This window comes from Prunus dulcis, chromosome 2, assembly GCF_902201215.1.
Source record: "Prunus dulcis chromosome 2, ALMONDv2, whole genome shotgun sequence".
Lineage (NCBI taxonomy): Eukaryota > Viridiplantae > Streptophyta > Magnoliopsida > Rosales > Rosaceae > Prunus > Prunus dulcis.
The window spans coordinates 24,915,358-24,975,876 of NC_047651.1; the positions used below are offsets into that span (position 1 = coordinate 24,915,358).

At 38.3% G+C, this 60,519-nt stretch overlaps 10 protein-coding genes across 16 annotated transcripts; 5 read left to right on the forward strand and 5 right to left on the reverse strand.

Annotated features, from left to right (window-relative positions):
• Positions 1 to 226: 226 nt before the first annotated feature.
• Positions 227 to 6,639, forward strand: LOC117619883 (serine/threonine-protein phosphatase 7 long form homolog). 2 transcript variants are annotated; one of them, XR_004584633.1, is made up of 10 exons: positions 227 to 391; positions 607 to 660; positions 1,373 to 1,419; positions 1,526 to 2,137; positions 2,248 to 2,430; positions 2,533 to 2,854; positions 2,988 to 3,229; positions 3,904 to 5,327; positions 5,932 to 6,185; positions 6,281 to 6,639. XR_004584633.1 is itself a non-coding variant. In XM_034349941.1 (9 exons), the coding sequence occupies exons 3-8, from the start codon at positions 1,375 to 1,377 to the stop codon at positions 5,323 to 5,325; spliced, it is 2,826 nt and encodes a 941-aa protein (XP_034205832.1). In that variant the 5' UTR covers positions 227 to 391; positions 607 to 660; positions 1,373 to 1,374; the 3' UTR covers positions 5,326 to 5,327; positions 5,932 to 6,304. The 2 variants fall into 2 exon arrangements, 1 of the variants encoding a protein (XP_034205832.1); XM_034349941.1 differs by having other exon boundaries at positions 5,932 to 6,304.
• Position 6,640: 1 nt separating this feature from the next.
• LOC117619881 (ABC transporter C family member 10-like) lies at positions 6,641 to 13,987 on the reverse strand. Its single transcript, XM_034349940.1, has 13 exons — positions 13,583 to 13,987; positions 13,138 to 13,227; positions 10,822 to 12,883; positions 10,360 to 10,680; positions 10,191 to 10,277; positions 9,313 to 9,897; positions 9,061 to 9,225; positions 8,551 to 8,845; positions 8,130 to 8,344; positions 7,743 to 8,048; positions 7,575 to 7,635; positions 7,251 to 7,490; positions 6,641 to 7,140 (listed from the first exon to the last, which is right to left on the reverse strand). Exons 3-13 carry the CDS (start codon positions 12,868 to 12,870, stop codon positions 7,028 to 7,030), a joined length of 4,437 nt encoding a protein of 1,478 aa, XP_034205831.1. The 5' UTR covers positions 12,871 to 12,883; positions 13,138 to 13,227; positions 13,583 to 13,987; the 3' UTR covers positions 6,641 to 7,027.
• A 3,739-nt stretch (positions 13,988 to 17,726) lies between these two features.
• Positions 17,727 to 18,452, reverse strand: LOC117618453. Its single transcript, XM_034348018.1, has 2 exons — positions 18,195 to 18,452; positions 17,727 to 17,957 (listed from the first exon to the last, which is right to left on the reverse strand). The coding sequence occupies exons 1-2, from the start codon at positions 18,450 to 18,452 to the stop codon at positions 17,727 to 17,729; spliced, it is 489 nt and encodes a 162-aa protein (XP_034203909.1).
• Positions 18,453 to 25,597: 7,145 nt separating this feature from the next.
• LOC117617500 (hydroxyproline O-galactosyltransferase HPGT1) lies at positions 25,598 to 29,011 on the forward strand. The gene is made up of 12 exons (XM_034346889.1): positions 25,598 to 26,125; positions 26,258 to 26,321; positions 26,639 to 26,688; positions 26,805 to 26,998; positions 27,237 to 27,300; positions 27,402 to 27,474; positions 27,604 to 27,727; positions 27,806 to 27,893; positions 27,987 to 28,037; positions 28,134 to 28,205; positions 28,295 to 28,407; positions 28,540 to 29,011. The coding sequence occupies exons 1-12, from the start codon at positions 26,013 to 26,015 to the stop codon at positions 28,560 to 28,562; spliced, it is 1,029 nt and encodes a 342-aa protein (XP_034202780.1). The 5' UTR covers positions 25,598 to 26,012; the 3' UTR covers positions 28,563 to 29,011.
• Positions 29,012 to 29,121: 110 nt separating this feature from the next.
• On the reverse strand, positions 29,122 to 30,965 carry LOC117617501. The gene is made up of 5 exons (XM_034346890.1): positions 30,599 to 30,965; positions 30,430 to 30,482; positions 30,005 to 30,169; positions 29,620 to 29,721; positions 29,122 to 29,490 (listed from the first exon to the last, which is right to left on the reverse strand). Exons 1-5 carry the CDS (start codon positions 30,825 to 30,827, stop codon positions 29,356 to 29,358), a joined length of 684 nt encoding a protein of 227 aa, XP_034202781.1. The 5' UTR covers positions 30,828 to 30,965; the 3' UTR covers positions 29,122 to 29,355.
• Positions 30,966 to 31,117: 152 nt separating this feature from the next.
• Positions 31,118 to 34,873, reverse strand: LOC117617499. 4 transcript variants are annotated; one of them, XM_034346885.1, is made up of 5 exons: positions 34,772 to 34,873; positions 34,186 to 34,240; positions 34,002 to 34,033; positions 32,054 to 33,685; positions 31,118 to 31,749 (listed from the first exon to the last, which is right to left on the reverse strand). In XM_034346885.1, the coding sequence occupies exons 1-5, from the start codon at positions 34,839 to 34,841 to the stop codon at positions 31,343 to 31,345; spliced, it is 2,196 nt and encodes a 731-aa protein (XP_034202776.1). In that variant the 5' UTR covers positions 34,842 to 34,873; the 3' UTR covers positions 31,118 to 31,342. The 4 variants fall into 4 exon arrangements, with proteins under 4 accessions (XP_034202776.1, XP_034202778.1, XP_034202777.1 ...); XM_034346887.1 differs by having other exon boundaries at positions 31,252 to 31,749; positions 34,002 to 34,091; positions 34,772 to 34,828; XM_034346886.1 differs by lacking the exon at positions 34,186 to 34,240 and having other exon boundaries at positions 31,252 to 31,749; positions 34,002 to 34,091; positions 34,772 to 34,866.
• Positions 34,874 to 36,320: 1,447 nt separating this feature from the next.
• On the forward strand, positions 36,321 to 39,465 carry LOC117617688 (probable inactive receptor kinase At4g23740). Of its 3 annotated transcripts, XM_034347172.1 has the most exons (5): positions 36,321 to 36,603; positions 36,713 to 36,793; positions 37,057 to 37,126; positions 37,202 to 38,432; positions 38,546 to 39,465. In XM_034347172.1, exons 3-5 carry the CDS (start codon positions 37,088 to 37,090, stop codon positions 39,226 to 39,228), a joined length of 1,953 nt encoding a protein of 650 aa, XP_034203063.1. In that variant the 5' UTR covers positions 36,321 to 36,603; positions 36,713 to 36,793; positions 37,057 to 37,087; the 3' UTR covers positions 39,229 to 39,465. The 3 variants fall into 3 exon arrangements, with proteins under 3 accessions (XP_034203063.1, XP_034203065.1, XP_034203064.1); XM_034347174.1 differs by lacking the exon at positions 37,057 to 37,126 and having other exon boundaries at positions 36,322 to 36,603; XM_034347173.1 differs by lacking the exons at positions 36,321 to 36,603; positions 36,713 to 36,793 and having other exon boundaries at positions 36,804 to 37,126.
• A 256-nt stretch (positions 39,466 to 39,721) lies between these two features.
• Positions 39,722 to 42,046, reverse strand: LOC117617690 (myosin ID heavy chain). Its single transcript, XM_034347175.1, has 4 exons — positions 41,559 to 42,046; positions 40,999 to 41,317; positions 40,198 to 40,256; positions 39,722 to 40,068 (listed from the first exon to the last, which is right to left on the reverse strand). The coding sequence occupies exons 1-4, from the start codon at positions 41,845 to 41,847 to the stop codon at positions 40,037 to 40,039; spliced, it is 699 nt and encodes a 232-aa protein (XP_034203066.1). The 5' UTR covers positions 41,848 to 42,046; the 3' UTR covers positions 39,722 to 40,036.
• Positions 42,047 to 42,724: 678 nt separating this feature from the next.
• On the forward strand, positions 42,725 to 45,939 carry LOC117617323 (ubiquitin-conjugating enzyme E2 10). Its single transcript, XM_034346658.1, has 5 exons — positions 42,725 to 42,911; positions 43,019 to 43,098; positions 44,412 to 44,539; positions 45,124 to 45,228; positions 45,522 to 45,939. The coding sequence occupies exons 2-5, from the start codon at positions 43,029 to 43,031 to the stop codon at positions 45,663 to 45,665; spliced, it is 447 nt and encodes a 148-aa protein (XP_034202549.1). The 5' UTR covers positions 42,725 to 42,911; positions 43,019 to 43,028; the 3' UTR covers positions 45,666 to 45,939.
• Positions 45,940 to 55,707: 9,768 nt separating this feature from the next.
• LOC117618756 (ethylene-responsive transcription factor CRF3) lies at positions 55,708 to 57,594 on the forward strand. Its single transcript, XM_034348478.1, has one exon. The coding sequence runs from the start codon at positions 56,269 to 56,271 to the stop codon at positions 57,343 to 57,345; it is 1,077 nt and encodes a 358-aa protein (XP_034204369.1). The 5' UTR covers positions 55,708 to 56,268; the 3' UTR covers positions 57,346 to 57,594.
• Positions 57,595 to 60,519: the final 2,925 nt, after the last annotated feature.

Below are 60,519 nucleotides of genomic sequence, written 5' to 3' on the forward strand. Positions count from 1 at the left end.
AAGTCATGTCCCGAGAAAATATATGACCTTTACAGGAAATTAAGATACCAAAAGTATGGTAACCGTCGATCCTGCTGACCGGTATGCAGAGTCAACGGCCTTGATTGAGTTCGGGTGAGCCGGGTAGCGTGAACCCGAACTGAACCTGCATGTCGACCCGCGGGTCGCGCATGACACGCATAGTGCCCGCTTCAAATGTTTTTTTTACCCCTCTGGTATGATCGATTAGAATCTCAAACCTCAAACCTCCTCCTCTCTGTCCATCGATCGAAAACCTCTGCAACTTCTCATCTCTCTTGATCAGAACCTATAAAACCTCTCATCTCTCTCGATCGAAACCTCTGAAAACCTCTCACCTCTACAGTTGCTGTCTCCTCTTTTCTGTCGCTGGGTAAGGATTTTGTGCTAGATTAGGGTTTCGATTGGGGGTTTTTTACTAATTTTAGGGTTTTGATAGGGTTTTCTGCTAAATTGGGGTTTTGGTTTTGAGTGGGTTTCTCCTAAATTAGAGGTCGGCTACATTAATTTGAGGGTTTAAGTAGGGTTTAAACAAGGTTTTTGGTTTCTGAATTTCATATTGATGGGGTTTTTTCTATTTTTGGACAGAAGCAAGTTGAGGTAGGGTTTTGCTGTGCTGGAACTGTTGGTGCTGCTTTTGAGGTATAATTGAACTTTAATTATGTAATTAAATGTATATGTTGATTGTCTGTTAGAATTGATTGAGACTGCTAGGGTTTAGCTGTTCTTTTCTGTGTTGGAATTGTTTACATGGTTTTCTGCTAGGATTGAGTTTAAATGCATGTGTTTTTTACTTGATTATATGGCTTCTGTTTTAATTAAACATGTCTAGTCTGATGTTTAGTTAGGATTTTTTGTTTTCTTGAATGATATATGTTTAAATGGCAGCTTTTTTAATGAAAAATGTTTAGTCTGGTGGTTGGTTAGGATTTTTTGAATGAAATATATTTAGCTTGCTGATTGATTTTGGGCTTATTAAGGCAGTTGAGGGGGCAGGTTTCATCGATTTTATCCATGAGCCTCAACCCAAATTCAAGATCCCTAATAGGGATCCTTCACATAGAGTAGACAAATTAAACATTGAGATCCGTCACATATAATTATACTAGCTATAATCTTTCTTGGTCTATTAAGGCTTTTGGGGCATGAGATTAAATTCATCCAAGCTTATGGAATATAACCCAATATAATGTCATTAAGGTGTTTATACTCTGCTTATCAGTTTCCACTTTGACACAGTACATGTGATTGTACTTTGTTTTTGTGTTGTCCCTGAAATGGTACATAACATATTTAACACTTACGTTATTTACTAACCATCTGAAATTTGGGGTTTTCTTTAATTCTTTTGAAGATATGGAAGCTCTGGCTCTAGCTCCGGCCCCGGCTCCGGCCCCTCATGTAAGTAACTCATTGCCCATTTTATTTCAGATATTGCAAGGCTGGCCAGCAGTAGTATAACTAGACACTAATATTTCTTCTTTCTTTTTTTTCTTTTTTTTTATAGACTCCACATGAACCGTTGAACAATTTGGTGCGTTGGCCAATAACTGAGGACCTTAGGGAGGCATTAACTAGGATAGGTTTAGGATTCTTTGAACGTTTTAAGTTCCAAATGAGGTTGGATTGTACCATGGTAAACGCTTTGCTACGACACTATGATCGTAATTTAAAGTGTTTTACCTTTAATGGTTATTCACTCTATTTTAGTTTAGTAGATGTCCTTCTCATCACCGGTATGCCGATTGACGGTAGACCGGTTATTGGCAGGATAGGGAAAACAGAAACTTTATTTTTGAATGCTTTTGGTATCGATCCTCCTCCAGCATCTTTGGATGGAGGGAGGATTAGGCTTAGTTGGTTAAGAGAACATTATAGTAATAACCCAGTACGTCCAGATGAGGATGGGTGGGCACACTATCTTAGAGCCTATCTCATGTATGTCATTGGGTCATATATAATACCCGATGACTGCACTGGGTTAGTTTCTGCCCAGTATTTGGGGCTCTTGGACAATCTTCAGGAGGTTGGCAGCTATGCGTGGGGCGCAGCTGCATGGGCGAGCTTGTACAATTCTTTGGATCGAGGAATCGTAAACGGCTTGGCATACGCTCTCATGGTAAGTATTTGATGATTCAATATCAAACAACACCATTCTCACTTTAACTAAACTTGGGTTTGATGTTTTAACTTCTCTACTTTCCTTATCTTTGTTTATTACTTGCCCAGGTTTTTGCTCTGGAGCATATAAAGCCACTACGCATAAAGCTGATAGGAGAGACAGTGGATCTCCCGATGGAGTGTCCATTAATGGTGCCGTGGTCCCACCTTCTCCATAAACGCTTGAATGGGAACACAGTTCCCAATTTTGGATCCTATATGGAAATTCTGGGGAACGCAACTGATGAAAATGTAAGTCTTTAAAAGACTTATTTAAATACAGTTCTTATTTAAATGCAACCAAATTTTGGAGCTATAGTTCTTTATTAATTTATTTTGTATTTTCTATTGTAGTTCATACAGCAGCCTTATCAGAGGCTTAGCCATACTCTTCTAGGGGAGGGTTATGAGCGTTATGCCCTTCAGCTGGCTAAGGCATGTTCAGTCACTCTCTGCATCAATTATCACATAATCGTCCCTCACAAACCAAACAACTATGCTAGGCAATTAGGTTTTGAGAATATAGACCTAGATTCAATAGCAGAGCTTCCTGATGTGGTGGTTGAAGTAAGAAAGAAGGGGCCAAAGAAAGATTTAAATCTTGCTGACCACGGGCACTTTCCCCTGTACATTAACAGCTGGGTTGGCAGGTTTCCTTTGAGAGGGCCGCGGATAGGTAAGTGCATTCTGGTTTCTTTAATTTTTTTTAATAATTCTGATTTTTTTAGCCGCACGGCTCCACATTTTCTTTTAATATTATTTTTTTAAAATTTCTGATTATTTATTTATTTTTGTTTGGTTACCTCCAGCTGGTTTAGTAGGTCCTCCATATGCTGTGGAATTGCCAGCGCATGACGTGCCTGTGCATGCCCTTCATGACGACCCACAACTGCCCCCGCATGATGAGCAACCAAAGTCCCTAAAACCTAAACCCAGGAAGAGAAGAAGGGAAGTTCTGCAACCTAGTTCTACTGCTGTCCCGTCAGCATCTCATCAGGCAGAGCCCTCCACCTTGCCTGCACCTGAACAGCTGACTTGTGTTGAGGAACCGGTTAGGCGTAGATATAGTCTTGCCTTTTTTCTTATGCATCTCTCTTTTTAGGCTTGCAATCATTAAGTTAGCCTAGCATGCCTTTTATTTGAATTTTGAAGTATATGAAATTTTGTTGTTCATGGATTTTGTTACAATACTTAAAAGAACATGAGGTTAATATAGTGGGATTAAATGAATTATTAGTTAAAAGATTGAGTGGCTTAGTTGATTGGAAAATGCTTTTTGGTTCATAATTCACTAGCTAAAAGAATGTAACAATAGAGTAAACCGGTTTTAATAGATTAAATTAGTCACAACTTTGTTCATTCAAATGTGGATTAAAATGAAAATGGTCAGTGTGGTGAGACTAAACTGGGCATAGCATGCCTTTTTCTTATTTATTTCTCTTTTTAGGCTTGCGTCATTAAGTTAGCCTAGCATGCCTTTTATTTGAATTTTGAAGTATATGAAATTTTGTTGTGCATGGATTTTGTTACAACTTGTATGTAATGTATGTTGTTTTTTTTTTTCCTTTTTCTTTTTAGTGACATTGAATATTAATAAGGATGTAAATGTGCCAAATCATAAAAGGTATACTGGGATTGTCATATAATGCGATTTTGAAATTATGTTACCCATACTGATTGTTGATGTGCCTAATCTTAATAAACAATATTTTGTTTTTATGTTAGGAGGGGTCACAAGTTGTTGACAGAGACACGTTTGAGAATGCTGACGCTGCAACATCTCCATCATGCAATCCTCCACTTCCGGCATCTCAAGATCAACAATCTGATGCAGTACCAGTAGAAGTTGCAGAAGCGGCAACACCACCAGTCTTCAATTCATCGCCTTCCATAGCTACCAACTTAGAATCTGAAAACAACCCATCATCACAGTTGCTTCAAACCCCAATTGGTTGGCCTCATGATGGCGAACTCACCCTCAACTGGGTCCAAAACCTCATGTCGGTCTTCGACTGGGCTTCTAGAAATCTTAAGCCGACTCAATTGCCAGACGTGTTTCCTGTTGAGGTTTTTGATAGTTTGGTCATTTGTGCCTCCCAGATCCTCCAAAAAGAGGCCAATTGCGTCACCATTGACAACTTAGCCTCAGAATCCACAGTCGTCGTCGTCGGAGACCTTCACGGGCAGTTGCACGACCTTCTTTTCCTTCTCCGTGATGCTGGCCTTCCCTCGGAAAATCGATTCTTCGTCTTCAATGGAAATTATGTTGACAAAGGTGCTTGGGGTTTTGAAACTTTCCTAATTGTGTTAGCTTGGAAAGTGTTCATGCCAAAAAGGGTGTATCTTTTGCGTGGAAGTCATGAATCAAAGTTTTGCACTTCTATTTATGGTTTTGAGAAGGAAGTGTTGACAAAATATAGTGATAGAGGCAAGCATATGTATCGTAGATGTCTTGGGTGCTTTAAAAGTCTTCCTTTGGCTTCCCTCATTGGTAAACATGTGTACACTGCACATGGAGGTATATTTCGCCACATCCCTGTGATCCCCAAGAAATCAAAGGGAATGAAGAGTCGTAGGATGGCTTTCAATCCTGAATCCAATTCATTATCTTTGGGATCTTTTGAAGAACTAAATAAGGCTAGAAGATTAGTTCTTGATCCTTCATGGGAGGGTTCCAACTTAATTCCGGGCGATGTGATGTGGTCGGATCCTTCAAGGACTCCGGGTCTTTCATTTAATATCGAGAGAGGAATTGGTTTGATATGGGGTCCTGATTGCACTGATGATTTTCTCAAGAAATTTCATCTGAAGTTGATTATCAGATCGCATGAAGGCCCTGATGCACGAAAAAAGAGACCAAGTCTTGGTGGAATGGATGAAGGGTACACCATCGATCACATTGTGGAGTCAGGAAAGCTGATCACTTTGTTTAGTGCTCCAGACTACCCACAATTTCAGGGGACAGAGGAGAGGTACAAAAATAAAGGGGCTTACATTATCTTGGAACCCCCTAATTTTGATGATCCTGTATTTCGTAGTTTTGAAGCAATTACTCCAAGACCAAAGGCAGATCCCTTTTACAATTTTGAAGATGTGACTGATGCTGATGAAGAGTTGGGCTTGGCATCAATGGTGACCAGTTCGTGAAGGTACATTATCACCTCTATACTTTTTAAATATATATATTTGTATAATATGTTTCCTTTGGAGTATATGTGCCATTTCTTTTCTCTTCAATTGTTTTTAGTTTTTATATTGCTCTGGTTAAAAAAGATAATTTACCAACAGAATATGACTGTGAAATGAAAAATAAATATATTGCTGTACTAAAAAAACTAGGCTCTGTATTGATGCCGTAATCATTGGAAGTTTGATTTTACACATCTAACCTAGAAACAGTGGCTTTCTAAAAAAGAATTATTAATAATAATAATAATAATAAAAGAAACAATGGAAATAGGTTACTATTAACCAGAGTAGTTAAGAATACGATCATCTGAAATTATACTAGCAGTGTGAGTGGCAATTGGGAAATGTGTGAACTTATTGGTATAATTTTGAAAGGGATGCAATTGGAGATGCGATATTACCTATAATCTGTTTGTGACATTTAAATTCTTATAGAGCAACCACGAATGTGGTTTATCATAGCAAGATGAACCAGTTTCAATTTTTTATAATTCTTCAATGTCAATCATGTGAGGTGCGTTGTGCTCTGCTTTCCATATTAACCACTTATTACACGTTGAACAGGTTGAACTTGCTCACAAGTTTGAAGGACAGGAGCATTTTAAGAATGATGAACACCCACAGTTTTCGTTGATCCAGGCCAGGGAAAAAGGAAGAAGAAAGAATCATTTATTTCCTGGATCTTATTATTAGTATCACAACTTTTATTTCTTTTAATACATGCACAATTTTATGAATTTCAGAGGTAAGTTACAGCATGACCTTGGATGCTAAGCCTTGTCTGTTGACGAGAGGAAACAAATATTAAAACTGGTTTTGTAGGTGAATCGGTGCCTTTTGCAGCATATGCTGGTTTATTATTAGTTCACACTTTTTATTTCTGTTAATACATGCACAATTTTATGAATTTCAGAGGAAGTTACAGTATGACCTTGGATGCTAAGCCTTAGTCTGTTGACGAGAGGAAACAAATACTAAAACTGGTTTTGTCGGTGAACGGGTGCCTATTGCAGCATATTCTTCATCCTTGGGAAATATAACTTTCCAGGGTATCGCTGTTCATAAACTGACATATTACTGCCATGAAGTGTATAGCTCCACTTTCATCCACTTTCATCTCAACATCAAGAAGGAGACACAGCTCCACATGTAATGCATAATTTGTGTTGCCACACATCCGATTTTATATACCTTTGTATATCCAGTGGCAACAGGTGTATGTACTATTGAGAAAAGATCAATTACACAGGACTAAGTGTCCAGTTAGATCCAGTGAGATCCAAATTCAACAGCTAATATTAATGCAAATGATTGCCCACCGTGATGAGAAAAAACAACCGACGGGATCTGAAAAATATAGTACTCGATACATATCACCATCATCTTTTAATTTACACAGGACTAAGGTTGCTGCATGCCGACTGATAATGTGGACGATTTTATCAATTTTAATGCCCCACCCAAATGTTATCACCCACCGAATCTTATAACAACTCTGTTTTGGCCTTTGCCTCCTTACTTTTCATGCTTTTCACTTTTTTTTTTTCTTCTTTTTCACACACACACACCCCGGCACAGCATAGAACACGATCTTCGGACTAGCAGTTCTTGTAATGATTTACAACAGTCGTGGCCCAAAACCCAATACTGCTATATATATTCAATGGGATTCTGCAGACTGGATATGAGACCAGTATTCCTTGACAAGCTGCCCAAATAGTGAGCCTTCTCTTTTCATTAACTTCATTGGCTCATCATACTCCACTAGTTGTCCTGAAATAGGCGAAACCATTTTCATTCAATGTTTCTCCGATATTTTTCCAACGATTAGGATTGAACAAAACAACTGATATATAGATGTGCATTTAACTAATGAAACTCACCATCACTAATGGCAAGAACCATTGTGCAATCCATCACAGTCGGTATCCTGTGAGCTACCGTAATCACGGTACAATATGCAAATTCAGTCCGTATAGTTTTCTGTAGAATCATATCGGTGGCATTGTCGATCGATGCGGTTGCTTCATCAAGCACCAGTACCCGACTTCTCCTCAAAAGAGCACGCCCCAAACAGAACAATTGCCTTTGTCCCATGCTCCAGTTTGATCCATCATCTACAACTGCAAATCAGGTCATCAGTTGCTACCGCTGATCACAATTAACAGGCCAAATTGCACATCACACACTGACATATCAACACTTACCTAAGGAGTCTAAGCCACCTTTCTCCTGAACAGCATCTCGAAGCTGACATTTCCCAAGAACCTTCATAATGTACAGAGAACTCTTTGCTTAGAGAAATTTGCAACCATACTTTCAACATTCAAAACCGAATATTACAGAAAACAAGCATTATAGGACTTGACTAATACCTCCCATATTTCCTGGTCTGAATGTTGGGATAAGGGATCCAAATTGTATCTCACAGTCCCATTGAAGAGAGTAGGATCTTGAGGTATTATTCCAAAACGTGACCTCAGATCATGAAGTCCGATTGTAGAGATGTCAATGCCATCAACTATAATCTTCCCTCCAGCTGGCTCCACCAGACGAAACAGAGCACCAATGAGAGTCGACTTCCCACTGCCAGTTCGACCAACAATACCAATCTTGTGTCCTCCTTCAAAAATGCAACTGATCCCACGAAGAACAAGCGGTGTATCGGCCCTGTATCTAATCTGTTTTGATATCAAAAGTATCAGTCATCTACTTTAACTCTAACCTTGTTTAGTTATAACACAAAAGCTGCCAATATTTACCTGCAAATTTTGTATCTCCACTTTACCAAAAACTGGCCAGTTGGATGGGGGACGGCTTCCTTCTACTATTTCAGGGGCTTCGCTCGGTATATGGGTGTATTGATTTAGTCTTTCAACAGAAATGATATAATTTGCTATAGTGCACTGGTTCTGAATTGAAAACATCAAGGAAACGTTTAATGAAAGACCATATGAAAGTGCCATTCCAATGAATCCTGCAGTGACACAGTAAATTGTATAAGGCTCGTTTTGACAACAACAAAAATTGTACAAGGCTCCATAGCTTAAATTATGCTACAAATATAAATCATCTTTAGTGATTTTCTGTGCAACAAAAGGAGATGTCTAAAATACCAGAAGATAGCAACAATGACTTCTTTCCTCTTTAGCCAGGCAATTCCAGGAAAACTTAAAAACTTACCAGAGCTAAACGTTCCAGGAGGAAGCAAACACATGCATAGTGCTGCTGAAGAAAGAACTGCTGCACTGAGTATTTCTAACCGTTGGATCAGCCATTCATTTGCCGCGAAACTGTGAAAAAAAGGACTAGCATTTGTGTCAATGAGGTCAAAATTCTTCGCCAAGAACCGCTCTTCTTCATTGAAAGCTCTTATTGTAATGGCTCCTGAGACAGACTCCGCTAGATGGTTTGCTACGTAGGACTTGGTTGTGCCATTGATCCGCATCAACTCTTTTCCAGTGGAAAAATAGTATTTCTGAAAATAAAAAATGTTGTATTTAATCAAGTTATTTTCAAAAGAAAGCACATTTCTCTGCTCTTTCAATTTCATATTCAGATACTTCCTAAATTCCTAATAGATAGAAGTATAACCATTCTTAACATTAACATGTGAATTGCATCGTGTAGCCAGTTAAACGAATATAGTAGCTTCTGCCGTATAACATATAAAAGAACCTTGTATAGTATTACCTGTAGACAAATTGCCAGATAGACCATTGGTATGGAGACAAACAGGACTTGCCAGGTAACAACAGCCAGTACTCCGAGATTGGAATAAGCATTTATGGTAGCCCCACAAGCAAAGACCAGGCTGAATGGAATATCAAGGTCTATGATACTCAGATCAGATGAAACCTATTCAAGAAAAATGTAATACATAAATTTATTAGTTGCTTGAGTTCCTCCTAATCTGTACCCAAACTTTCTGTTTGAAATGCATACCCGACTAAGTATCCTTCCCAGAGGTGTTGAGTCATAAAACGACATAGGCGCACGAAAAAGGGAATTTAGTAGCTGTGAGAATAAAGACTGAGATGCCTCAAGACCCAGAACAACTGTTATAAGAGATCTGAACAGTAAAATAAATGTTGCAGAAAATCCAATCAACAAGTAAACCATGATCAATCGCAATGTGCTAACATCGGGATTATCCACATTAGCAGCCATCCACGAGTTCTGTACAATCTGACTAATAACAAAAATAAGGTGTAAAAGAACTGCTGTTGAGAAGTACAAGAACCCATTTTTCTGTTTCAGATACTGTATGAATGGCTTCAACCCTATGTCTCCCGTTTCTCTCTCTTCTTGTTTAATCAATTGGTCACCCTTAGATGATCTAAGTTGCTTTTCTACATATGTCTTCTTAATCTCTCTGGACGATATTCCATTTTGGGCAGAAGTGGCATCTGCAACCCTGTCAGAACCAGCAGTTTCTTTGTGTGCATTAACAAGGTCCTGAAATTCTTGGCTTGAGTCCAATAGACGGTGATAAGGAGCTGCATATAGGATTTCCCCATCAAGCATCAACTGTCAACAAAATTGAACTTGATGTTATTATGCAGGAGTAACAGCTTGTGCTAAGTGACTAACTAGTCATATACAGAGCTGAAACACAACGCATGATAAAATAACTACAACCCTCGTAGGTTGAATGAAAATGGGTTCTCTTTTTTGCTACAATCACAATGTGCAATTGGCTGAAGGGAGAGTAGAATAGGAAATGGCTAGCCCCTGCCGATTAATAGATTTGAAATAAATTGATTTATGGAAAGAAATAAAAGAAAAATGGAGAAATAGCTTAGAGTTAATGGTAGACTAACCAAAACAGAATCAAAAGCAGGCAGGAAATCAACTTGATGGGTCACAAGTAAGACAGTCTTCCCTGAAAGTGCTTCCATAACATATTCCTGCCAACGTACAAATTAGCTTTCACTAAAAGCCAGAAGTTAATAAAGAAGGGCACTGCCCATGTTAGGAAAGTGTATTTACATTGAATAAGTTTGTAGCAGTATGTGCATCAACTGCACTGAATGGATCATCCAAGAGATATATATCAGCATTCTGATAGAGAGCCCGGGCAAGCTGAATTCGCTGCTTCTGACCACCACTCAGATTGACCCCTCTCTCCCCTATTTCAGTGAGGTCACCATAAGGAAGCAGCTCCAGATCCTTTACAAGTGAACATCTCTCAAGTGTCTCTCGGTATCTTTCACTATCCATAGCAGAACCAAACAAAATATTTTCTTGTATCGTCCCTGTTTGGATCCATGCTGTTTGAGAAACATAAGCAATGGTCCCAAAAACTTGAATCTGAAAGTCATAAAGATAACTTAATGATGATAATTTTAGAAAGCCTGTGGGACTTAAAGTGCAAGTAATATCTGTTGAGAGAGTTCTGACAAAGTATAACTGTATTTTCTAGTTATCAAGGGAAAAAAAATAGCAACTTACACTTCCTCGAACATTTGGAATTTCTCCCAGAATTGCAGCTAGAAGGCTTGATTTTCCGGAGCCGACTTCTCCACATATAGCAACCTTTTCACCAGGCCTAACCTCTAAGTTTATATTTCTCAGGGTGGGCTTTGATATATTATCCTCCCATGAAAAATTAGCTGACTTGATAAGAATGGAGTGGTCTACATTCTCCATGTTGCATTTCCGGACATTTGCAGTCTGCAGTTCTGGTGCCTCGAGGAATTTTACAATGCGTTCAAATGCAACCTTGGCTTGAATGACAACCCCAATGACCTCAGGAATAGATCTAATGGGGTCCTGAACAAGGCGTAAAGTTGCCACGAAAGTGAAAACATTATTTGCATGCAACGGAACCTTGAGAAAATAACATGCTCCAAATGTAGCAGCAGAGACCAAAACAGGGGATGACCAAAAGAGGTAGGAATTATACGCTTTTCTTAACTGCACTGCCGATAACCATTTGTACTCCGCCTTCCTTAACTTTTCTATCGCATTCTTGAAATGGGTCTCCCATGCATATAGTTTTAACACCTTCATATTCACGAGAGCCTCAGAACTAGCCTTTAGCCTTTCATCTTGTGCCTCCATTAGCTTACTCTGAAACTTATGTTGTAACTTGGCAAGTGGAGCATTGCAAACCACAGTCAAAACTATCACCACCAACGCTGCCAATGTAGCTAGGCCAACAGCACGGAAAAGAATTACCAATGCAAGACAGAGCTGGAGGCTAGTGGTCCAAGTCTGATGGAACCAAAATGGGAATTCTCCAATCCTATAAGCATCCACTGTAACATAATTCATTATCTCACCACCTGAGTGTATTAACTTAGCAGCATTAGATAATCTTAATTGCTTCTTGTAAATGGCTGATGTGAGCAAAGACTTAACTTTCAAACCAATAAGCCTGGATCGTAAGTACCACTGCCTTTGTGACAAGGATTCAATTGTCTTTGAAAGGAAAAGTGTAATGGCTAACACATAACCTTCGTATCTGAAACTTTCATTTCCTTCAGCAACTAGAATGAAGGCATTTAGAAGCATAGGACCAGCAGAGACAGTGAGTACCTTTAGCAAAGCAAAGAAGCCAGACAAGAGAATCTCTTTCCAGTGGCATATGATTACTATCTTTAGTAGTGAAGGTTGGGAAGATGGTTGAATTTGTTTCTCTTTGTTTAGTTGCTCCAAGAACTGCAAATAACAACTTTCTGCTCGATCTTCCTCACGCAACTTGGGTATATCTTCTTCCTCTAGAGTTTTCTCCCTACCCTTTGTCATCAATGAATTTAGCCACCAAATTGAGGCTTTACTGAAAAATCCAGCTTTGCTAAATGGGGTAACATGAGCAATTTTACTGATGTCATTGGACTCGCCATTCAGAGGCGTATAAAGGCCATTTCCATTGATGCCCTCATCACCATCTTCATATGGATGCCCCTTATAAACACATAACAACAACAATGTTGCTCCTGGAAAAGACAGGACATCCAATACGGTCTTCACTGATAACTCTTTTCTGAAAATGGCAGCAAAAAGCGATAGAGCACAGACAATTGCAGAAAACAAGAATGCAAGGATAGATAATAGTCTTGCCGGTTGTCTTGGAAGTTGTTTTCCCCGGATGCTTACAGTCAAACCCACAAACAACCATGTGAGCCCTTGAAACAAAGCAAGTAGCCACCAATTCAAAGGCAAAGCGGTATGTGTATTCCTCAGCTTCTCTTCCAGAATCCAGATTCCCAAGCCCAAGTACACAATTCCAAGACAGCCATTAGCAAGGGCAGAGACTATTTGCAAACCCGAAAGGCCTTGAAATCGGGGTGGAATGTGACCTGTTTTTGATGAGGACTTGTGAAACATATTGAACAAGAGCGCAACTAGAAGCAAAATGTCAAACCCAATTATCAACACATGATTGGTGCATGAAGAAGGATGAATCATAGACTCAAGATTGGAAGTGCATGGCTTTCCAGCTGTGCATGAAGGACCAGATTCCCCACAAAATACAGTCCACAAATCCTCCATCATGCTTAAATTTACTCTGTAAGGTATACAATGCAAGAAGATATAATAAGAAACCTTGTCTAGCCAGCTTAAAAACAATAAGATAACTAATAAAATTTTGATGGAAAAATGAAAACTCAAACAAGACATCAATGCAGTACTTCCAATTCACAGATGAAACATAAAGCCAAAAGCATCTGAGACATTATTAACAAAGCTAAGTACGTAATGGGCACATAGTGATTGCCCCATACAACATAATTAGTTCACAATTAAGATTAAAGGGCATACCTGAAAATGGCCCAAGAACTGGACGCCCCCTTCCTCCTCTTAGGCCTAAGCTAGTTAGGCAAAATAGTTCACACAAAGAAAATGGTCCACCTACAAAACAACCAAACAATTCGTCACTGAGCTGTCTAAGCTCGAAAGTTAAGAAATTCAACCGTAGTGATACTGCATTCGTCAGCTTCTGTATGAAACTACGAACGTGGGAGAAAAAACAGAAACGTGCATTCTGGTTACGTGAAGCATTTGATTAAGATCCGTTCGGCATTAAAATAATAAAAGAAAACAGTCTCGTTTTTGTTTTGTGCTCATTCTTGACAAATAATTTACAGCGACCACAAAGTTAAACAATGAAAGAAGAAAACAGAGGCAACATTCAAAGACCAATCAAACAACTTCCCATATCATAGTATAAGAAAAATAATAATTAATAATGAGGGGTTGGACTAACCTGGAAACCCACGAAACCCGATGTCTTCAATGTCCTTTTGCAAACCCAGAATTTAATTTCTTTACTTTTTTAAGACGAAAGGTTGAAACTTGAAAATGGTTGAGTTTTTGGTTTCTTGAAAACAAAATGCGGTCTGTGATGGGTAAATGGGCTACAGGTTTGCAGCCCCGTGCGGTGTGTTAAAGACTGAGAGAGACAAAGATGGACTGAATGCTTTGCTATTGCTAGTTTTTATGTGTGTGTGTGTGTGAGAGAGAGAGAGAGAGAGAGAGAGAGAGAGAGAGACGTTATTCAATGTCGGAGTCGGATATCGTCATGGCTCACGTCTCGACTCTCCCAACATTTGCAGAGGGAAACAGACAGGTGGCTTATCGTCTCTTTAAAATGTGCGGGCTTTGTGCCTTCGTACGTTTCCTTCTCTCTGATTCTATAATAATATAAAAGACCTCGAGCCTAGCGGCTGTCCATATTTTAATAAAATGTTGCGTCAAATGAAAACAAAATAAGTCACCTTATATACATATATAGTACACGATCATATCAGAGAAATACAACGTATCAAACCAACTTTGGATAATATCTTTGTCTATAACAAAGAAAAAAATTCGTGGATGATAATTACAGAAATAACAATTATATTTTAAGGCTTATTTATTTGATGGAACATGTGTTAAGATTTATTCCAATAATAGTTGAGGTGATATAGACAATAGATGTGTGGTCATTGTATTCCAATAATATTTTTTCCCAGTTACTTATAGAGATATTTAGTGATATATCCATTTTTAGCACTAATATTATAAATAAATTCTACACAATTGAATTTCTATAAACAAACTCAAAAAAAACCCAAAAAATGATAGCTAGCCTTATTGAATTTAATATTGATTATTAAATTACTTTGATGCCCTATTGAGTGCTTTGGGTATTTTTATGAGATTTTGGGGTTGAGCTTGTTTTAAGAAATTGATGGCAGTTTTGTAATTTATAAGAAGTTAAAAGCTTTTTTGTTATGTTGTAAATGGGCTTTGGGTGTGTTTCTAAAGTCCATTTTATATAGGGTATTTTTATAATTTGGGCCCCCATATTAGATATAATAGTGAATCTCCCTTATTTATATGCATTATGCTTTCAAGCTAGCAAACACAATAAGTTGACCTGCAGATATATAATTTTAGTATGCATGCATTATTATATCAATATAGCAACCAGCAAACAGTTGACCTGTGGTTGGGAATTTGAGTTATGAACCCGAGCTAACAGAGTGTGGCCAGAAACTGAGATAATATGGAAATTGAAGGAGGTGGACAGGTATTTATTTCCACCGCCCAAAAAAATGCTTCTGCAGAAACAGCAAAACCTACTGAACTGCTACAATCAAACCAATCACATAGCTTCAGACAGAAAGCAACTTTTCTTTTTTTTAGTGAACTCTTCTTTTCTCCAGTGAGAGTGAGTAGGGATCTCAACCTCTACATTTAACATTCATGTAATATATTAATAGCAAGCTTTCAGGTTTCCTTATATTATTGGTCATAATTATTTTGTTTTGGGTGGTGGACTACATATATATAACATTGATATATATATAGGCAACGTGCATTCAGTGTTTTTGTTCATACCGGATTTGACTTACTTACCAAATAAAGATTGGACTTTTAGATACGCATCACCGTCATCTTTATCATCATTTTCCATTGCTGAATCACATGGACGAGTTTAGAACATGCATCTCTCTTATCTTTATGCGACAATTTGAAGACTAAAAATCATCACCATCTAATCTTTGTTCTGTTATAAAATAACCTGAGATATGTGCGGATATTGAGCTGTACGTAAAATAGATAAGACACAGCCTTTAACGAGGTTCGGCTATGCCTACGTCCTCGGAGAGCAGCAGCGGTAACCTTTCACTATAAAAATCTGTGGCTACAACTTTAGTGTTTACAACATATGTGGCTCAATGAATTTTCTCTCTAGGAAAATTTCTCTCTGCTTTCTCTTCTCTCTTTTCTTTCTTTTTCTTCTTCTCTTTTCTTTCTTTTTCTTCTTCTCTTTTCTTTCTTTCCGTTTCTCTTCTTATTTATAGGCTGAGAAAATCACTATTCATCACTATTCACCCGTGACAGACAAACTCTATCAAAGCCGCCAAATGAATAGTGAATGAACAGTAATGAATAGTTAGTGGGCTCCACATAAAGACTTTTATAACACTCCCCCTTGGAGACCACATGTCCCTAGATTGGTTGCCTCATTAAAACCGTGCTTGAAAAAACCCAGTGGGAAAATCTATGCGAAGGAAAAAGAGTACAACGTGCATATGTCCTATGTTAGAGGACTCTTAAATGCTCCCCCTGATTTTGCATGCTCCAACTTGATTGCTTGCAGAGTTGTTGTAATCCGATGCCATGCACTAACCTTTGGAAAGTATATTTCGGCAATGATTTAGTGAAGAGATCTGCCAGGTTATCACTTGAGCGGATTTGTCTGACTTTGATTTCTTGACTCTTCTGGAGCTCATGTGTATAGAAAAACTTTGGTGATATGTGTTTGGTCCTGTCACCTTTGATATATCCTCCTGTGATCTAAGCAATACAAGCTGCATTGTCCTCATTCAGAATTGTTGGAGTGTCTGTTGTTGAGGGTAGGGCACATGTGCTTCGGATGTGATGGATTACCGACCTTAACCAAACGCATTCACGACTGGCTTTATGGAGGGCAAGTATTTCTGAGTGATTGGAAGATGTGGCCACTAATGTTTGTTTTGTTGACCTCCATGAGATCGCAGTTCCTCCACATGTAAATACATATCCAGTCTGTGATCGTCCTTGATGTGGATCAGAGAGATATCCTGCATAAGCATAACCAATAATACTCTGGGCGTTGGTCGATTCACTGGAATAGAATAACCCCATGTCTGTTGTCCCACGAAGGTATCGTAGAACATGTTTGATGCCGGTCCAGTGTCGCCATGTTGGAGCAGAAATGTACCTTGCTAACAGATTGACTGAGAATGATATGTCTGGTCTGGTACATTGTGCTAGGTACAATAAAGCACCTATGGCACTAAGATATGGTACTTCTGGACCAAGGACTATCTCATCATCCCCTTTTGGACGATATGGGTCTTTCTTAATGTCAAGCGACCGAACGACCATTGGAGTGCTAAGTGGATGGGCTTTATCCATGCCAAACCGTTTCAATACTTTCTCAGTGTAAGTTGATTGATGCACCAAAATTCCATTAGCATTGTGCTCAATCTACAAGCCAAGACAATATTTTGTCTTTCCAAGGTCTTTCATCTCAAACTCACGTTTGAGATAATTAACAGTCTTTTGAAGCTCTTCAGAAGTTCCAATTAGATTCATATCATCGACATATACTGCCACTATCGCAAATCCAGACTTTGATTTCTTAATAAACACACATGGGCAAATAGGATCATTTGTGTATCCTTCCTTCAGTAAATACTTACTGAGACGATTGTACCACATTCGTCCAGATTTTTTTAGCCCATATAATGATCTTCTCAATTTAACTGAGAACATGCCCCGTGGTTTATTTCTGGCTGCTTCAGGTAACCTGAATCCTTCTGGAACTTTCATGTATATATCTGTATCCAATTCTCCATACAAATATGTGGTAATGACATCCATGAGTCTCATTTCAAGTTTTTCTGAAACCGCCAAACTTATTAGGTAACGGAATGTAATTGTGTCCATTACTAGAGAGTACGTTTCCATATAATCAATTCCAGGCCTTTGTGAAAAACCTTGCGCAACGAGTCGCGTTTTATACCTTGAGATCTCATTTTTCTCATTGCGCTTTCTTGTAAATACCCACTTGTAACCTACAGGGTTCACATTGGGTGGAGTTGGAATTATATGTCCAAAAACACTCCTTTTTTCCAAAGAATTTAATTCTCCCTGGATTGCATCTTTCCACTTAGGCCAATCTTGCCTCTGTGTACATTCATTAATAGAGCACGGTTCAATATCATCATCTTTTATGATTTCAGCAGCCACTGAGAATGCAAATATATCATCGATGATCATCTCATTTCTACTCCACAATTCATCAGTGGACGGATAATTTATGGAGATTTCTTGACTTTCAGGTACGGTTGCCACTTTAGGTGCACTTGTCATTTTTCTTTTTCTCGCTGGCCACGCTTGCCCCATCGCCCACGTTTGTGGATATTACCACGAGATGAAGTGCCATTCACTTCCTGAGATGCAGCATTTATTTCAGGAAGTGGCGCTGAGCCCGTTGGGCGAGGTTGGTGATTCTTTAATAATAGCTCATTATTCTGCTCAGCTAACAAGAGGCAAGATACAAGTTCCGAGTACTTCTTGAAACTGCTATGTCTGTATTGCTGTTGAAGGAGGACATTTGAAGCATGAAAAGTGCTCATAGTTTTTTCGAGCATATCCTCCTCAGATATATTTTCTCCACATAGCCTCATTAATGAGGTAATTCTGTGCATAGCAGAGTTATACTCGGACACTGACTTGTAATCTTGAAATCTCAAGGGGGTCCATTCGTATCTAGCTCTTGGAAGAGTCATCGTCTTCTGGTGATCGTATCTTTCACCTAGAGCTTTCCACAGAACCAACGGTTCATCAACCACCCCATATTCGCTTTTCAGCGCCTCATGGATGTGGCGGCGAAGAAAGATCATGGCCTTCGCATTCTCTTCAGGCGAAGCATTATTCTCATCTACAATTGTTTGTCCGAGGCCATTGGCTCGTAGATGAATTTTGGCATCCAGGACCCATGATAAAAAGTTGTCCCTGGAAAGGTCCAAGGCAGCAAACTCCAGTTTTGCCAAATTTGCCATCCAAAACTTTAGGCTTGAGATCTGAGACATTTAAACCACTTATTAATATGAATTTCTTTATTCATGTATATTAATTGATGATAAAAATAAATTGTCATGAATTAAATTGTTTGCTGTATGGACGTTAATCCCGCACCATATTTTAAATGACAGTAAATGCGTGGACGATGATTCCGCACCACCCTTTAAAGTAGGTTAATTTGCTGTAAAGTAAATTCACAAATTAAATTGCTGTATGGACGTTAATCCCGCATCATATTTTAAATGACAGTAAAGGCGTGGACGATAATTCCGCACCACCCTTTAAAGTAGGTTAATTTGCTGTAAAGTAAATTCACAAATTAAATTGTTGTATGGACGTTAATGCCGCACCATACTTTAAATAACAGTAAAGGAGACAGAGGAATAACCACATAGTGTTGAGTTGAAAAAATTTCAGAAATAAAAGGAGAGACTATCGTGCTGATAACGTGTTATAAAATAACCTGAGATATGTGCGGATATTGAGCTGTATGTAAAATAGATAAGACACAGCTTTTAACGAGGTTCGGCTATGCCTACGTCCTCGGAGAGCAGCAGCGGTAACCTTTCACTATAAAAATCTGTGGCTACAACTTTAGTGTTTACAACATATGTGGCTCACTGAATTTTCTCTCTATGAAAATTTCTCTCTGCTTTCTCTTCTCTCTTTTCTTTCTTTTTCTTCTTTTCTCCTTCTCTTTCCGTTTCTCTTCTTATTTATAGGCTGAGAAAATCACTATTCATCACTATTCATCACTATTCATCACTATTCACCCGTGACAGACAAACTCTATCAAAGCCGCCAAATGAACAGTAATGAATAGTGAATGAACAGTAATGAATAGTTAGTGGGCTCCACATAAAGACTTTTATAACATGTTCTTACTTTTCTTTTTTTCTCTGTGGCTTGTTAAAGGAAAGAAAATAAGTCAATGATTTGTTATTGAGAGATGTAGGAACTGGATGTAATTATTATATCATCAGTATCTATTTACCTAGAATAGCTATTCCTTGTATGTATATAATTCCTTACCTAGAATAGCTGCTCCATTCATGTATATAATTCCTGTTTCTGTATGAAGTTAAGATATATACAAAGATATCAATTTATCACGGTATCAGAGCTCTAGACGACTCTGAAGCACAAACACCTTCTGCTACAAACACAAACACACATATCAAACACCATAGAGACACAACAGCCATGGGTGAATCAAATACCACAAAGCCGACAGACACCTTCTCCAATCCACTCTCTTTACACATCTCCGACACACCTGGACTCTCCCTAGTTAACTTCAAGCTCGAATGCCACAACTATGGCCAATGGAGCAGATCTATGCATCTTAGCCTTAGCGCCAAGAACAAGCTTGGATTGGTTGATGGATTTGTCAAGACACCATCATCTGATGACTCAAAATTCCTACTATGGCAACGCTGCAATGATATGGTTTTGTCATGGATCTTGCACTCCCTACATCCTGACATAGCCAGCAGTGTTCTCTACGCTAAAACAGCGGCTGCTGTTTGGAATGATCTTCGAGATCGATTTTCACAGAGCAATGACTCCAGAATTTATCAGATTTGACAAGAAATTGTCGAGTGTCGACAAGGACAGCAATCAATCTCCATCTATTACACGAAATTGAAAGCTCTTTGGGATGAGTTAGCCTCATACCAAGAGCCTTTTTCCTGTAACTGTGAAGGAATGAAGAAACTTACCGAGAGAGAAGAAAAAGAGAGAGAGTGATGCAGTTCTTGATGGGCTTGAACGACACCTACTCTACGGTTCAAGGATCGATTCTGATGATGAATCCCTTGCCTGATACGCGCAAGGTTCACGGTCTGGTTCTTCAGCATGAGCGCCAAGTTGAGGTGACCAGCCGGAATGATAGTCTGATCACTTCCCATGCAATGCAAATCAGCCGTTCCTCAGTGCCTGGATCTTCACAACCCCGCAAATCCCTGAAGTGCACATATTGCGATGGAGATGGACATACGAAAGAACGCTGCTATTTCATCATCGGTTTCCCTATGGGCCATAAATGGCATGGGAAAAATGTCAAGCCCAGAAACCAACGTTACAGCCCAACAGTTCACAATGTTGAAATTCATCCGCCACCAGCCAAACATACTGACACTGCCAAGCCAACCACTGCTGATGGCCCAACCTTCACCAACGAGGAGTACCACAACCTTATTGCCATGCTTCGCAATAAAAAGGGTAACGGTCAGCCACTGGCACATGCAACAGGTATCATTACACCCACTTGTAATATTGCACAACATGATCCACATTCCACGTTATATTGGATTGTTGATAGCGGAGCAACAGATCACATTTCTCATTCGTCTCCTACACATAATCACACCGCAACGCATCATGAATTTGTTGGTTTACCCAACGGAGACAAAGCAGCAATATGCAACATTGGGTCTATTAAATTATCCTCCGATCTGTCTCTTGATGGAGTTTTACATGTTCCAAAATTTCGTGTCAACTTATTGTCTGTCAGTAAATTAACTCGGGCTCTACGATGTATTGTAATTTTTTTCTCCGGATTTTTGTGTTGTGCAGGACGTGGATACGAAGAAGACGATTGGCCTGGGCAAGCATTTTGATGGGCTTTACTACCTCCTGCCTACCCAAAACCCTCACCTCTCGAGTCATGTTCGTCGTATCTCCAATCTTTGGCATCAACGTCTTGGACATCCGTCCCCTGCACCCCTTCACCATTTATCCAAGACTATTCCCGAAATAATGTTTAATTCCCAGCATATTTGTGATGTTTGCCCTTTGGCTAAACAAACTAGATTACCTTTCCCTTCCAGTTCAATTAAAACAGTTGCACCTTTTGATCTTATTCATTGTGATATTTGGGGACCTCACAACACCCGTACCCATTCTGGGGCACGTTACTTTTTGACGATTGTTGATGATTTCACTCGTTTCACATGGGTTCATCTTCTGCATTTTAAATCTGACACACAACCCATATTGCAATCATTTTTTTCTTGGGTTAAAACTCAATTTAATCGTTCCATTAAAACTCTTCGTTCTGACAATGGTGGTGAATTCCTATCCATGCGCTCCTTCTTCCTCACTCATGGCGCTAATTTTCAACATTCTTGCACATATACCCCTCAACAAAATGGGGTCGTTGAACGCAAACATCGCCATCTTTTGACCATTGGTCGCGCCCTTCGTTTCCAAGCCAACTTACCCTTACACTTTTGGGGCGACAGCCTTCAAACTGCGTGTTACCTCATCAATCGGCTTCCTACCCCCTTACTCTCTCATCACAGCCCTTATGAGCTCTTACATGGGACTTTCCCTCATTATTCGCACCTCCGAGTTTTTGGGTGTCTTTGTTATGCCACTAACCTTACACCCACTCACAAGTTTGACACTCGGGCTCGTCGTTGTCTTTTTCTTGGTTATCCTCTTGGTCAGAAAGGCTATCGCCTCTTTGACCTTGACACAAAGAAATTTTTTGTCTCTCGGGATGTTGTTTTTCATGAACACATTTTTCCTTTGTCTGCTCATCCCCCTGCACATCACCCTGACACGCCCACTCTTCCTATTCCTCCTTCCACTTCAGATATTTCTTTGCCCACTTCTTCTATCTTACACCCGGCCCAAGCTGACCCACCTTTCCCCCACCCTTAAGCAGATCTGGCCCAAGCTCACCCCGCCCCACTTTCCGCTCCTACTCCCCTTTCCGGCCCATCTTTTCCTTCTACCTCTTCACTCTCCATGCCGCCTCTCTCTCCCATTGATGGCGGCTCTAATCCTCCTCTGCCTTTGCTTGGCCCATCGTCCACCTCCCTTGATCCCTCCATGCCGTCGACCTCCTTGGATCTCTCCGTCCATCTCACCCCCACCGACCCCCCTCATTTACCTCGTCGGTCTGAGCGTGTCAAACGCCCTCCTTCTCATCTTTCGGACTATCAAGCCCATCACATGGCCTTGCTCACACCTGGGGTCGTCTCTTCCTTCACGTCTGGCACCCGGTATCCACTTCATAGGTATGTCTCTTACTCTGGCTTATCTCCTGCCTATCGGAATTTTGTATGTAATATCTCTCGGTTGGTCGAGCCCTCTTCATATGCACAGGCCTGTCAGGACCCCAAATGGGTTGCTGCGATGCACTCTGAGTTGCAAGCCCTTGAAGCCAACCACACCTGGTCTTTGGTCTCTCTGCCCCCCAACCATCGCCCAATTGGCTGCAAGTGGATCTTTAGAATCAAATATAACTCGGATGGCACAGTTGACCGTTTCAAGGCCCGTCTTGTTGCCAAAGGGTTCAATCAACGCGAAGGTATTGACTTCACCGACACATTTGCTCCTGTTGCAAAATTGATCAATGTCCTCTGCTTACTGTCTATTGCTACTGCTCACCATTGGCCTCTACATCAAATGGATGTCCATAATGCCTTTCTCCATGGCGACCTCCAAGAGGAGGTTTACATGTTACCCCCGCCTGGTTCTCGTCGACAGGGGGAGCATGTTGTATGTCGACTTCACAAGTCCTTATACGGACTAAAACAAGCTCCACGAAATTGGTTTCGCAAGTTTTCATATGCTATTTGTGGCATTGGTTTCAAGCAATCTCGGGCCGATTACTCTTTGTTCACACATGTACAGGGAAGTTCCCTAACTATTATATTGCTTTATGTGGATGATATGATAATCACAGGTAATGATGAAAAGGCAATCTGTAAACTGAAGCACTTTCTTGGCAGTCAATTCCGAATCAAAGATCTCGGATCCTTAAAATATTTTCTTGGTGTTGAGGTGGCACGATAAAAAACTGGGATCTCTATTTGTCAACGCAAGTATACGCTTGACATTTTGGAAGAAGCTGGACTACTTGGAGCTAAACCAGCCAAGGTTCCCATGGATCTTGATTTGATATTATCTCCTACAGGTAAACTGCTCAAAGACCCTACTCGGTATCGCCGGTTAGTTGGCAAGCTAATCTATCTCACAATTACCAAACCAGAAATCACTTATGCAGTCAACACCCTCAGTCAATTTATGCAAGAGCCTAAACGCCAACATCTTGAGGCTGCATATCGTCTTCTTCACTACCTTAAAGAAGCTCCAGGTCAAGGGTTGTTATTCCCTGTAGAGAACAAGTTAAAATTAATTGGCTATTGTGATGCAGATTGGGCTCGATGTCAATCGCACACCGATCAGTCACTGGATATTGCATCTTCCTTGGTAATGCACTAATGTCTTAGAAAAGCAAGAAACATGTTACAATATCACGATCATCTGCCGAAGCTGAGTATCGTTCAATGGCTGCAGCTACATGTGAACTCACTTGACTAAGATATCTGCTGCAGGATCTGCATGTTGCACATTATGAACCTGCAAAGTTGTTTTGCGACAATCAAGCGGCCTTATACACTGCAGCGAATCCAGTGTACCACGAACGAACCAAACACATTGAGCTCGATTGTCACACTGTTCGTGAAAGAATAGAAAGAGGTGAGATCAAGACTGGATATGTGCAAACAGGAGAACATATAGCTGACTTGTTTACCAAACCATTGAGGGCACCTGCCTTCAATTCACTTCTTGGCAAGTTGGGTGTCATCAATATCCACATTCCAACTTGAGGGGGATTGTTAAAGGAAAGAAAATAAGTCAATGATCTGTTATTGAGAGATTGTAGGAACTGGATGTAATTATTATATCATCAGTATCTATTTACCTAGAATAGCTATTCCTTGTATGTATATAACTCCTTACCTAGAATAGTTGCTCCATTCATGTATATAATTCTTGTTTCTGTATGAAGTTAAGATATATACAAAGATATCAATTTATCATGGCTCTGGGCCAACAAAAGCAATGGTAGAGTCCCTTTGGCACGATTAAATTGGCGTTTTGCCTTTGTGGCTTGCACTATAATTATAAGTTGCACTAACTATAATCCACTCATTATTATAGTCAATTATGGACAACCCAAACAAAAAACATATATTATAGTCAATTACGGGGTAAATGACAAGGAAGAAGTTACGTAAACATTTAGGAAGTTTCATGTTCATCCAAAAACAAGTTACGTACAATTATCTCTAGCTTTATGAGAGACATGCTTATGTTGTGAGTTTAATAATGTCGCATTGCATTGTGAAGATTTAAAAGATTAGTTCATGTGAGAATATGAAAGTAAAAATGTCCTACATTAATTAAAAAATTAAACAACTTAATAAGAGTTTATAATGGATTAGACTACTTTCTTATTGTCAATTAATTTTGAGACGAAAACTCAACTTTCTTTAATTTTTTCAATACATTAATAAATAGAATAAAAAAGGTGCGTGCATGGAAATTCAATAATATTGTGAATCTGATGTTCTGTCTACTACACTAGTATATATTCCAAACAAAGCACAAGATCCAATGCTTATGAGAAAGAGATAGTGATGGTCAGGTGGCTGGGCGCATGCGGTTCAGCGTGGTTGGAAAAAGATTTTGATTGAAAGAGACTCTAAGCTCACTATTGACTCTGTGCGTCCACAACATGTTAATTCATGATGTGTGGCACTTGAGCTCCTTTTGCGATTCCATCAAGATTACACATGTTTTCAGAGAATAAATTTCTTGGTTGATGCCTTAGCCAACTTAGGTCATGGGTTGTCCCTTTCCTACGTGGAAAGTTGGACTTCCTTTACATATAGTGCATGTTTTCTTTTCTGACCTCATTGAGTATGTGTGTCCGAGAATTTTCGGGTTGTAATGTCTATTTTTTGCGGAAAAAAAAACTTGGGCAACGATCAACCAGAAATTAAAATAATCATATCGGCTTGGGCTGCGTTGCCGTGAAGTTTGAGGTTTTTTTTGGTCGAAGTAGGCCCAATAACATTATACAACTATAAAATCCCGCATTTGCATGGAGCTCAAGAGATAGGATAGGACTATATGAACTCTCAAACAAAAGAACCTCTCTCCGCTATGAAAATAGCCATGTTGGGCCTTGGGGTTGAGCGATCACGGATCCAAGTGTCAATCAGTAAAAGGCTTAGCAACATTCAAAATTTCCGAAAATATCCTTAATTAAATAAAGATCTCAAAAAATAAAATGAAATATAAAGTAGAAGGCTGAATGTGACATTCATTATCGATTGTAATGTATGCAAGTATGCATTCGGAAAAGAAATTAGAAAAGGTTGCAACTTTAGGCGGTGGCGCTGAAACCCAAACACTAAATTCATATCGTCCGCAACCACCACAACACTCACTTCACACCGAAGCAACATACCCACCATTCTCAGAGTCTGAATCCATTAGCTAAACAAGGAAGAACTGCTAAAAAAGGAAGACAAATAAAAACAGTATATGATTTTTCTTATTCTGACATTAAAAAATCTAGACTGGGGTCAAATTGCAGATCTGTTTCGGACAATGTAAGCCAACCCAAATCCATCGTTTTCACCGAGCTGATAGAACAGCCAATATATACTCTATGCTTACTGTTCTATCAACTGAAAACTGTCAACCTTGCGCCGTTGTGCACTCAAATTGGAAACAGATTGAGACCACAATCAATCACAATGGCAGACAAAATGCAGGGCAGGGCATCGAGTGCTCGTGTTTTCCGATCCCGGATTCCGACGCTCTTGGTCTCCATGTTCGCCACCTTCGCTTCCATCTATGTGGCTGGCCGGTTTGCTCTCTTCTCTCTTCTCTCTTCTCTTCTCTTTTGCACCTCATTTGATTTTGCAGAAAATTCGACCCATATGATTCCCTCCCTTTTTCTTTGATCTGGGGATTTTCTGACATTAATTTTGGGATGTAGGCTGTGGCAGGATTCGGAGAACAGGGTTTATTTGATCAAAGAACTCGATAGGATTATTGGGCAGGTGGGTATGTCTTAGTTTTGTATTTAAGATTGAAATTTCGATTCTTTTCTTTTTCTCTTTTCCCAATTGATTCAGGCATGTGAGCAAATTTGGTTTTTGAGTCAAAATTCACATTTGACTTGAGGCAACACCAGTTTGAACTATTATTGCCTAACACCAACCGCAATCCATATGGATGATTTTTTCTTATTTGGCCAATATGAAGTGCCTTTCTATACTTGTTCGAACTCAGATGTATACTTGTATAGCTAGTTGAACTACTCAGGAGGACTAATTGAGTTTACCACTGGAAACTGTTTTTTGTGTGATTTTTTTAGGGGCGATCTGTCATATCAGTGGATGATACATTGAAAATCATAGCCTGCAGGTAAGATTTAGTCATTTGTTATCTGGTTTAATTGAAGATTTCTGATGGAATTTTTTATTTATGATTCTTAGTTTACATATGAATCTATGGTTCTGACGTGGGCTTTCGGTTGCTAGGGAACAACATAAGAAATTATCAGCTCTTGAGATGGAGTTGGCTGCAGCTAGACAGGAGGGTTTTACTTCGATGCGCTCCACAGAGATTAATGGAACTGATTATAAGAGAAGGCCACTAGTGGTGATTGGAATTTTTACAACCTTTGGTCGCAAAAACAATAGAGATGCAATTCGTAAGGCGTGGATGGGAACAGGTAATGCACTAATCTTTCTTTGGGCTCACCTATTTTCTGTTTTTGTTACAGTTAAATTTATTTTTCTTTTTAATGTGGCACACGTATGATTTGGTCTTGTATATAAATTCTTGAATGATAACAGATCATGTGGAATGTTGTGCAATGTTCCTGTTCAATGTTTTAGTTCTAGTAAGCGCGTTGAAGGTTATCATTTTTTGTTTTGGAGGTTTTTTAAAATTTGCATGTTAATTTACAGGTGCTGCCTTGAAAAAAATGGAGAATGAAAAGGGAATAATCGCACGATTTGTAATTGGAAGAAGGTTTACTTTTCATTGTATTTCTTTAATTCTGTAATGCTCCATGCCAAACATACAATGATAGTTGGTTAGAGCCCTTCATCGGATGATATGTTGTCCTGCAGTGCAAATCATGGGGATAGTTTGGACAGAGCCATTGACAATGAAAACAGGCAGACTAAGGACTTCATTATTCTTGTACGTTTTACTGGTCACTGAATGAAGTAACTTCCTTTAATTTGGTGTACATGCATGCTTGCATGTGCGTTTGGCATATGGAGATGTTAGCTTCAGTATTGTGATTATTTCCACTCCCATTGTTGGCAGGATACGCATGTAGAGGCACCTGAAGAGTTCCCAAAGAAGGCTAAACTGTTCTTCGCTCATGCTGCTGAAGAATGGAATGCTGAGTTTTACTCCAAAGTCAATGATGATGTTTATGTAAATATTGGTTAGTATTAACATTTATTAGATGGACTCATTTTTCAGTTTGCATTTGTATGCTTATCCTTTTTTCATTTCTGGCCAGATGCTCTAGGAGCTACACTCGCAACTCATTTAGACAAACCTCGTGTTTATATGGGGTGCATGAAATCGGGCGAAGTTTTCTCTGAGCCGTGAGTATATGTAACGTGTTAACAAGATAAGAGGTAAATGTGAATTGAAAGATCATCTAATGTCTCATATTTGTGCTCGCTGGTCTTTTTCAGGAGCCAAAAATGGTATGAACCAGAATGGTGGAAGTTTGGCGATAAAAAATCGTAAGTGTCACTACAACTTATTTCAGCATACAACTTATTTCAAGCTCCCAGATATTTTCCTCTTTAAACTGAAAACCAAGTTTCTGCATCCAACAGATATTTCCGCCACGCTTCAGGTGAGATGTACGTCATATCTCAAGCTTTGGCCAAATTTGTCTCAATCAATAGGTGAGTATTCTTCTCCGATGAACTGGTTCCATCATTTGCACCATCACTATGCAGAGCAATGACTGAATTTTGTTGAATTGACTCTGCAGAGCTATACTCCGTACCTATGCGCATGATGATATCAGTGTCGGGTCTTGGTTTATTGGGATTGATGTTAAACATGTGGATGAAGCCAAATTTTGCTGCTCTTCTTGGACGGGAGGTCTCTCTCTCTCTCTCCCTCTCTGACTTACTCTCTCACACACACAACCACATCAGAATTTATGAGCCCGCTTACAATTCATTTTATTACCTCCCCAAGGTGATTTGTTAACATAAACCTTTGCTCTCTCAGGAGCTATTTGTGCGGGTGTTTGATTCGATTTGCTTTTGAGGTCGTGTGCGAAAATATCAACCAGAGGCAGAGAGAAGGTCTGAAAGATATTTTCGCATCCCTTAGTGATGTTTCCAGCCTGCATGATGTGGAAGAGATTGGAGGAAAAATCCTAGCTCAAATTGATAGTTGATTCTGGGCGTCTTGCCCATCAGAATGGGACACGGCAGATGGGGAAGATGGGATTTCGACAAATCATGCTTAGAAGAACCGAGCTGTATAGATTTCAATTATACAAATTCGGAAAGAATAATATAGGGCGTTCGTTAGCATGCTTTTCTTGTCCTTGGGTTATCATTCTTTATTCAAAGAAATAGAAATTTGTGATTTTTTTGTATCGATTAATAATACCACATAACTTTGGAAAAGTTTCTCATCTCTAGAATGATAACCAAAGATGATAACCAAAGATGGTTGGTTGTATTCTTATTCAGTTGAATTCGTAAGCTATTCTTGTTCTCTTTGGCCAAGTTCCTTGGCAGCATTGAAATATCATAAATCTTATTTGATGATTACCATTAATTTGACAAGGAAATTGACCGATTTACAAATATAAAAGGCTGTGTGTTTCCAATTATTGATATTTAACTCAAACAAAAGTAACATAATATGAAAAGCTCTGACCAAATTACAATGATCACCATATGTAAAGCTAAAAACAATAATTTTTTTACAATCAGTGTAGGAAAGCCAAAAAAACTGGACCCTAACTTTCGCAAGAAAGATAGCATCACACTATTATAAGGGTAAATACAAGAATAATGTTTCATGAATGTCTCATGATGAACTGTTGAGAAAATGTGCCACTGCCTTGTCCGTGTCATTTTCATACATGATTAGGGCTTCGGCAACATCGTTTGATGCAAATCCCATCTCTCGAAGTTGGGTGAATGATTTGGCAAATTCTCGAACCTAGAAAACAGAAATAAAAACATTCTTGCACTTAAACAGCTAAATTTGAGATCATAACTACCAGCACCCTCTGAACTTGCTATAGTTAATCAAGCTTAATGCGTATAGACAGAGAGCTCAAGAAAGCACCTTAGTAGGACTGTCTCCATAATTTGCTACGGCAAGAGGAACTGCTTCTCGGCTGAGACCTGAAGCAATGTATTTGCTGACAATGGGATCTGCAACAGAACCCTGCAATAACAATAATATGCACAAAGGTAATTTCAACAAATCCAGCCAAGAAACATCATTCTCAACTGAAACAATAAAGAATTCAAAAACAACTTTGTAATAGTGGCCTTTATGTATATTAATGACAGATTTGACACACGGAAAAACTACTTCTATAAGTAATTCATGTTTGATTTGCATTCATTTACAAGACTTGCACAATGAATTGATGAAGAATGTAAAAGTCACCAGCTACATTTACAAAAAAAGAGAACTATCAAATGTGAAAGAGAAAATGACATACGGATGAAGATGGTGATTCCACAGGCCTTTGGGGAGGGTTTTCCAGCCCAAGCTTGGCCCAATTCTGAGTTTCCTTTTCTAATTCAGCCAAGACTTTCCTCTCAAAATCAAAATCGAATTGGAAACTGCTGCGGGGTATATCTCCAACTTGAAATGAAAAAGTAGGCTGAAAAAGAGCAATCAAGGCCAAACCCAATTTTATCAGATAACATCTTTTGGAAACACAAAGTTCGATCTTCAAGAAAACGTTCACTGACTGAAATTTCCCAATTCTACATAATTGCATTCAGAACGCAGCTCAGAAATTTGCCCAATAAGCAATAACCATGAACATGAGGCAGAAATGCATTGATATAACTTTCTAAAAAGAAAGATTGAATCTTTTACAGTTTACATGACAAACAACAATTAAAGCGCCAAGCTTACCGGAGGAGTGATCCGATACTCTGGTTTTATAGTAACTCGAATGCCCAATCCGGCTGAAATTTTTAGCAACAGAAAAGCAACGATAAGATGCCACAATTTAAAAAAACCCTAAGCAAACATTTCGATCAGTTTGGGGAAAATTGGATCATGGGGTTGGCTTACAACTTACAAGAAGAAGAAGAGGAAGGAGTTGTGGTTTGGTGGTGGGGAAGGGGACGGCCTGAGTGAGCGTACGGAGGAGGAGCCGCCGTTTGCCCCTGTTGACCCACCCGAGGGTACATAGACGACGACGATGGAGGTCCGTACATCGGATGACTAGACGGCGCTGATGACGTGGCAGGACGGTAGACATGAGAGTCGTATGGCGAACCCGACCTGGTCCTGTAATCGTAGTCCATTATCGCCAAGATATCAGAGATTCAATTCACAGAGGAGAGAGAAAGTGAAGTTCTTTCTTTTCTTTTTTTTTTGGTCAAGAGAAAGTGAAGTTCTTGTTTGAGAAGAAAGAGAAGAAGGCTCTTGCTTGCGCGTTTTATTACGCGGGGGCTACCAACGACATTTCCGTTCGGATTTTACTTGAAGCAATCAATGTTTCCAACGACACGTCGTTTCGAAAATGACTACAAGAAAAAACATGAAAAATAACATAATTTCACACCTGCATGCTACGGATACACTATTGACAATATCGATACAAAATTCGTCTTTTAACTTATTGCAATATTTATCTTCATGATAAAAGAAAAAGAAAAAGTAAAATTAGTTCTTAGAGACTAAATACAAGTCTACAACTATTCAATCTACAAAGTTACAAAAGTGCATGTCAAGGATTAGATACAAGGCAATCACAACATCAAGAAAGGACACTGATCACTATAAAGACACAGGATTTGGTGTTTGAGGATTTTCAGAGTCATAAACCAAAGATGTGGTCATTTGAACCAAATATGGCAGCGTTAAACTGTCTTGTATTCAAGTCACTCCCATCCAGAGCAGAACCAAAACGGTCAAGCCATTGCGTTGGGCTTGGATTATCACTCTCCTCTACCCACTCCGAAGTCATGTCAATATCATCGAATTGAATTGGATCAGCTTCTAAAGTCTTGGTTCTTGTCTGTCTTGCTAACTTGAGATTGTAATTTATGTAGACAAGGTCGTTCAGTGTTTCTCTATCAATCTTGTTGCGCTTCTCCGAGTGAATTTGCTGGAATGCACTCCAATGCCTCTCGAACATGAAACTGCTGCAAACTTGGCTGAGTATTCTGATGGCAACTCGTTGCAAAACAGGTGCAGAATCGCCATATTGTTCCCACCAAAGCCCTACATTGAGTTACAAGTTTTCAGATCCAAGAAATAAATAGGGCAAACAAACATAAGAAAACACCATTCTCTCGTATGCAAAGCATGAATGAACACTAGTTGGACAACTTTAGGCAGTCGAAAATCCAACTTCTGGTTCCAGTGGAGGTAGATTTAGAGGATGCAACATGATTCTCATATGTATGATGTGTCAATACAAGGACTGCCAGATCCAGATTACAGATGTGTGATGCAATATGATTCTCGTATGTGTCTATACATGTGCACATACCGAAATGCTTATAATTTTGAACTGTATACTTACCAGGTGGAACTACATCTCTTGCTTCCATTGCTAGGCTACAACCAAACATCCCAGTTGCCTTTGTAAATGTGAATATTTGACTAGTAATGTCACGTCTCATTTCAGGCATGGGGAGTAGCTTCTCCAGAACTTTAAAAAAGTCCTCCTTTATAGATGTAAGAAATTTTATTTCTGGATTATATTGGATGCCAGGGTTCAAAAATGCTGCGGCTGCATGTAGAGGTGAATGGAGTTGATCCCGCCATTTTCTATCTACTATATCTAAGAATGTCTTGCACTTGTTCTCATCCATTATATAGTATGTCCTTATTGATTCCTTAGCCCTGGTCATTAGCTCATATATAAAACCCACAGAAGGTTTCCCTCCAGATACTTCCCTCAACACTTTGAGAAATGGCTCAGAGATGGCCACACTTTCTTCCACTGCCCTCCAGAAATCATTGTCCTCCACAATGGAAATACATGAAATGCTCTGTGTTTTATTTGCATAAGAGGAGTTAGTGCAGTACTCGGGGCTGTTGAACATGTGCTTCAACCTTGACCTTTGCTTCAACATAGATTGCAAGGAAAGGAAGTTCGAAACAGACTTCGTGATGCCAGTTCTAATGAGTTCCTGCCCCCCAGTGAACTTTTTCATCAGATCAAGCATCGAGGCATTGTTGTATATGAACTTTGAAATGGTTTGTGCTTGTAAGATACATCTGTTCACCCAATCCACCTTTGAGAATTCCTCTAAAATAAGATTTAAACACTGAGATGCACAAGGAGACACGAAAATGGTTGCATAATTCTGCAAAATATGGTTCGCAACCCCGGTGTAGTTGAAACTACTATCCATGATGATCTGCACAACATTTTCTGGGCCAAAATCTTGTATGACAGAATCAAATAAATCAGCAAGGCATTTTGTGTTCTTGAAATATGCAGATGCATCCACGGACTTATGAAAAAAGGTCCGTGAGGGTGATGAAACCAAAAAGTTAATCAAAGCTCTCGACTTGTTGTCGGTCCATGTATCGGCAATGATAGTACAACCTGTGGTAGTCCACTCTTTTTCAATATCTTTTGACTGTAGGCTCATTTCAGACTTGATCCTTTCCAGCCATGTAGTCTTCAGAGTTTCTGCAGATGGACCTATAAATCCAGGACCACACTTTTCTATGGCATCAATCATTAGCTGATAGGATGAAGAACGAGCTATACTGAAGTCAAGCTTGTTCTCAAAAAAGAACAGAGCAATATTTCTCTCTGCATTCTCCAGGTTATTCAAGGGGGGAGGGACCATTGGAGTGACATTAGGGAAAACTTTCTGAATTGGAGTCGGTGTATCGAAAGACATGAGAGCTTTACTAGCAGAGACATTTCCAGGAGATTTGGCTTCTACTAACTTTTGCTTTTTACCACTGGAAGTTTCTTTGACCTCCTCCTTTGATGCTATGATGGTCCTCACTCTATCAGTAACATCATCTCTCACTTTGCTACATGGATTTACACCCTTACTTGGAAGTCGAGATAGATGATGCTTCAATCTACTAATGCCACCATTCAGAACTCTCTGACAAAATTTGCATCTCACCTTGTTTCCATCTAATTTCTCAGCATATTCCCAACAAACATCTTTTTCTCGAACCACTGCTACAAGGTAAGCACGAAACCATTTCATTTATACAGCAGTAGTTTCTACATGATCTTCTATCAAAACAAACTTATCATGTAAGGTTGATTCACTTTGAAAAGTAATATCAACATTTGAATTCATCTAAAAATATGTAAATTGCAGCAGAAGCCATTCTGAGAGAAATAACTGAATGCAATAATGCAAGGACACAGTAGATTTAACAAATGAAAATGCAAGTGGGTTAGCATTGTACTCAATCATGGGCTTGTTGATGATATAAATAGAATCGATGAAAAGAAAAGAAAAGTGAAATCATAATGCTGAACTTACTTCTTCTCTTCTCTTCGGCGCTGTACGTCAACCTACAGAGGGAGCAAAGTAAAACTCAGCAGTGAGTAGCTGATTTTCACGTCTCTGCGCCTGTTCAATTACATAAATTTCATAAAGGTCAAAAAAGAAGAAAACTTTGTGGATGCAATTTAACATATAACAAGAATCCTTACAAGTTTCTTACAAGTTTGGGTTCAATTGTTCTTCCTTCCAACACAGAAATTTGTAAACTTTAATCCCTTCAAACCAAAAAACCCTGATATTAACTCCCACAAAGTCTGCAGACTTATCCAAATCCTCATTATTTCATTCATTTAGGTTTCATGTGGTTCTCATTTCTCTTTCCAGCTTACAGACCTCGCATTTTACATTTTTTACCAAATTGGTTAGAATTAATCTTATGATTAGTATCATCAGCCACTATATAAATGTGCATACTTCCAAATTGGCTTTCGAAATTCAACATCTAATGTATAAATTGGAACCCAACAAGCTCAAAAGAAAATGAAATTATTTTCCGGCGAAAGTTTTTCGGGAAGAAGATGCCTCCGGCCAACGGAAAGCACTGTAAAATACCAGAGCTTCTGTGTTCACCCCCATATCTGAGTGACCAAACAAAGGAATTCAAAGTTCCACATCTAAGATTCCAAATTCCAAATCTAAAATTCAATTCCTCAACGACAAATAGAAAAGAAAAACAAATATTTGAAAATGGTTGTAATGCAGGAAGCAATTGAAAAGAGAAATAGCGAGACATTTAAGGAACTTACAGAGAGAAAGAGATTGGTCCTTCTCGACGGAGAGAAAAACGGAGGCGGCAGATTTTTTAGGGTTTTTCATTTATCGCGATATTTTGGAGGCGTATGGTTCTTTTTTTTTTTATCACTCGGAGTGTGTTTCCGGTCTTTCTTCTTTATCCTCTCTTTTCTCGTTCTTTTTGTTTTTCCGACTTTTCATTTTCATTTTTATTTGTTACCTTTTTGGGTTTCTTTGGCGATATATCGCGGTCAGCTTATGCTCCGAGTTCAGCACCCAAAGAGAAAAGAAAGACAAAATAAAATCATTGCTTCCAGCCAATCACATGATTACACGATCCGATCTTCTTCTTTTTCGTTTTCATCATATGAAATGATCCAAACAAATTATTAGCACCGTATTAATTTATTATTTATTGCGAACAGTTTTTTTTTTTTTCCTATAACATTAGATGCCTCGATGATTTAGTGTAAATAACATCCAATATGAATTTCAGACCCAAAAAAAAAATATATATATATCCAATATGAATTGACATATAATAAGCAAAACCTATTTCTTTGAGTTAGGCAGGATTTTGAAAGGAAAAATAAAAAATAATAATAATAGCAGCCAGCAGGTGAGCCCATTGATTGTAACCTTTGGATGCCAAATTACTAATTATTGACCAGTAGGCAGTTCTAGTAAAAAGAAATTAATAGCTTCGATTGGTCTCAGTACACTCGTGCACTCTATATCTGAAGTCCCACATTGGCCGTTCTTTTCCCCCCAACAACCTACGTGGCAGCATCTTGCGAAGGGCCACCTTTGATTGGTACTTCGGTCGGCCTAGGAGCAATTTTCGCGCCACTTTCGGTGGTTGTGAAGTATCCAATGGAATGGAGATTAGGTGACCGGTGCAAAGGTTAGAACCATTGATTGGGGGCCTTAACAATTTAATAGGAAGTCAAAGATAATTACTCTTAACTTGAAAATCGCACCGATAATACCAACTTGAGATTATGTGAATTTATGAGAATTACAACACAAAAGGAAGTGCGTAAATTCACTGGAAGATTTTGAAAAGGGCATAGAGTAGTTGAAAACAGCTCAGTCGTTTGAGATTCTTTTGAGTGTCATTCAAGCCTTCTCAAGCCTTTTTGAGTTTCGAGTAATTCCTTTCAAAATTCTTTAAGAGAAAAAATTTACACAAACTCTTTAACATGTCCGGAACTTTGATGGTTGTTCAATTTCACTCGATCTCTTGCTTTGCTTGGTTCTTATTTGGCAAATCTCTCACTAAAGCAATAATAAAAGTCAAATCATGATTTTGGGATTAGGTTTGAGAAGCATTTTGACTATCTAATATCATATTCATTTTACTTGAGTTCTTGTCTATCTGCACATCATTACCTCACAGAATAGTGACAGAAATATGACCAAATGTTCAAATTAAAAAAAGGTAAGGAACAAATTTCCTTTTGGTACGTAATTAGAACAAAAAGACAAGATAGAAAACTACAAAGAAAACCTAGTTTGTTAGCTTCCTCTTGCTAGAAAAAAAAAAAAGAAGAGGAAAACAAATTCTCGAGCTCAACAACTGCACCAGCGTTAGACCCAAAAAAAATATAATTGTTTAACATTTTTGAGCTTCTTCTTGACTTTCTTTATCTCTTGGTCTTCTCCAAATCCACATGCACCCTCCTGTTCGTGCGCTATAAAATAAAGCAACAAGCTTTTTCTCCATTGGGTTTCTTCCCATCAATAATGATTATCTTATTTATGGCTTCCTAACTTCTCTGCATGTGGCCATGCTGCTTCGGCAAGCAAGCCCAGCTCATCTCCATCATCACCACCATCATTGCAGGTTACCCATTTGCCCATTTACCTCTGTGACTCTCTGTCTCTGAAACCACAGCAGCAATCAATGTTGTGTGCCCAAATGAAATGACCCAATACTAAAACTTCTGTTGCAGGAAGCAGCAAGGGGAAGATATCGAGATAGGCTGATTGTTGGTTTATTTTTGGGATGCCTATGGTGTGATCTGAAGCCACAAGTAAGTTTTTTTTTAATTTGTCTTTTGATTATAGCTGTGTATGGTTTCTCTGTATATGCTAGCTCGAACATTGTTGGGTTTATGTGAAAGTGATGGGAATTAAAAAAAAGTACAATTTGTGAGAGATTTTCTTGGCAACCTAACAGAGTTGGTGAAACAAGGAAAGTATACACTTCTCTTTCTCCTAATTCAAACTTAACAGCTGCTTTTATTGACTGGATCTTCAAATTTAAAGCATTTAATGAAGTCAAACTTATTAGCAGTACTTTCAGAAATTAGGCTGCTCTGCCTACTATGACCACAGCTCATACACAGTTTATAATGTTTCTCATGGTAAGTTTTTGAATTTCATTTATCCAAATTCATGTGTGGTTGGGATCAAGAAATCAGTCTGTGCTTTGCCTGCAGGAGAAGATGGACAAGAAAGTAGAGCTTTTGTTCGTTTTGTTGATTGGAACCATTTTCTTGCATGCCACTGCGGACCCAGTTGAAGATAAGCAAGCTTTGCTGGATTTCCTTCACAATATTTCTCACTCAAACTCTATCAAATGGAATGATAACTCTTCTGTGTGCAAAAACTGGACTGGAGTGATTTGTAGCGAAGACCAGTCCAGAATAATAGAGCTCCATTTGCCTGGAGCTGCTTTACATGGTACAATCCCACCCAACACTCTCAGCCGCCTATCTGCCCTTCAGGTTCTCAGTCTCAGGTTGAATAGTTTAACAGGTCCATTCCCTGCTGATTTTTCTAAACTTGAAAACTTAACCTCCCTTTATCTTCAATTCAACAACTTCTCCGGCCCATTGCCTTTAGATTTTTCACCTTGGAAGAATCTTACTGTCATGAATCTCTCAAACAATGCATTTAGTGGGAAAATCCCTTCCTCAATTTCAAGTTTGACTCACCTCACAGTTCTGAATCTTGCCAACAATTCGCTTTCGGGTGAAATTCCTGATCTCAATCTTCCTAGTTTGCAACAGCTTGATTTAGCTAACAATAATCTCACAGGGAATGTGCCTCAGTCTCTCCAAAGATTTCCAGGTTGGGCCTTTTCAGGTAACGGTCTTTCATCACAATGGGCCCTTCCTCCAGCTCTTCCAGTTCAACCACCTAATGCTCAACCAAGAAAAAAAACAAACCTTGGTGAACCTGCAATACTAGGTATTGTGATTGGTGGATGTGTTCTGGGGTTTGTTGTAATTGCTATTGTGATGATTATTTGCTGCACCAATAAAGAAGGTGAAAATGGGCCAGTTGAAAAACCACAGAAGAAGAAAGAAATCTTTTCAAATAAAGGAGTTTCTGAGAAACATGACAAGAATAATAGGCTTTCCTTCTTTGAGGGTTCTAATCTTGCATTTGATCTGGAGGACTTGCTGAGGGCATCTGCTGAGGTGCTTGGTAAAGGAACCTTTGGGACAACATACAAGGCTGCTTTGGAAGATGCAACTACTGTTGTGGTGAAGAGGTTGAAGGAAGTGAGTGTTGGAAAGAAGGAATTTGAGCAGCAAATGGAGATTGTCGGAAGTATCAGGCATGAGAATATAGCTGCTCTAAGGGCATATTACTATTCCAAGGATGAGAAGCTTGTTGTGTATGATTATTATGAGCAGGGGAGTGCCTCTTCATTGTTACACGGTATAGCAAAAGCACTCTTACATTTTTTTTGTTCTTTTTGACTCATTTGCATCAGATGATTTTTAGTTATGTTCAGTGTTTATAATGGTGTTTATGCATCTTTAATCTTGCAGCTAAAAGAGGAGAGGGCAGGACGCCACTAGACTGGGAGACTCGACTAAGAATAGCAATTGGTGCAGCCAGAGGCATTGCTCATATCCACACACAGAATGGTGGAAAACTTGTCCATGGAAACATAAAGGCCTCAAACATTTTCCTCAACTCTCAAGGATATGGTTGCGTGTGTGACATTGGTTTGGCAACACTGATGAGCCCAATGCCCCCGCCCGCAGCGCGTGCTGGAGGATACAGATCCCCAGAAGTGACAGACACTCGAAAGTCTTCCCATGCAGCCGATGTCTACAGTTTCGGGGTCCTGATACTTGAGCTCCTCACTGGAAAAAGCCCCATACACACAACAGGTGGTGAAGAAGTTATCCACTTGGTAAGGTGGGTGAACTCTGTGGTCAGGGAGGAATGGACAGCAGAAGTGTTTGATGTAGAGCTCTTGAGGTATCCAAACATAGAGGAGGAAATGGTAGAGATGTTGCAAATAGGAATGTCTTGCGTGGCTAGAATGCCGGAGCAACGACCAAGCATGCCGGATGTGGTTAAAAGGGTGGAGGAAATTCGTCAAGTCAACACTGGAAATCCACCATCCTCATCAGGAATATCTACCCCAGTCTTAACACCTCCACCTCCACCTCCACCTCCACCTCCTACAGCCGAGATAGGATCCTCCTCTCAGCCACAGTGAAATTCATTCTACATAGTCAAGTTGTTAGTTATTATAATATAAATTTATTTTTATCTTTCAATTCAATTGAAATTCGTTCGGATCTATGGCAGCTAGTGCTGAAATTAGTTGAACTACCTGTTGTAGTTGGTTCTTTGACTATTGTACAATTTGTCTGGGCTTGGTTGTGATGAACGTGATATTCAATTTAAGGGTCTTTGCTCATTAGTAAAACCAATCACTGTCTCTGCTTGAAAACGGAGGGAGAGCATATGCAGAATTATAGGTTGCGGTTCCATATCGTATAGTATATTGATGTTCTTAAACCTATCTAATTGATGGATACACTCATAACCTGCTTTTTTGTCATCTTCTTAAACCTATCTAATTAATCTTCCTTTTGGAATTCTTTTCTTGGCAAATCAAGTTTTTCCAGTAGAATCGCGCATAGGGGCCTTACAAATTTTCCAACACGCAGAATCACTGATCAATGGGAAAAGAAATAAGAGACCTGTACAAAAGGCAATGTCTGCACTTGCAAACAATTATAGATCCATTTTGAAATCTACATACAATGGCATTGGATTATCAATGATTTCATACATCCAGATTAAACTGGTGAGGTGAGGTCTGAAAAATACACGTATCTTTTTTGCTATATAAGAATCACACTGAAATGAGAATAAAGGCAACATTTTACCTATGGGGTCGGGCATGATGCTGAGCAGAAACTTAGCATGCAATAGATAAAGAATCATTCATCTTTACAATGAACAGAGCTGATCCCTGCACATTCTAAGAAACATCGGATGGGACGTATAATCTGCAATCACTTCTTCAAAATTCTTGTTTTAACACCCCCTGAAATTCATATAAACAGAAAGGATTCAGGGTCCCATAATCCAGTGAAATCATTTACCGGAGTTAATAGCAAATAGTTGGGCAAATAATTTGGAAGTGGTAAAATCCTAGAGCAAAAGGGTACCAGACCTTCAACTTCCTCAAATTGAACCTCCTTCACGAATTCTGCAGTTGCATTATACTCAAAACTGCAAAAAGGGTAAAACATACGAAAGAACAATTTCAATGTAACTCAAAGGGTAAAAATATTGCAATAGAAAGAGATTTCGCATATACGGCTACAACGCTAATGTAGTCCGCAACATTAAAACAATAGTAATTGTCGTCCACTGGAAAAAGAACTGAAAAGGAAAAGTAAACTCTCCTCAGAAGGATGCTTTCAACCATTACACTGAAGGTACTATCTTATATCATGAAGATTCTAAGAACGAGCATCCATCCAAACAAGCAACACCTTTCACTTTATTTTTCCAGAATAAAGCTAACTTACACAGAAACCACCACATATGCAATATCCTACATATCCCCTTCTCAAAAATTAAAGCTCATATTCCCATCTCACAGCATCTAACAAGTGGTAGCAATGGGGTTATATGCTGCACTCAGAAATGAATCCATTGACTCTCTCCCAATGGTCGTAGGTGTGACAGATATCAAGAAGAATAGTCCAATAGAAAATAAAAAACAAAATTTTTGTCTGCATAAACTTTTCCAAGATACCCAATGTGGCTACCTATTGATGCATGCATATCCTGATATGCATATATAAGCTACAAATGAACATTGCTGATAATAACCAACGCATATGCAATCGATCTGAGATTCCTAATTAGCCGTCTAACAGGAAAGTGGGGAGGTGGATTTGGTATACTATAGAGTAAACAAGAGAAGCCATGTAAACACATAATAAGAAGCACAAATTTGCATTACCTGTTAGAGAAACAAACTTCAAGTTCGTAATCAGAAGCACTCTTAGTAGCTTCAACTAAGACAGTAACGATTTCAGTCTTGCGAGTACTAGCCATGAGTACATCATACTCAGTTGGAATGATAATTGCGAAAAAGTTATCACTTAGTTCACTCAAGCACATCCTCTCTACAGCTGCAAGGGCTATCCTCCGTTTCAGTGCATCGGCCTCTGGGTCAACAATGTAGATGGCAAAGTCAGTGATCATCAAAATGCGCCGCTTCATCTTCCCAGAAGCAGTAAACTTCAAAACTTTATCGGCAAACAGAACCTCCTTGTCACCTGAAAAATTCAATGCAATGGAATTCAATCAAGTAACTCCATTAGGCACAAGAAAATGCTTAAATTCTCTTAAGTCCTCAAATAAGAATGATTACCAATGCTACATTATCTTTACACAACCAAACATCTATCTTCTGAACCAAAACTTCCAATTCAATACCCAAAAAGAAGGCAAAATGAAAAATTGATGTTTGATTTACCGAACAGATAGCAAAATTGAAAACATTATGAAAGGCGAGACCTTGTTTCTGCAAGATTTTCATCAAGTACGGATTGGAACGGACGTCGATGTAGTCTCCTTTGTATTCTCTGCGAAACGAAGCTTTTCTTCGGACCTTGACCCCCATGAAGGGCTCCTGATCTTCAGTGACGTTGCTATTTCTAATTCCGCCATTATCTTCTCCGTTGTCGTTTTGGTGGCCTAGGACTTCCGAGGGGTTCCCCTCTTCATCTTCCGCCACATCGTATTTGGGAATCTCCGTTGGGGATTCGTCCACCTGGACCCGCTTCGGAACCTTCAACCGCTGCATTTTCAGGCGTCGTTACGGCGACTCAGACACGGTGAGCGACGCGGAGTGAGGTGGCGTGCGGGTGGTGGATGCTAACTTGCTCCGGGTGTGCGCTGCGCACCATGTGCAGCAGGGGGGTTGTAATCGGTGAGTTGGATTCTGGAATCTCCTATCAATCATCCAATCTACGCAACGGCGCACGTTAGAAACGTCTATCATTGGGTCCCATGGGAAGCGTGTGCTCTTCTGCGAACAGCTTAGGGACTGTAGGTGATCTGAGACGTCGGCACTGCGGGACCCAGATGCATATCGACCGTCCATCAGATAACAGCAAGTGGGCTAGGATTTCCCCTAGTAATCACCGTCTACTTTCTAGCTGGTGGATTGCAGTATATAACGTGTAGGACAACTGTCATCAAACAGAATAAAATCCTGACTTAAATTTAAGAAATTTAAATAGATTCATTATTTGAATTATTATATGATTTACTTTTTCTTCTTTTTTTATTTAATTAATGATCCATCCATATAATTTACTTGAGATGAAATTTATAAATAAATAAATTTAATCACACACATTGGATATTGGGCCCACTCAATCGTCGGTCTCCGACCGTGTGGTTGACCGCCGGCGTTGTAACTTTTAAACAATGGCAGCAGCCAACAGAAAGACCAAGTCCTTGAACGCGCCTGGGGGAAGCGGGAAACGACGTCGCTTTGGTGTCCCAAATGAAATCACCTTGACGCAAAAGCTATATTCGATTCCGCGGTGACTTTCGGCGCCAAAAACAAAAACCAACCGGAAAAAAAAGGGAAAAGAAAAGAAGAAAGAGAAAGATTTTCGTAAAGGGAACGCCAAGTGGGACCCAGACAGAGGGAATAGAATTTAAGCCAATCAGCAGCAACAGGTCGATTACAGAGCGGTTTTTATAAAGGTCGTTCCATTTCATCAAAACACATTCACAATCCGCCTTCCCCAATTTCCATTTTCCATCTCTTTCTTCATTTTTCTTCTTCGATTCATTGTTCACGTAGGAAGGAGGACGATCTCTGTCTTCGTTTCTCTCTGTAACTCTTCCTAGCAGGTACGATCTCTTCGCTGAAATTTAAATTATTTTTAGGTGCTGGTTGTTGTGCATGGTTTTGGTTTTTATTTTTGATCTGAGATGGTGATTTTGGATATTGGAAATAGGGTTTCGCAAATGGCCTCCAAACGGATCTTGAAGGAACTCAAAGATTTGCAGAAGGATCCTCCTACATCATGCAGCGCCGGTAATCACATTTTCCTGCTTATGAATTCATTTCCTGCTCTGAATTTTGGTCTTTTTCTTGAATTCTGGGTTGTTTGCCTCGTAAATTTTGAATCAATGTGTCGATGTTGGCATGAAATTTCAGCTTTAATTTACCACTTTCCATTCCAAATGATTCTGTTGAGTGTGATCAGTTGGTGCTTATGGATGGTTGGTGATTTGCAGTGAATTATCTGGGATAGTTGAATATTGTAATTTTGGTATGTTGCAAAATTCGTAAGGACAAATTCCTGGGTCAATTTTATGTAGTTGATGCTAAGAAGCATATACTGAAAACTGAAATATGACTTCCAACAATAACATTGGTAATTTTACTTATTTCATCAGTTTGTGCATAGTTACTTCACATAGGAAAGCGAAACTGCGATCAGAATTAGTATAAGCCCTCGTGTCACTCATAATTCGTGTTTGATCCTGTACATTGATGTGTCGCCTGTGCTGAGATCAGAATTGTGGGTGTGTCTCTGGGTAATTTGGGTTTGTTCCTACCATATGTTTTAGATAATTAATGAATAATGATTATACGCTAGGTGCTTTTCATCATATAATTGCCTTCCTGTGAGGAGGGTGCTATGAAACTTGGAAGGTTTTTCCTTTGGGTGTCTAAAGACCTGTGTTCATATCTTGGCATGAAAAATTGTGCAAACCATCATTATCTACAAAATATACACGAATCGATGTGCTCTTAACCGTTGTAACTTGCATTTGACTAATGTTCTCGCAATTGCTCTTGCACCATTCGTGAACCATGGTTTTGGCATTCCCATCTGGACAATCAAGTCAAAAAGCATGTTTAGCTACCTAAAATTTATTTATAACATTTTCACCCTTTCCAAATTGTAATGGATTCTATTGGTCCAGCTTGGCTACCTGGTCAGATGTTCAGATTGTGACGTTGTCTGCAGCTGGATTATCCAGTCTGGTCAGAGGCTTTACATACTACCAACTGGTTTAAATTTTGAACTTTGCTCTGCATGACCATAAGCATTCAAAAGATTTATTACCCTTCTTGTACTGCATATAGGAAGTGACTAAAATATATTTTTCTATGCTTTGTTGTTTGTTTTATAGTTATGCAGATTGCCCTCAGAAGATACACATTTTTACTCATATATAGTGTTGTTTCGAGGACAGATGACGTTCATTCAAGAGCTTTCTTGTGTTATTTGAACTGAGACTTTTTTAAAGCAATCTGTATAAATCCTGCTCCATTTTCCATAAATATTTGTATTATTTCATTAATTTCTTGCCTTGTTTTCTTTGGCGATGTTGCAGGTCCCGTTGCTGAAGACATGTTCCACTGGCAGGCAACAATAATGGGTCCCCCAGACAGTCCTTATGCTGGGGGTGTTTTCCTAGTTACTATTCATTTTCCTCCAGATTATCCCTTTAAGCCACCGAAGGTACTAACATTCCAATTTTAAGAATGAAGTTTGTTTCTTTATCTCTGAACTTCAGTGGTCCACACAATTCGTTTTCTCTCCTTGAATACTTTTACCGATGATGTGAGGAAGTTTGACTGGGGTTTGAACTTTAATTGATCTCCTTATAGTAAGATACCAAGTTTGTCAGACTCATCTTCTTCTTTCTTCCATACTCGGCGGACCTACTACCTTGAATACCCATATTTTGAACTTTTTTTAGTAATTAAGTAAGTTTTCTTCTTCTACCACTACCACCTCCTCAACCACCACCAGCACTTTTACTTGGGACAACCATTATCATTGCCCTTCACATTTTCAGTTATTGCACTGCAAGAAACTAATGCAGGACTCATACTTTCCAGAAGACGGAGAGTATTTGGGGTTGTATACTTCTATAAATTACAATAAGAATTAAGAAGGCTGTTGTGGACGTTTTTCCTGCATATAGCAGAAATACCATTGCATTCTCTGTGTCATCATTCAATACTTTGTGTCGTTTTTCTGATAATTTAATTCTCGTTCTCTCGTTTTCTCCCTTGCTGATAAGTTGATGGTTTTTGTAGGTGGCATTTAGAACAAAAGTATTCCACCCAAACATAAACAGCAATGGGAGCATTTGCCTTGACATCTTGAAGGAGCAGTGGAGTCCTGCTCTAACTATTTCCAAGGTTTGCTCTAATAGCCAAGCTCCAAAATAGAAAATTTGAGATGTCTATATTTTTGAAGTTAGAGGAGTGACAATTGTGATGTTATCATTCTGGAAAAGTGGCTGTGACTTATCACTGCACGCAGAGCCTGTTGATTTTAAACTGCTATAAGAGTCATTCCTTGCAAATACATTTCCTCACAAATGTAGTCAGCTTTGATATAGATTTCTTTTAGGGTGTTCATTATAAACAATTCTCACTCGAACTGGTCTGTTTATATTGTAAGTTATCATAGTGTTCGTTTTCTTGATCAGGTTTTGCTTTCCATCTGTTCTCTGTTGACGGATCCGAATCCTGATGATCCATTGGTGCCGGAGATTGCCCACATGTACAAGACAGACAGGAATAAATATGAGACGACAGCAAGGAGCTGGACCCAGAAATATGCCATGGGCTAAAATGAGGTTTGGTATGTGCGATAGGAAGGCCCTTATATCTTCTTTCCCGTGGTTTTAGTTGTGTATGAGGGATGTCTCTTTAATCCTAAAATGGACTAAAGAAGAGTTCCATAACATGTCCCCAGTATTAAAAAAGAAATGTCAACACATGTTGCTTTCCTATTGTTTGTATGGATAATCATAATGGTGATCTTTAGAACAATGAATAGCCTCCCCACTATTGTTTCCTTCATATTGTTTGTTGGAAATTTGAGCTGACGAAACTTTACCATCAGGATCAAGAACCTTCGCATTGAAATTACTACAATTCTGGTCATCCTTGAATCTAAATTGGCCATATTTGTCGGGAAAGATTTGCAGTTTCTCTATAGACTATACATCTAGAAAAGTCCTTGCAAAATAAACTTCACCATGGCCAGACAACCGAAGGGTGGTCTTAGATTCTACAATAACTTGTTTTGGCAAATTTATAAGTATATCAAAATTCTCGCTTAATAGAAAACTGATGGCATCACAAAATAATGTAATAATGAAGACAATGTGCATATCCAGGCTTCAGAAACAAGTCTTACTTTTCTTGTCCACTTGCAGTGATTGATCAATTACTTCATCCCCTCAACTGTTTGCCTAGTAGTTTCCACTTTCTTTCTTCAAATGACCCCACGATCATGCAATCCGGAGCTTCTCCAATGACGGGGCTATGGTGAAGTGGGTGTGTTGATGGATTCAAACAGGCCCGACTCTCATATTTACTAATGGCCCGAATAGAATTAAAGAAAAATGTAAGTTGAGCTTGCCTAAACATTGGGCCTTTCCAGGTCTCTTCAGCCTAACTTGGTCCTAATCTCTTGAGAGCCCTTTAGGCTCGAGCAAAGCCCAAACAAAAATCTAAAATCCCAGGTTTAGTAAGGCTGGACCAACCCTGTTTTTACATCCTTGAGTTGAGACCTTGATGCCTTTGTATGAGTTATTTGAGTTTGCAAAAGTAATAAAACATTCTAAAACAGTTCATTGTAATTTCGAAAAGTATGTACAAAAAACAACAGAGGAAAATCCCCACGTCCTCCCCACTCAAAGATTAAAGTAGCCATGTCGGTGGGTAAAAGTCAAACTTATCGGCATAGCATTAATAACACATCTACCAATTTGCCCACTCAACTCTTCAACGGTCGCAAGATCACAGCCTCGGAAGAAACCTTAGATCAATCTTGATTGATTCTCTGTCAATGTGCCCGGGAGCTATTATAAGATTATTTATTATTGGTCAAAATTTATAAATACATAAATAAAGTTTTGTATTTAATCTGGTTTTTTTATAATAAAAAAAAATTAGTATAATTGATAGTCTAAACTATAAATTAATGAAATTTCTCACATATATACAATTGAAGAGTGCTAGCAACCTTCTCTCTAAACTTCTCTTTTGGACCTTCTTCCTTCTTCTCATGACAAGTGTCACTTTTCTTAAACTAAAAACAATGTCATTAATGCATCACACAAACTAGTTTTTGTTTTTCAAAATTACCATTATTAAATGTATTAATTTTTTTTAATAACAAGCTAATTTTTTTTATAACTTTCTTACCACCTTGTTAAAAATTAAATAAGAAAATAAAAACTGAAGTTTATTTTAATTTTTAATTTTCCAAAGAGAACGCGTGTTTTGTTTAAAACAAAATAAAGATGATAACAATGTTATAAAACAAACTTTATTTTTATTTTAAAAAAAAAATGACGTTTTTCTTTTTTTTTTTTAACAATATGCTAAAGAAATTATAACAAAATTTGAATAAATTAAAGGAAATATAAAAGCCAATACATTTTAAATTGAACTAGACCCCATTAACTGAATCTGATTTTAATGATACCTCGATCGTTTACTCTGTCGTGGGATCTTAATTTTGGTAATAGTAAAAAAGATTTTGTTTCTTATAAACTCATAATTAAAAATTAGACCACACCACCCAAAAGATATGAAGAAGGCCAGAAAGTCACAAATGAAGAACAACAATGCCTGGGAATGCCAAAAGCAATTTAATACGTTCAACTTCCCCATAAAAACAATATATATGGCCATTGAACTTTAGGTGTCATATAATAAAATAAGCTTTGTAACATAAAAATCAAAAGGACATGGTGACTCATGTTGCATATCATATCACAATATATGTTTAATATGAAATTACACGTGTCGAATCTTTATGAACGCAAAGGATCTGAGTTGAAAGCCTAACTTAAACTGAAGATTAAAATAAAATCCTGCAAAAGGGTCGTGCCCACGAGTGGGGGTGAGCATGGTCCCTGAAAATCTGGTTCATTATTTTTATTATTGATTTAAACCATTTAATTACCTAATCTTAATTCATTTCATGTACTTGGACTTGAAGACAGACAGGGCTTGAAGGCAGGCTGCCGAATGCTGATGAGAAAGACCATGACATTGACTTCCACTAAAGACTTTTTGGTGGATATTAGGTGCGTGTCGTATTGAAGCTGCTGATTGCTGTTTGCCGCAGCAAAGCAAAGGAGAACATGTCCATCAATAATCCAAATTCCAATTCACTCTTTAATAATGATGGTTCAGATCATTATTAACCAGTAATCATTGTCTAATTGCGTACTTAATATTCACTGAAAAGATCACTTAATCGTACAAGACGAACTGCTCTCATGCACTCCACTCCATCGAGTTTCCACATAGCTTTGTTAAATTCTTTTTGTTAATTTGTTGGCTCAAAAACTAAACCCTGGTATATATATTCAATTTTCATTTTTAAGTCTACATTCATAGATCATTTTTGTAAAAAATTAGAGATATCAAAAATCGTTTCAATATCCAATATATATATATATATATAGAGATATTTAGTGATATACCCATTTCTAGCACTAATATTATAAATAAACCTTACACAATTGAATTCCTATAAACAAACCCAAAAAAAACCCAAAAAATGATAGCTAGCCTTATTGAATTTAATATTGATTATTAAATTACTTTGATGCCCTACTGAGTTCTTTGGGTATTTTTATGAGATTTTGGGGTTGGGCTTGTTTTAAGAAATTGATGGCAGTTTTGTAATTTATAAGAAGTTAAAAGCTTTTTTGTTATGTTGTAAATGGGCTTTGGGTGTGTTTCTAAAGTCCATTTTATATAGGGTATTTTTATAATTTGGGCCCCCATATTGGGTATAATAGTGAATCTCCCATATATATATATATATATGCATTATATAAGTAATTACAAGTACTCATGAACTGACCCGGACAATAACATAAACAACTTCAGTTTCTGTCTTCTTGTGTTTTGATTTACCTGCGAAAACTATAGCTATATAAAAGCTTAATTGCAACTTAGCTTATTTTTGTAGATTTGATGAGTTTTCGACAACCCAAAACAAAGAAACTATATATACCAGTCTTGCTCTTGGTCGTATGTTGTAGTTAATGACATTGAGTTTTTTCTCTACCAAATCCCTTCGCACACTCAATTTTTGGGCTTTTGGAAATTGAAAACCCTTTATTCTAATTTCTAACCAAACCCATTTACTAACTAGCTTAGCCCAAATTAAAGATATCAATTGTAAATATTTTTTAATATAAAAATAGAAATAAAATATCTACCAAATCCCCTGCTTTGAGGCACCAAACAATTGCATAATGCATTCATCTAACAAGCAAGCTACTCATTTCCCTCAATGTCAGAGAAGAATTATAAACCCATTGCCCAAAAGTGCAATTCTACAAATCAACTTCATGTTCTTCAACATATATGTATATTATTAAGTTGCACGTAAATAATATTTAAGTTGCAAATCCAAGTGAGGCCACATCACCCCACATGGGGAAGCACACGTGGCAGTTCCATGGTCACCGTCAAAGCGCAAACGCTGCCGGTCATCGGTTCGTGAACAGTATATCAGTGTCAGTTGACGGGGCCCACTGCCTGAGCCGGTCACTCACTGTCGTCGGGTCTCGAGACAAAATCTCCATACATGGCCCATAGCCATTGTATCTCTGATGAAGAAGGTCTTCCCAAAACCTTTTCTACGCTGCAGGGATATTGTACAAAATTAATATTATAATATCAAGTTCAAATATGCATAAACAATGAGATGAACGTTACGTACTCACAACTTACAACGTTTTTATTTTAATAAATTTTGAAATTAAAAGTTTCTATTGATGTTTCAGATGGTAAAAGATACTAGGTAGCTTAGCTTTGGTTGCAGAAACAAATGGCAGTCCAGTCCAGTCCAGTCCAGGTGTTCTTCTCCCAACATCATTGCACACCTTGCCCGCACTTTTTTACACTGATCACCAGATTTTTATCATTTTCAACAGTTTTTTGTTCTTTTCAATATAAACTGTATAATTAAGTGCTGTGCAGGTTTGGCATTGGCAAGCAAAAGATAATTAACTTTATCTGACTGGGACTGCAAATCTTAATATAAGTTTGCAGGCATGCGAATATGATGCTAGCTAGCTACCTCTGTTGTTTTGAACTTTGAACTACAAGTCGTAGGAAGGAAGAAGTGATCTTTCTTCTTCTTCATATGTTTCTTAAACACTGTCGTTCCAATTCCAAAGGTGAAAGTAACTATAACGGGATTGTTTTCTTTCTTTATTGCTTTAAACTGTCTGCCTCTAGAAAATGAAGATTACATTACATGTGTGTGTGTGTGTGTGTGTGTGAGAGAGAGAGAGAGAGAGAGAGAGAGACCAACATCTCTTGCTTCAAAGAGAAGCTTGTGATAGTTTCTAAATGAAGATTAATATTAATTAATTATGATTAGTTTTATAGTATAAGGGATGGTAGAGAAGGGTTTAAATTATGGGTCACGGCCATGAAATTCTGAGCAAACAGCAGAAAAACACACACGCACATTAATACCGACACAATAATAAAGCCATAGCTATCTGCTTCGAAGTCGTGTGGAGCTCTGGAGGTGGCCCTTCTTTTCACAATAGATCTCGTTCTGTTATTATTTTATTTACCTTTTTTGGGGATTAAATACCCAAACATGATATGGGTGCGTGGTTTTCTTCCCCCTTAATTTATGTTTTCTCAACTTTTAGGGTCATCCCTGCGATAAATTTGAAACGTCAATTCATATTCTTGGCACAATGAAATTGTTGTTTTGTCCCTTTTAATTTTGACCTGTTCTAATCCCATTATCTTGTTCTTTCCTTTTTACCAAATATTTTTCATCCAAAAAAAAAAAAAAAAGTAATTGTATTTTATTAGATCAATTGAAAAAGTATATAGAGAGCCATCTCAACAAACATGAGTAAAGCTTCGCAAGTGATCAAAGTCTGCTTTATAAATAAAATGATTTGGAGAGAATAAATCGCCAATAAGTTGTCTAAAAATCCCTATTTACCGTTTAAGTTGTTCTAGATCAAGTCAGTTACATCAATGACAAAACCTGGCAGCTAACCGCCATAACTCTTTCCTAGAGAAACTAGACCACCCAACAAATTCAATAAATTTTTTTGAGAATTACAAGAGAAAACCGGCTCATCATTCTCCTAAACCCTCTCTTTTTTTCTTTTTTTTAAGACTCGCCAATTGTTGTAATCTCTCCATCATAAAACAAAAACAAAAACTTACACACACTTAACCACATTACTCCTAGTTCTTGCATTCACGTACATAAATAAAAAAGGAAAGGAAAAAAAAAAATTTAGACATGCAATTTTTTTGGGGGGAGAAAGTACATTTAAAAATGAATAAAGTTGAAGACATATAATCTTTGGGAGTATGATGAGCCGGTAACAACACTTAAATCAAGGGTGTCTAGGGCATGCATGCCGCAGATTAACATAATATTGCATTAGAAAGACTAATGAGCAAAGAATCAAACAAGGATCTTGGAGTTGATGCAGGCTAATGCTATATAGCTATTGCTTGCTACTTATCTCATTGAGTCATTGACTTTATCCCCAAGTTCAAGTTGTATTCATTTGTAGGCTTTTACCAAACTAACCAACATATATATACTTCCAAATACATATATTTATATATAAACAAAAAACAAAACAAACAAACAAATTATATATCTATATCAGTTGCAGAAAAGAAAACAAACAATAACGTTATTATTATAAAAAACTATTAAAGTATATACAAGTAGGAGGCAAGGTACCCGGTGATTTGTCGAATTTGATGTTCTTCTTTAGCTGTCTTGAGGATAATGGTTCACTTGGCTCAATGGCACCGGGGCCAAACTCCAAGAACCAGCACAACTCTCTCATTTTGTCCACTTTGCCAATCCATATATACTTAATCATATTTATATTTACTTTCATTTCCCAATTAATCATGATGCATGGGATCTTCAAATTATAATAATCTCTCTCTCTCCCCTACGCTTACACCTGTACAACTTAAGAAAACTTTCGTAAAATTAGGTCCTTAAACATAATAAAGCTCATAATCTGAGACTTAATAAATTGTTATCAATATTCTCTTCAACTTGTATTCTTCTAAATTATAAGAACAAAACAGTGTATGAGTTAAAAGCTCTATATATACATCCTCCAACAACAGATAGAATTCCTCCTACCTGCACTACTCCACTAGTTTGCGTTCTGTCCTTTCCCAAAACTGAAAGCTTCATTCGGACTATAGTTGGACGACCAGGGTCAAACTTTATTCTGAGCTGCCGCTGCTTTTTAATTTCCCCCTTAAAAACAAATTCCAAGTTGCTGGTACTGGAGGGAGATTCACATGTAAAGTTTTAAATGCACATATATACATATAAGTTTATTTGAGGGATCCCTCAATAGAAGCTTTCTGTATATAATTCCTTTTGATTAAACACCGAGCGAGGCAGAGATGAAGGGCACATGAGGTTAAGTTTCCAGACTCCAGAAAGTCCTAGAAATGTGTTCCATTCATATTAATTCTTGATCATCATGTGAAAGAGTGTGAGAGTGAGAGAGAGCACACCACTTTGTTCATTATTATTAGCACCATGTACATATATATATTTATATAGTCAGTCAGTCTTTGAAATTGAGATATCAGATTTTACATGCAGGCGTGCTACGCGTGACAAGTCCTTCATGCTCTTGTGTGCCTATAAATGGTGCTCCGTTTGGACCGCTACCACCCAATTTGCTCATAAATTAATGCTTCAACCCCACGTATTTTCAAACGCAAACTGATGCTATGTAAACCAAAACACCCCTATCCAAATCGGCAATTTCATTTCTTTTTTTCTTCTTCGAATTCATATTCAGCTATAACCTCTTATAAGGAACCTGTGACTCTCTGTGATTGTGAGGGCCTAACAAACCAATCATTGGGTGCCACATAATGACATTCGCATCGCTGGAGCTAGGAGAGCCCAGGTCACCAGTAACATGAGTTTTTATTCGTCTTTTAGTCTTCGAGTTTTCAACTCGTAAACGAAAACAAACCAAGTCGGCTTTTTTGTTTGATTCACCGTTTGGAGCCAATGTCTGATTTTCATTTTATTTTTAATTAAAGTTCAAGCCATGCAAGCATAATATACCAAGACTCACATTTTTGTTACTAATATTTACTTATTTTAGGTATAATTCTCACTCCCATTTATTTAAATATAAATATCACTCTAACTACGACAAATATGATACATATAACATAACACTTTCTTCTTTTCAAAAATTTTGACGGTAAGTGGTGCTTGTAACTCTAGTAGTACAACACGCTTCTTAACGAATTTTAAAGTTCGACTCATTCAGACTCCCTTTGTAAACAAGGAGAGAAAAATGCATGCTCAAGTTCTTTATACAAGGCCATCCCTGTCTTCGTTACTGCAGGCAAGAAAATATCGTGGAATCTGTTTTTTAGCTTCTGGTCTATTTAAGTTGAGTTCCCTAGTCCTTGGAGCTTTTGCTAGTCGCCTAGGAATTAACGGGAGGGGAACAATAATTACAACGACAGATTATGAACTGCCCATATCCTTAAACACACACACATATATACAGAAGAAGACAATAGTAGCCAGCCAACCAATTGCAAATGTTGTACGTACTATGATTAGATATGGACCAATGGACAATTAACTTTGTTAATTAGTTAATTAAATGTCAACAGGCTGGGGTCAACTACTCTAATTTATGTTTTGTACTTGGTGTTTTTCCACGAGTTTCAAAATCAAACCAATTTCGATGTCCTTATAATTAAGCAAACATCCTGTTTTCAAAATTTCATATATTATCTTGTAAACTCGAGAGAATATATGATTTGGACATCAATTCCAAAAGTCAAACTAATTTCTATTTACAGCATCCATAATGAACTACCTAAACCACCCTCCTTAAATCAAATTTAGGGAGGAAGTGAGAAAACCTACCTCCAACCATACTCCCTATCCAACACCTAAAATAGGGAGACCTCTAGGAGCTCTTAAATTTGAGGAAAGATAAATGACTTCTAGAGGCTCCCTATAATTAAATAATGCTTTAGTTTGATGCTATTTTAAGTATTTATTTAATGCTAATCATTTATTATTATTATTTTATATGAAGAAGGAGCATTTATGTTAAATTAAAAAGAGAAATAAATCATTTACGATTCCCAAAACTATGGAGCATGGTTGGAGTTGAAATTTTATAAGGAGCTCATAAAATAGCTTTTTAGTGTTTTTTTGTCAAGTAATTAAAGGGACAAATTATAACCGAGATTTGTGAAATTTTGACTGTAATCCACAGCACTAGTTACCATTGATCAAATAAGGTTAATAACATTTTACCACAATTTCTTTTTAATTTATTACTTTTCTTGGCTTTATGTGATAATTCGAGGCTACTTAATTATTATGTATTTCAAAACTGACTCAGAAAATTGACACTTGAGAGTCTGAAATAGCTGTGCTTGACAAATTCTATAATTTTGTAAATCAGTTATAGAATTTGTTTCTCGAATGCAAAGAAATTGTGTTATGGTAATTATTTAATTATCAATAATTATTTGCACAAAATATCAAAATGACCGTTACGATACCACGAAGAAATTAGAAACAAAGAAATGAAACCAAATTAATAGCTGGCAGAGAAATTACACGTAGAATTTCTTATTTGATGTTAAATAAATAAAAATATTAAATGATAAAAGTGAAATGAATAGTTAATCACACTTGTCTCATCTCTTCTACTGAAGTAGACTGATGAAGTGGTAAAAATGGTAAAATACTTTGCTGCCAAAAAATTACTGTTTTTATTTTTTTATTTTATTTTTATTTTTTATTTCCTGTTAAATTAATAAGACTTTATATTTTATTTTATTTTTCATTTTAAATTTTGAAAAGACTTGCTTTGCAAGAAATTAGCTTAGACAAATTATGTGATGAGATTGGAAGGTGAGTATATCTCGGTTGTGGGAACAAATAGGCAGAAAAAACCCAGAGACGTACAAAACCCCAATAATAAATGGCGGCGAATTCTAAGTTGCCCGCCACGTTACTCCAGCTGTTAAAAAGTAAATAATTTTTTTTAAGTGGGTTAAAACTAAAAAAACACTAAAATCACTCAACAAGCCAGCACAACTTGAACTGTTACCATTGCAACGGATTACAAAGTGACAACTATACCCTCGCATGCTTACCTTATTTACCCACGAGCGGAAAAGAGTAAGTAAGTAAATTAAGCAACTGAACTGTTTTAAGCGGTCAAACAATTTGACCGACGAATGTAGCAGGGCCGGGCATCTTGGGCCTCACGTGACAGGCCTCACGGAGTTCAAGATGCATAAGTGAAATGATATTTGCTGAGTCAGCAGCTTATGATGTTCGCTCATTGGGCCCGAACTTGTCGCGGACCCACCATGTATACGTGTAACAATCTGGACGTATTCTCGGGATGTGGCGGACCGTATATGGTATCTGTTTCTCATATCTCCACGGTCATGACCGGAAACAGTAACCGGCTTCTGATATTTTTACTTACTTTATATTAAATATAAAAATAAAAATAAAAATTAGAACAGTAATTTGGGATCCTTTTCTAATTTCGGCTGTTGAGATCCTATAAAACAGCGATGGAGTGTTTTGGTGGTCACCGAAACTAAAGATACAAATCGTTTTGCTTCTTCTTCACTCTCTCTCTCAACTCTGAAAACATTCCGCATACTTGTTCCACCCCTACCTCCCTCTTGACTCTCTCTCTCGCGCTATATTCTTGTTAGATTACTCTTGAGCACTTCGCTGGGATTTGATCAGAGTTTCCAGATTGAGCCCCCTCAGGTATCAAACACTGTAGAAACGGAAGAAAAACTTCCTGTTTTGCTACTTTTACAATCAGGAGTGAATTGGCTGTGCAGCTTAACTCACTTACCATTTATGCTTTTCTGCTTCCTCCTTTAAAGATCCTCCTTCCTCACCACTCTTTTAACATCATTCTTCCCCTCCGAAACTTTCTCATTTTCTCTTTCCTCAAAGGCTCTTCCCCGTTCTAAGTTTTTGAGTCTTCTTGCTTACTGGTTCTCTTTATTCTCTGCCGCCCTTTGTGGGGTCTCTGATTCTTTTTCCTTCCGATGCGAAGATAGAGAGAGAGAATCAAAGAGCCTTCCCGTACCACCACTGAGAAAAAAGAACAAATCTTGGACTTGAAAATGGACTCTAGTATTCTATGTCCAATCAAATACACTGAGCACCGAAACACCACAAAAAAATGGACCAAACCCAGGAAGAAACCAACAACAGAGTCTACCTCTTCATCCATCCCGAGAATCGTTCGAATTTCTATGACCGATCCAGACGCCACGGACTCCTCCAGTGGCGAAGAAGACGAGTTTTTTGGGCGTCAGAGAGTGAAGCACTACGTCGACGAAATCATCATCGAAACCGACTTCAGAAACACCTTGGTCCTCCCCAACAACGGCCGCAAACGGTCGACCGTCCAGCCTCCGGCGACTCGGCGGACTGTGAAAAACTCCGTTTCGCAGACCAATGGGAGCAGGAAGTTCCGCGGCGTACGGCAACGGCCTTGGGGCAAATGGGCGGCTGAGATTAGAGATCCCGCCCGACGTGTACGGCTGTGGTTGGGGACCTTCGAAACTGCTGAGGAGGCCGCTATGGTTTATGATAATGCCGCCATTAAACTCCGCGGCCCTGACGCTTTAACTAATTTCGTCTCACCGCTACCCAAGGAAGAAGAGAAGCCAGAGGTTCCCGTTGAGCCTGTTATTGAGTCTCTTGAGGTCGAGATCACCAACGGAACGACGTCGGGTTCTGGTTACGATTCCGGGTCGGAGTCTCACAACAATCTGTCATCTCCTACCTCTGTTCTTCACTTCAGAACTCAGCCTAAAATGGAAGAAGCTCATGAGCCGCAAAAGCTTCAGGTATTTGACCAAGTGATGCAGGAGTGTGGAGATGAGACCTGTACGAATTTCGTATCGGACGATTTGGGTAATTATTTGCCTCTGGACTTGCCGTACTTGGATGACGTGTTCAGCTTCCCAGCTCCGGATTCTCCCTTGTTCTTCGATACGCCGATGTTTTTCGACGACGACGCCACCGCGGCGGCCGCGACGCTTCCCGAGTGTTTACTGAAGGAGGATTTCAGCGACATGTTTCGTGACACATACGACACGTCGTTGTCACCGACGACGTCGTCTATGTGCCAAGGAGGGGAGGACTATTTTCAAGACATTTTGTTTGGTTCAGACCCCCTTGTTGTCCTCTGAGAGAGAGAGACTGAGACTGAGCCTGAGCCAGTCAGAAGCCACAGTTTTGCCGCCGTTGCCTGACCGATTTCTGGGTCAGGTTTTTGTTGTTCCGGACCAAATTTCGGCATCTTTTTTAATTATTAATTTTGCTGTATTAGTATTAGTAATTACTTATTTATTCGTTTGAACATCCCCGTTAAAAAATTGACGGAGAGTTTAGTTGAGTGAGAGTTTTGTGGTTTACCGAGTGTATAATTATTTATTAATTTTGGCGGATTAATGAAAATATTTATATAATGTTTTAAATATATACTGGTTTTAACACAGTCATTGCCTTTTAACTTTATCATTTGGTAGGCGTAATTAATTAAATTAAATTTGTTAATTACTTAAGTCACCCACCTTGGCATTCTTTTTGCCCAAACCACGAGTAGGGAGAGAGTGGGAGTAGTCTACTAGTCGCGCGATTTGCGGTGGTGGCCGGTTAGATTGGGTCAAAATAGGTGTGAATTTGTAGCTCAAATAAGTCCAATATTTTGGAACTTTTGTTTGTTTCTTCCTTTTTTTCTTCAACGTTTATAATGGCTATTGTCACCCGTTCACATAAATAAAAATGTTCAACTTTCTGCCGCGAAAGGCATAAGCTAACAAAAAATAAATGTGGCCTTTTTTATGGTGAATGTTATGTGATGTATTACTGGCCAATGAGGGATTTAAATCAGAACTGAGCTGGCATCATTACTTTGGCATGCATGGAAAATGGAAAATGATCCTTCCCGCCAAGTATAATGTTTATTTACAAAAATATTTAGTTGTTTTGCTTTTGATTTTGACTAGTTTTCAAGATGCTACAACTAGGAATTTAGTTTTCTATACCAGGGCTTTTTTGAGGACTTACATAAAACTCTTTCTAATGAAGAGAACGATCCTTACCAATTCAACCAATCTTTGTTGACTATGAATGCAAATCTTTTGCAACGAGGGTTCAAAATATTTATGTCATTTTCAGAAATATTATGGGGGAAATTAACTCGTGAGATGAATGTTGTTGTTGAATATTATGAGAAGATTCGTGTGGCTATTTATTACAAATTAATTATTTAAGTGGCCCTTGCAATTTGCAAACACTGGTAATTGCGTTGCTTGAGAGTAAACAAGAGGAAGTAGCCCCCATGATTATGTCTCAAATAAGTAGATATTTACATGTTAATGGAAAGACTGAAGAAAAAGAAAAGTAGACAATTAATCATAATTGTGTCTTAAACTTGATTAACCTAGGTATCTCCACTCATAAATATAGAGATTTTACCCTAAACCGTGATGCAATTGGCAATTTGACATTACTCTTTGATAATGTTAAAATGGTAATTAACGAATTACTTTTGTAGCAGCATAATTGGCACCGTAATTATCACATCACATCAGATTAGATTAGAGTTGGATTTTCCGGGTGTGAAATCATGGAATGGAAGGAAAAGGTTTTTAAGGTAGAAACATATAATTTGATTTGAGTTGACCCATTGCCCCAGTCTACCATTATTCCAATCCAAAGGGCTCCTCCATAAGACTGTGGACATGATGCATGGAGCCAGCCGACGGAGGTCTGCTTCTTTTCATTTTATTGTTGATGAGATTGGTGATGGAGGGAGGGAGATGGGTCCTTTTTCAGCCGGTTGCCGGTTGCCGGTTGCCGGTTGGTAAGGAAAATGAAATGAACTGGGTCAATATATGCAAAATCAGAGAAAATGGCATGCAATTTCATACGCTGTGTTGCTGACTGACTTCTCCACATTGCACTTTTGAGTGCATATATTATATTTAGAATGAGAATGCCGCAAATAAACATATAAGAAAAGTTTGACTATCTATGCTTTTCTTTCTTCTTATATTTTTCCTTGTTGGCACATAGGCAACTTCGTTTTGCTCTTTCATGCATCTTCCCTTATATTATCAAAAAGGGAAATGCAAATTCAACACCGTTTCCCTAATTAAGTAAGTAAACGCATTATGATCATTAATAATTTCCTAATTGGTGGAAAATACAGCTTTCTCTCTTATCTTTACTGATAATGAGAGAGCAAGAAACAAGTATATAAATTAATTGTCACATGTTAAATGTGTGTGTGTGTGTGTTTTTGTTTGTAATATATATATATATATATATATATATGTATATATGTCACATGGAATGGAACTTTTAATGTCCCAAATGACGTACCAGGATCTATCAAGGAGACCAAGACCTGGACTATAGATTTCTCTACATGTCTAGAGTCGTCGTAGGCTATGGCTTTATTTCTATTTATGGCTATTTATGTCCTTTTCAGTTAAGTTGGTTGATTTGTCATTTATTATCCTCTCTTTCCCTAATGACAATGAGTGCACAATTTAATTAGTGAACTCAATCATCGACTGTCAAAGCACACAAATTTTTCAACACTGTGTTGTTGTACAATGTACGTAGAGACGGAGTCTTTGTTCGCCGTTTTATAAATGCGAACATTTGGAAAATAAAAAAAATCAGAAGAAACATAGATTCGGGTATTATAAATTATGGTTCCCAATTGGAATTTGGACACAGAAAAGTTTGATATACCAAACCAAAGCATGCACTCTCTCTCAATCATCACAAAATGATTGCAAACTAGTCTTTGAAAATTACCACACCATAAAAAGTAAAAATAATACATTATCTTTTTCTGGTCAAGTGTTACTGTCTCAGTAGTTTCTTTCATGATCATGTTGTTTTTTTTTTCACGTGAGATGCTGATGATATGTATCTATGTTCTTAAATTACTGTCTCTGTGTGTGTGTTTTTTTTTTTCGTTTTTGACACACAAAATAATGAAAACATGGTTAGGTCAAAAGTGAGAAAGTGGCATATATTATGCATCGTGCAAGTTGGTGATGGTGTGCTGACAACTTTAACCAAAACGCATAACACAAACTGGCGCTTTATGTTACAAATTGAATTCGTGGAGCAACTTTTCTTCCATACTCACTTAATTTTTCAATTGTGCCAGCAACGGCCATCAACAGTATTGAGAGAAGGTGGTTGCTGCCAAAAAATAATAGATTAATTAATGGGATGGAATGGGATTAATCATTAATTATTTCTCCTTCTTGTACTCCCCATCTACTCTCTAATATATTTAATGAGCGGGGTACATGCAATAATATGTATGTCACTGC

Bases quoted from the DNA above. Each gene is read 5' to 3' on its own strand.
- LOC117617499 (XM_034346885.1), bottom strand. From the start codon at position 34,841: ATGAAAAACCCTAAAAAATCTGCCGCCTCCGTTTTTCTCTCCGTCGAG. The intron at 34,241-34,771 runs GTAAGTTCCTTA...TTTGGTTTGAAG, and splicing joins GGACCAATCTCTTTCTCTCT to GGATTAAAGTTTACAAATTT. The intron at 33,686-34,001 runs GTAAGTTCAGCA...ACCTTGTAGCAG, and splicing joins CGCCGAAGAGAAGAGAAGAA to TGGTTCGAGAAAAAGATGTT.
- LOC117617690 (XM_034347175.1), bottom strand. From the start codon at position 41,847: ATGCAGCGGTTGAAGGTTCCGAAGCGGGTCCAGGTGGACGAATCCCCA. The intron at 41,318-41,558 runs GTCTCGCCTTTC...TGAATTTTTCAG, and splicing joins GAAAATCTTGCAGAAACAAG to GTGACAAGGAGGTTCTGTTT. The intron at 40,257-40,998 runs GTAATGCAAATT...CCCTTTTTGCAG, and splicing joins GAAGTTTGTTTCTCTAACAG to TTTTGAGTATAATGCAACTG.
- LOC117617500 (XM_034346889.1), top strand. From the start codon at position 26,013: ATGGCAGACAAAATGCAGGGCAGGGCATCGAGTGCTCGTGTTTTCCGA. The intron at 26,322-26,638 runs GTGGGTATGTCT...TGATTTTTTTAG, and splicing joins TCGATAGGATTATTGGGCAG to GGGCGATCTGTCATATCAGT. The intron at 27,894-27,986 runs GTGAGTATATGT...GGTCTTTTTCAG, and splicing joins GGCGAAGTTTTCTCTGAGCC to GAGCCAAAAATGGTATGAAC.
- LOC117617501 (XM_034346890.1), bottom strand. From the start codon at position 30,827: ATGGACTACGATTACAGGACCAGGTCGGGTTCGCCATACGACTCTCAT. The intron at 30,483-30,598 runs GTAAGTTGTAAG...TAAAAATTTCAG, and splicing joins TCCTTCCTCTTCTTCTTCTT to CCGGATTGGGCATTCGAGTT. The intron at 30,170-30,429 runs GTAAGCTTGGCG...GCTCTTTTTCAG, and splicing joins AGTATCGGATCACTCCTCCG to CCTACTTTTTCATTTCAAGT.
- LOC117618756 (XM_034348478.1), top strand. From the start codon at position 56,269: ATGGACTCTAGTATTCTATGTCCAATCAAATACACTGAGCACCGAAAC.
- LOC117617688 (XM_034347172.1), top strand. From the start codon at position 37,088: ATGACCACAGCTCATACACAGTTTATAATGTTTCTCATG. The intron at 37,127-37,201 runs GTAAGTTTTTGA...CTTTGCCTGCAG, and splicing joins AGTTTATAATGTTTCTCATG to GAGAAGATGGACAAGAAAGT. The intron at 38,433-38,545 runs GTATAGCAAAAG...TTAATCTTGCAG, and splicing joins TGCCTCTTCATTGTTACACG to CTAAAAGAGGAGAGGGCAGG.
- LOC117618453 (XM_034348018.1), bottom strand. From the start codon at position 18,452: ATGTCTCAGATCTCAAGCCTAAAGTTTTGGATGGCAAATTTGGCAAAA. The intron at 17,958-18,194 runs GTTCTGTGGAAA...CTCCTTCAACAG, and splicing joins GGGTGGTTGATGAACCGTTG to CAATACAGACATAGCAGTTT.
- LOC117617323 (XM_034346658.1), top strand. From the start codon at position 43,029: ATGGCCTCCAAACGGATCTTGAAGGAACTCAAAGATTTGCAGAAGGAT. The intron at 44,540-45,123 runs GTACTAACATTC...TGGTTTTTGTAG, and splicing joins ATCCCTTTAAGCCACCGAAG to GTGGCATTTAGAACAAAAGT. The intron at 45,229-45,521 runs GTTTGCTCTAAT...TTTCTTGATCAG, and splicing joins CTGCTCTAACTATTTCCAAG to GTTTTGCTTTCCATCTGTTC.
- LOC117619883 (XM_034349941.1), top strand. From the start codon at position 1,375: ATGGAAGCTCTGGCTCTAGCTCCGGCCCCGGCTCCGGCCCCTCAT. The intron at 1,420-1,525 runs GTAAGTAACTCA...TTTTTTTTATAG, and splicing joins CCCCGGCTCCGGCCCCTCAT to ACTCCACATGAACCGTTGAA. The intron at 2,431-2,532 runs GTAAGTCTTTAA...TTTCTATTGTAG, and splicing joins GGAACGCAACTGATGAAAAT to TTCATACAGCAGCCTTATCA.
- LOC117619881 (XM_034349940.1), bottom strand. From the start codon at position 12,870: ATGATGGAGGATTTGTGGACTGTATTTTGTGGGGAATCTGGTCCTTCA. The intron at 10,681-10,821 runs GTAAGTTGCTAT...TATGACTTTCAG, and splicing joins TTCCAAATGTTCGAGGAAGT to ATTCAAGTTTTTGGGACCAT. The intron at 7,491-7,574 runs GTAAGTGTTGAT...CCTGATTTGCAG, and splicing joins AGGTGGCTTAGACTCCTTAG to TTGTAGATGATGGATCAAAC.